At 37.7% G+C, this 72,089-nt stretch overlaps 1 protein-coding gene across 1 annotated transcript; it reads right to left on the bottom strand.

Annotated features, from left to right (window-relative positions):
- Window positions 1-37,180: 37,180 nt before the first annotated feature.
- On the bottom strand, window positions 37,181-37,772 carry LOC136391417 (partner and localizer of BRCA2-like). Its single transcript, XM_066363090.1, is given in 3 exon segments — window positions 37,181-37,359; window positions 37,362-37,661; window positions 37,664-37,772. Coding segments are annotated over 3 exon segments (588 nt in total).
- Between the last annotated feature and the right edge of the window lie 34,317 nt (window positions 37,773-72,089).

Raw genomic sequence — 72,089 nt, forward strand, 5'->3', positions numbered from 1 at the left:
CTTTTATCCATTTTGAGTTTATTTTTGTGAATGGTGTAAGTTGGTGGTCTAGTTTTATTTTTTTGCAGGTAGCTGTCCAATTTTCCCAACACCATTTGTTGAAGAGGCTGTCTTTACTCCATTGTATGCTCTTATCTCCTTTGTCAAATATCAGTTTTCCATAAAGGTGTGGGTTTATTTCTGGGTTCTCTGTTCTGTTCCATTGATTTATATGCCTGTTCTTATGCCAGTACCAGGCTGTTTTGAGTACAATGACCTTGTAGTATAACTTGATATCAGGAAGTGTGATACCTCCCACTTTATTCTTCTTTTTTAAGATTGCTGAGGCTCTTCGTGTTCTCTTTTAGTTCCATATAAATTTTTGGAATATGTGGTCTATATCTTTGAAGTATGTCATTGGTATTTTAATTGGTATTGCATTGAATTTATAAATTGCTTTGGGTAATATAGACATTTTAATGATGTTTATTCTTCCTAACCATGAGCACGGTATATACTTCCACTTGTTTGTATCTTCCTTGATTTCTTTAGTCAATGTTTTATTATTTTCTGAGTACAAGTATTTAATCTCCCTGGTTAAATTTATTTCTAGGTACTTTATTTTTTTGGTTGCAATGGTGAAGGAGATTGCTTCCTTAATTTCTCTTCCTGACAGTTCATTGTTAGTGTATAAAAATGCCTCTGATTTCTGAGTATTAATTTTATATCCTGCCACCTTGCTGAATTCACTTATCAGGTCGAGTAGTTTTTTGACTGAGACTTTAGGGTTTTCTATATACAATATCATATCATCTGCAAATAATGATTGTTTTACTTCTTTTCCATTTTGAATGTCTTTTATTTCTTTTTCTTGTCTGATTGCTATAGCTATTTATTTTTTAATAACATGCTATTTAACCTCCAAGTGCTTGAATGTTTTTCAGTTTTTCTATTGTAGTTGATTGTAGTCTCATGCCATTTTGGTCAGAGAAGATGCTTGTTATGATTTCAATATTCTAAAATGTATTGAATCTTGTTTTCTGTCCTAACATGTGATGTATCCTAGAAAATGTACTATGAGCACTTAAAATAATGTATATTCTGCTGCTTTGGGGTGAAATGTTCTGAAGATATTAATTAAATCCAGTTGATCTAGTGTGTCATTTAAGGCCACTGTTTCTTTGTTAATTTTCTGTCTTTAGGATCTATCCATTGATGTTAATAGGGTATTAAAATCCCCTACTATTGTATTGCTGTTGGTCTCACAAATTATGTCCATCATATTCTGCCTTACATATTTAGGTGCTCCTCTATTGGTTGCCTAAATATTTACAGTGGTTATATGTTCTTGTTGGATTGTTCCCTTTATCATTCTGTAGTAACCTTCTTTGTTACTTACTATAGCTTTTGTTTTAAAGGCTATTTTGTCAGAGGTAAGTATTGCTACCCCAGTTTTTTGTTATCATTTCCATTTCCATGAAATTATTTTTCCATCCCTTCACTTTCAGTCTATGTGTCTCATTTGTTTGATGGGGGTCCCTTGAAATATACTAGTCTTGTTTTGTTTTTCATGCAGCTACCCTATGTCTTTTTTTTTTTATTTTTTTTTATTTTTATTTTTTCTGAAGCTGGAAACGGGGAGAGACAGTCAGACAGACTCCCACATGCGCCCGACCGGGATCCACCCGGCACGCCCACTATGGGGCGACGCTCTGCCCACCAGGGGGCGATGCTCTGCCCATCCTGGGCGTCGCCATATTGCGACCGGAGCCACTCTAGCGCCTGAGGAAGAGGCCACAGAGCCATCCCCAGCGCCCGGGCCATCTTTGCTCCAATGGAGCCTTGGCTGCGGGAGGGGAAGAGAGAGACAGAGAGGAAAGCGTGGCGGAGGGGTGGAGAAGCAAATGGGCGCTTCTCCTGTGTGCCCTGGCCGGGAATCGAACCCGGGTCCTCCGCACGCTAGGCCGACGCTCTACCACTGAGCCAACCGGCCAGGGCTACCCTATGTCTTTTGATTAAAGCATTTAGCTATTTTACATTTAAGATTAGTATGATATGTAGTTATTTATTGACATTTATTCTTTAAGCCTGCAGTTTTCCTTCTCTTGGTTTTTTTTTTTCCCTCTCTACTTTTCTTATATCAGGACCTTTAAAATTTCTTACTGTACTGGTTTGGTGGTAACTCTTTGCTGCATCCCCCCCCCCCATTTTTAGTCTCTTTATTCTTCAATTTTAATTGATAGCTTTTCTGGATAGAGTAGTCTTGATTGTAGGTTCTTGTTTTGCATCACTTTGAATATTTCTTGCCTATTTATTCTGGCCTGAAGTGTTTCTGTTGAAAAATCAGATATCAGCCTTATGGCTACTCCTTTGTAGGTATTAAATTTTTTCTCTTGAAGCTTTTAGTATTTTTGCTTTGTCTCTTAACTTTGGCATTTTATTTATGATGTTCTTGGTGTAGACTAGCTTGGTTAATCTTTAATGGGTCTCACTGTGTTTTTTGAATTTGTGTGACTTTTTTCTTTATCAATTTAGGGAAGTTTTCAGCTATGACTTTTTAAAACAAGTTCTTTATCCTTTGTTCATTCTCTTCTTTTTCAGGATCCCCTAAGATGTTGCCTTTATTTCTCTTCATGTTGTTGTAGACATCTCTTAGAGTTTCTTCAGTCTTTCTGAGCCTCTTTTCTTTTTGCTGCTCTGCTTCTGAGCTTATGTCTATGTTGTCCTGTAAATCGCTGATTTGATCCTCTGTTTTATCTAGCCTGCTGTTGATTCCATCTAGTGCAGTCTTCATTTCAGATATTGTATTTGCCATTTCTGACTGGCTCTTTATATGGTTTCAATGCCCTATTTAATGTTTACTAAGTTCTCACTCTGATTATCCATTCTTAATCTAAGATCTTTAAGCATCCTAATAACCATTATTTTATACTATGCATTTGGTAGTTTGGGTACTTCTATTTCATTTTTTTTTTTTCTGGGCATATCCTTTGTTGATTTATTTGGGTCATATATTTTGGTCCGCCCATTTTGTCTATATTAGGTAGCTCTGCTCTGACTCTCAAATTTGTTGTGGCATCTTCTATGAGGAAGATGGTCTCAGTGGTAGTAACCTCCAGGCCACCTGAGCTCCTTAATCTAAGAATGCTTCTTGAGGGTTATATTTACTCTCCTGTTGTATGTGAGTCTTGAATATTGATGGTCCTTTTGTGAGTGTCATTATCCTTTCAGTCTGATTGGTTTTAAGGGTTAACCTTGATCATGTGTATTAGATGTTGTTCAATGACTGTCCTATAGGGTGTGGTTATTTTTAGAAGGGTCTGGTGTCTGCTGGAATCCTCCTTTTGGTGTGCTGCTTTTGTGGCTAGCTTAATCTAGTGTTGGTTCAGTCAATGACCCACTACTGGTTGTGTTGGTTCTGAGTCCTCTTGGGTGGGTTTTGGGTATGGGTTGATATTAGATGTTTTTGTGACCCTCCGTGGGCTACCTGTCAGGATCTACTGATCTGTTCTCTGTTTGTGTCTGCATTTTATGTGCTTGGATATGTATGGGAGGGAACAATGTGTGTATAAGGCTTAGCTTCTTTCTGTTTAGAACTGACAGCACCTTTAAAAACAGATCCAAGTTCCTTGAGATTTGCTGCCACTTTTCTGCTTCTTTACCTCTTCTAGCAGTTGCATGGTCTCCCCACAAATTCATCTGTAGAAAGACTATAGTGTGGGTTCAGACTGGCCTCACCCTATTAACCCCCTCACAGGTTGCCAGGTTTGTGGTTTAGGGCAGCAGAGGTTAGGATGATAATGTTAATGGGACCCTCTACTTTGGGGTTCTCTTGGTTAGGAACTCAGGATAGGGAAAGTGTCCTGTAATCCAGAGCCTTATCCCTCAGCCAATAATGGTTATTCCAATTCCATTTCTCCCCAGTAGGGTGGCAGCAGGTTCAGATTGAGTGGGGCCAAAAGTCCCCTCTGTTTAAATTCTTTCAGCTGGGAAGCCCCTGGTCTCAGAGAGAAAGACTGAGAGATTCTTCTACTAGGCTGATTGTGCCTGCCAGAAGGTGTCTAAGCCCCTCAACCAGTCCAAACAATACGTTCCAAGGAATTCACACTTTGATTTTCTATTCTCTAAGGCTATTTTACTTCTGTGGAACTTAGTCAATTGGGGCATGATATCCAGGACTTGGGCCAGCTAGCTGTGAAACTCTACTTCGTCCAGTGCATATGAGCTGCTGTGCATGTGTTGACCACAGATAGTAGAATTCATCTCAGCTGAGTTTTGTACTTGATGCATTCTCCCTTTGGATATGCTGCTAGTAAGGGTAATTGGGTTCTGCTCTGTTATTCTTTGCAGCTAGTCACTGGTTCTGTTTGCTAGTCCTCTTAGGAATGATCGTGGCACAGACTAGTGTAAGAAACTGCCTGTTACTGGTCCTTAGCAACCTTTTTGGAACTATAAGCAAACCAGAATTTGTAGCTGCCTTTGATGAACTCAGGTGCACATGGAAAGATCAAGTTGCACACCTAGAATGTTTCTTACCAGCCTCAGGCCTGGAGGCAAGTCAGCAAAAGGCTCAAGATTCCCTGAGAGCTCCTGCTGCCTCTCTGCTGGCTGCTTGTTTGGCTTGGGCACTGAAAAGAAACCTCTGGTAGAGTCTAGAGCCTGCAGCAATTTAGAAATTAGGAAAGTTGGTGGGTATGGCTTCCACCCCATGGCCCCAGGTGTCAGCCTGTCCTGAATTTTTTCATTGACCTTAGTAGAGTGTGGCCACTAGAAATCCAGTGTATGTGGCTTTTAACCTCAGAGATTTGGTCTGCCCCACAGTTTGCACATTTTCTATTGAATTTCTCATGAAGCAGAAGCACAAGTCATATTCTCAGGAGAGTGTAGTGAAAAGCCCTTGCCTCAATGCCAGAAAACTAAGGCACTGTCATGCCTCCTGCTTCCTGGCCAAGGCTGCTCACTTCTGAGCAGGGCCCAATCTGTGTAGGGTGGGACAAGAGAAGTTCCTGACCGTGGCGCAGTTGATTTTTCCCAGGCTGATGACACTTGGAGGAGGCTGCTTTACCCAAGAAGGATAGTGACTGCAGTATTGGAGAATGACTGAGCACAGGGATTCTGGTGGCTGTCCCCAATAGCATCTCTCCCAAGGCCACGAGTTTCACATTCTCCTCATGTGACCTAGTCCTCTCATTTCTCCTTCCGCTGGAGCCTAAGTTAAGTGCCTATGAATGAGACTTTTTTTTGTGTGTTGGCCCTTTAAGAGTGTGCCTGTGGCCTGACCAGGCGGTGGCACAGTGGACAGAGTGGTGGATTGCAATGTGGAGAACACAGGATCGAGACCATGAGATTGCCAGCTTAAGCACGGGCTCAACTGGTTTGAGCAAGGCTCACCAGCTTGAGCCCAAGGTTACTGGCTCGAGCAAGGGGTCACTCGGTCTGCTGTAGCCCCCTGGTCAAGGCACATATGAGAAATCAATCAATGAACAACTAAGGAACCACAACAAAGAACTGATGCTTCTCATCTTCCTCCCTTCCTGTCTGTCTGCCTCTATCTGTCCCTCTCTCTGACTCTTATCTGTCTCTGCTACAAAAAGAAAAATAAAAAAGAGTGTGCCTGTGTCTCTGAGATCTCCTGTTTCTCTCTTATAGACAGAAACCTTGCCTCTTTCACCTCAAATGCTCTAGGCACCTCTTCTAGGCTCTGGGTCTCTAGGCTGGGATTCCCAGCCTGAGGCTTAGGACCTACACCTCTCAGGGAAAACCTCCCACAGTGAGAGTCCCTCCAGATCTTTAGCTGCTGTGCTCTTGGGAGTGAGGGCAACCCTTTGTACTTTTCTACTCTTCCTACCAATTTCAATGTGGCTTCTGTGACTCCTTGGTTATGAACTCCTCTGCATTTAGTCCTAAGTTGGTTTTTCAGGATCATTGTTCTTAAATTTAGTTATAAGTCTAATTTGGTGTTCAGAGACGGCAGTTGGAAGTTCACCTACTTCATTACTCTCTTGGAATCCTCTACACATCCATTAATTAACTAACTAACTAACTAACTAACTAGCTAACTAACTACCTTATTTATTTACTTATTTATTTATTCTGTTAAGTGAGAGGAGGGGAGGTAGAAAGAAAGACTCTCCCCTGCACCACAACTGGGATCCACCTGTCAACCCCTGTCATAGGCTGATGCTCAAATCAACAGAGCTATCCTTAGCTCCTGAGTCTGACACTCAGACCAGTTGTGCCTTCCTCAGTGCCCAGGGTCAATGCTCAGACCAACTGAGCTATCTTCAGCACTTGGGAACAACACTTGAACCAATCGAGCCACTAGTTGTGAAAGGGGAAGAAAGAGAGAAGGGGAAAAGGAGGGGGTGAGAAGCAGATGGTTGATTTTCATGTGTGTCCTTACTGGGGATTGAATCCTGAACTTTCAGATGCTGGGCCAATGCTCTATCCACTAGGCAATCTGGCCAGGGACCCTACACATTCATAATTTAAATCATGCCCTCAAAATTATCATTTTACAATATCAGCTCCATGTAATATCTCCATATTTTCAGTGCCAGAACCCTCAGTATGTATTAACTCACTCTATTCATTCTATCATTCTATCTTTAGATATCTATAACTGTTCTGCTTTGAGTGAAATCTGTTTCTTTTAATTAATCCTTAACCATAACTTATAAATTTTGATATAACTAATCCATGGAATTTTGTGGTTGAAAAGAACACAAAATGATATATTATTTTCTTCTGCTACAGTACCTAAAAGAAGAAATGTTCTCCTAAACATAGATGGCATAGTTTAATTGTGCCATTGGCTTGAAAAAGGAATTGATTTTGATTATCTACCTCCATATTCACTAGGTTAAGACTCTTATCTTTGGCAAACATTCACTCATTTGCTTGTTTAATATTAAGGAACAAATAAAATCCTTTGTAACCTGAGCATCACTTTTGTACTTAACTCCTTCTAGCAGGTTCTATGGTTGTCCACTCGGTTCAGAGATAGGTGTTCTGTTTGGGCACAATGGAGGCATTCCCATGGCACAGTAGGTGATTGATAATGCACATGGGAAATTATTTTCAGACCAAAAATATATATATAAATCCATCAATCACATGGTCTTGGTGGGTACTTTTGAAATTCTATCAAGCACTTGTTTAAATGCTTGGCTCTAACAGTCCAAAGCTGAGAACAATTTTTGCAAAAAGATCTTACAAATATGCTCTTTCTATCTGCTATAATGGAACACTGGGATGACCTTTCATTGTAGAAGGAGTACTGGTTAAGTGAAGTCAACATTTTTAAAAGGAAGGACAGCAACTGTACTACCTTATTATTTAAAGAAAAGGTAGATTTTTTTCATTTTACCCAATCTCTTTAAATGCAAATCCTCACCCTCTCAAACAAATGGAGTGGCATGCAAAATTGTAGCCCTGTCTGAGCTTCCACTCTCTGATGTTTATTCCTGCTGCCTCCTGTCATAAATTCTGACAAACTTTTTTCCAGTTACTCTCACCCTTTCTGTTTTATTTTGAATATATATTGAATATATATTGAATTGATTTTGGCCTCCTTATTCATCTCCTGTCCTCTTGGACAAATTTTTGCTTAAGCTCTCTTTCTGTAAATATTTGACCTCTGGCTCTTTGGATTAGAATCACCACTTATAAAGTACATGCTCATTCATTGCCCTTGCCAGGAAGAAAAATTTGACAGATAGCACCTCAATCTTTTATAGAATGCTATCACTACTAGTTTGGAAATTCTTTAGTTTTTACCAAATACTTTCTTAAAAGGAGTGATAAGTAGGAGTAAGTAGGTTATTATTTACTACTACTGTTATTTACTACACTACTACATATGCATTGCTTTCACTTTTCTTATAGGAGACCATTCAATGTTTATATACTTGGACTAGTTATCTTAACCTCTTATAGAGCTATCTTGAAGAAGTTATGCTTAAAAATTATGACCTTTGTTGTGATTGAGGGCCACTACAAGAAACAATCTATTTTGGACTTGTGTTGTAAAAATAATATTGATGATGTGTCCATTATACCATATATTGTCTTATATATAAAGCTTCAAACATATATCTTTTAGAATTTAACAAAATAAAATGTTATCTCCATGAATGTTTTTCCTATTTATAATGAGAAATTCACATTTACAATCATGTAACTCATTACATTCTCATTTATTTTGCTTTGGTTGCCAGGAAACTCAGGGAAAAATGTAATGGTTAGATAAAGCATTTGATATTCTAGTTAGTACAAATATATTTCCCCTTAATTTTAGTTTTCTATTTATATTCATTAAGTTGTTTTTATGTACATATGTCTTTCTAAGCCAATAAAAACAAATACATTTTTGAAAGAGTCAAGATATTATATATATTTGTAGATCTAACATCTTCCTTGAACAACCCTCTTTCTTGCTTGGCAAGGATGTGTTAAGTCTTTAGGGACCTACCATTAGAATTTCTATAGCAGGGGTCGGGAAACTTTTTGGCTGAGAGAGCATGAACGCCACATATTTTAAACTGTAATTCTGTGAGAACCATACAACGACCTGTGTATGTTATGCATTATCCGATAAAAATTTGGTGTTGTCCTGGAGGACAGCTGTGATTGGCTCCCGCCACCCGCAACCATGAATATGAGCGGTAGAAAATAAATGGCTTGTAATACATGAGAATGTTTTATATTTTTAATGTTATTATTATTATTTATTTATTTATTTTTTGTATTTTTCTGAAGCTGGAAATGGGGAGAGACAGTCAGACAGACTCCCGCATGCGCCCGACCAGGATCCACCCGGCACACCCACCATGGGGCGACGCTCTGCCCACCAGGGGGCGATGCTCTGCCCCTCCGGGGCATCGTTCTGCCGCGACCAGAGCCACTCTAGCACCTGGGGCAGAGGCCAAGGAGCCATCCCCAGCGCCCGGGCCATCTTTGCTCCAATGGAGCCTTGGCTGCGGGAGGGGAAGAGAGAGACAGAGAGGAAAGAGGGGGGGGTGGAGAAGCAAATGGGCACCTCTCCTATGTGCCCTGGCCGGGAATCGAACCCGAGTCCCCTGCACGCCAGGCCAACGCTCTACCGCTGAGCCAACCGGCCAGGGCCTATTATTTTTTTATTAAAGATTTGTCTGTGAGCCAGATGCAGCCATCAAAAGAGCCACATCTGGCTCGCGAGCCATAGGTTCCCGATCCCTGTTCTAGAGTATTCTTGAGGGATCCTAGAATACCAGTCCCATTCTGAATCCTTTGATAGGTAAGTGCATATGACATGCCACTAGATATGCTATAAGTCACTCCCAGACTACACCAAATCCAAAACAGCTCCCTTTCTCATTGTTCCATATTGTTGAGGAAATAGTAGTGGGACTTGAAGGGCTAGCAGAGGTAGCCTATTAGAGGCTAGCAGAGATACACATTAGGTGACAGAGAAGGCCTCAAGGAGAGAATTCCAATCAACCTGGGATCCAAAATATGGATAAGTTTGAGTAAACTAGCACCTCCTCCCCATTTTGGCAAAGCCCTGATTTGTAATGCTTTCTAGTTTCCATGGTTAAATACTTCTGCTTGGCCAATTTAATACTACAAATGATTTAACAACAGGCTTGGAAAATTCCTAAATATTTAAAAATTGGCTATCATGAGTCTGTTTGAGCTAAGTCTTGCAAACCACTGAATGAAAGCTTTAGAGCTTGTGATATTACAGGCAGGAGTACAGATTTGAAGTTTCACTTAAGGATAGGAAACAATCCTGATTGGATACATCAGAAGTTTCTTTCTGAGAGAAGATGATGACAACAGGTAAGAGATAAGTTGTGGCAGAATTTGAAGCATTTGCTCTGCTGTTGCTCTTTAGTCTGTGGGGAGCTCTTGAATATTTTTCAGTAGAGAAATGACAGGATAAAATTAACATTTTAGGAGGCTTGATCTGTTATTAGTTAGATGCTGTCCAATTTTAAAGGAGTAGAAAAAAACAAAAATAATAGGAGCTTTTTGAAATAGTGTGGGTATGAAGTGATAAAGAACTAAATTTGGGGAAGAAGTGTCTAGTGTGGGAAAGGAAGGATGAAAGATGGGAGGACCATGGAGACATTGTATTTCTGCTTCACATGGCACCAGCAGGGATATTTTGAAAACCTGGACTGTAATCAATTTAACGTTCATTTAATTCCTTTGTTTTGGGTTTGATAATGGCTATTATGGCCCCTTAACTGGGGTTGTGGTGAAAACACCTCTACATAACTTCTCCATGTGTGTTTGGCTTCATTATAGCATAATGCCTGGGTATCAAAGGCAAGCTCCCCAAGAGATAGCCAGACAAAAGCCACATCGATTTTCATAATCTACCCTAGAAAATTGGCTACATTCTAGTGTTTGAATCAGTGACAAAAGTTCAGTCACTTTCAAGATGATAGGCAATAAGACTCCACCTCTTGATGGGGGAATAGCAAGGTCTGAAAGACCATGTGGGAGTGGCACACACAGTTTCTCAATAAGTGATGGCTTTTCTTATATTTTTTCTTCAAAATTTTCTAACTCAATTTTTTGTTTTCTTTTTTCTTATTTATTGAGACATAATTGATGTACAATGTATTAGTTTCAGTTGTACAACATACTGATTGTATATTTTTATCTACTTTAAAATGATCACCACAGTAAGTCCAGTTAACATCTGTTACCATACAGTTAGAAGAATTTTTTTCCTTGTGATGATAACTTTTAAGATCTCCTTTACAGCTTTCAAATATGCAATACAGTGTTATTAAATATAGTTATCATGCTGCACATTGTATTCCATGACTTATTTATTTTATAACTGGAAGTTTGTACTCTCTTTATCCTTTTATTCTTATTATATGGGTTTAAATGTCTTCAAGTAAACCAGTTTTCTCTGAAACATGATGAATATTTTCAGGAAATATCTGATGTGTGTTTAAATAATCACCAGGAAATAGTCATTATGTAGCTCTTATTAAGTGAATGGTATGATTACATGTGGTACTATTGTACCAGACTAAGGAAAATGCCATTGTCCAACAAGGGGGGATAAGACCATACCCACAAACCTGACCAGGCCATGGTGCAGTGGATAGAGCATCTGACTAGGATGTAAATGACCCAGGTTCAAATCCTTAAAGTCTCTAGCTTGAGTATGGGCTCACCCAGCTTTAACACGGACTCACCAGCTTGAGTGCGGAGTCGCTGGCTTGAGTGTGAGATCATAGACATGACTCCATGATCACTGACTTGAGCCCAAAGGTCACTGGCCAGAAGCCCAAGGTCACTGGCTTGAGCAAGAGGTCACTTGCTCTACTGTAGCCCCTCAGTCAAGGAACATATGAGAAAGCAATCAATGAACAACTAAGAAGTCACAGCTAAAGAGCTGCAACAAACAATTGATGCTTCTCACCTCTCTCCCTTCATGCCTGTATGTCCCTATCTGTCCCTCTCTCTGTCTCTCTTGCTAAAAAAAGAAAAATAAAAAACGATCATACCCACAAGATAAGCTTGTGTTTAAGTTAATTAACTTGGGAAAAGTAACATCGCAATGAATTGCAAGCGGTAATTGAAAACTTATCTTGTACTAAATGCAATAAATAATTTTATACATTATCTTTCTTAATACTTATAAATTAAACTTAGTGGTAAATATTATTAGCTCTATTTACAAAATATAAAACTGAGGTTCAGGGAAGTGAGATAATTTGAATGGAATCACACTGATAAGTAATGAAATCTGAATTCAATACCAGGCTTTTATTCTTAAATATTATATTCTACCTCCTCTCCATAAAATAGGGAGAAATTGGAATGGAAATAGAGTAATTTAACTGCAAAAAAATGTGTCTAAGAGTGAGCTTGTTGATGTTGCATGTGAAATGATAGACTGTGGAGATGACTGGGATCCAGGAAACGGTGGAGTTTGACAAGTGTCCTGCAAACTTTGCAGTCTTTGAATAAAAACATAGTTCTCAAGTTATAATATAGAATGAGGTAGACCAGAGAACCTTGAAACATGATTATAGAGGAGTATCACCATCTTCACACATTTGCACCAACAATATTAGCTGTTAAAAATCTGTTCAATTATCTGTTTTCCCCACTAGGTTCTGAGCTCTTGACAAAGTGCATACAGTGCGTAGTAGACAGTTAATATATGTCTATAAAAACTAAATAGAAAGGAATTGTACTTTATTCTTCTCTGACTCTATGCTTATTTCCATACTGTTTTCCTTTGTAAAGTTTATTCAAAGTTTCAGTGTGTTTTAAATGAAACCAAAGTATGGTAGCTCTCTCTTTTATCATGCTTAGTCCAGTGCATAAAAGTGGGAGTAGCACATTTTTGAATCTTCATTTCATGGTTGTAATGATTATGGTGGGATAATCCTAACAAGAAGACGAATCACAGGAGAATGGAGGCAATAAATCTGATGGTCCCTAGAATGAGTCATAATCTTTGTCCAAAATACTGAATAGGTATCCTTCTGCAATAAGAATTTGGAAAGAGGAGTTCAGTCATTCATCTTGATAGTTAGAAAACAGTTCAAAACTTCATGACTCTATGTTCTTTAAAGTAATAAATTTATTGTTTAATTGTGACTCTTTATCTGCTCTTCCATTTTGTCATCTATGTAATTAACACCTCTGTTGATGGTTGAAGTTAAACATAGACCGAAAAAACTCAGGTAGAACAAGGATGTCCTCTAATTTTTCTGGAGATTAGTTTCTCCTTCTCAAATTTATAAAAGTAATCATTTTCTTGACTTAATTTTTCCTCCCAACCTCTTTCCTTAGGTACCATTAGAGATGAAAATTAGGATATAAATGAAAAAATATACACTCTAATTTATCACTTTTGACAGAGGAGCTCTTTCCCCCAGGCCGCTTCTGAGTCCCTTTGTTCCTAGGGCACAGCACGTGAGGGCGCCTGTTTCCCAGGTGGTGGCAGCTTCCAGGAGAAGGATTGTATTCAGGGAAATATTTGAGATTAAAGCTCTTCAGAACAGAACCATCACATATAATTAAGATATTAGTCAAACTAATTCACTACCTGGTTTTTAAATGTTAAATCCTGATATTTCAATGTTGGATTTAATATCTCATGCTTTTTATAGACTCATGATATAAATCTCCCAAACAAAGATATCACTTAAAGATGGTACTTTCCTTTGGGAAAACACAGGAGTTGGCATTTAATGAATATGTACAAGTTTAGTGCTTGATAGACTATGTGTTTGTGCTATTCTTTAATCTTCACAAATGTTTGATGTAGTTATTATTATGTAATTATTATTATGTTTTGTAGAAGAGGATGCTGAGGCTGAGATGGAATCAGTGTCCTTGCCAGGGACATGTAAACATAAATAGAAGAGTCACAAATGAAGTGCAGGTCATTCCAAACCAATGCTTCTCAAACCTTTTCTTCCTTCTAAAAAAAATACAAAACCCAAGATAGCCAATGCCCATATGCCTACTTCTTTTTCTGTACTTATGAAATGCTCTTTAATTCCACCCGTCTAGAAGATTGTTCTTCCTACCCTCCCTTCTTTTTTTCTTAACTATATGTAAATAAATAGCTTTTTAATTATTAAAAGGATATTTTACCCATATTTTATTAAATCTATGATATCATTGTTTGAAAGACACATATGTGATATCTAATCCCTTTTGTATACAGCTTAACAAAACATGGTACAGCTTCATCTACTTCTGGTATTTCCTCTTTTAAAGTTCTATAAAACACATGATTATTGTGTAGTAGGAGAATATGGGGCTGTAGTTATTCCTGATATGATGAATATTTGCTCTATTCTGTATATCTTTGAAGATATAGAGACTTTTGCTTCAATGTCAAATCACAGTGTAATCCTATAGAAGACTTTTAAATGGCAATTTAACTCAGCACTTGTACCAATCAAATTATTCAAATCTCAATGGAAATGTGCCTATGTGAATATCTATAATCAAAACAGTGACAACCACATCAAAACTCATCACCTGGCCAGTAATAACTGCAACATGCCACTGAATCTAAGACTCATCCCGATTTTAGAAATTTACAAATATGAAAAACTGTACTTTTTTTTAAGCCTTCTTTTTATTTTTAGATTTTATTTATTCATTTTTAGAGAGAGAGGATAGGGGGAAGGGGAAGGGTTGAGAAGCAGCTGGTCACTTCTCCTGTGTGTCCTGACTGGGAGTCAAACCCAGAACATCGATACGCTGGGCCAGTTCTCTACCACTGAGCCAACTGACCAGGGCCTCAAAAAACTGTACTTCTTAGAATTAGTGAAATAAAGAAATATTGATTATCCTCTGGATAGCGTCTGTTTTCTGCTTCTCAGATACTGACTAGGCTCTTCTATTCTTGAGACATCCTCTCCCCTTACAGCTCAGCCTGCAGAGAAATACTGCTGCGCCCTGTGTCTGCTCAAGTGTGCTCCTTCCTCCACTACAAGCTGCATTTTAGCATTTCCCCAAGGCCTGTTATAAATGTTAAAAAAACTCAATTTTTATTTTCTCCTTCAGGAGAGAAAACCTAACTCTATTTCCAGCTTTCGGCAGCATATGTTCCCCATTTCCATTGTACGTGGTGATATGTAGCCCTTTGCCAATAGATGTAGTGAGCAAAATGGGATTTAATTCACATCAGTAGATTTAACTCAGAACTAAACTTTTTAAAGATTTCCATTATTTGTACATATAAATTATTTTCCTTCATTAAACATATTTTTGGAAACATTTTCTCATGTAATTTTTTTTTCTTTTTTCTTTTTTCCTTTCTTTTGTATCTTTCTGAAGCTGGAGACAGCCAGACAGACTCCCGCATGCGCCCGACTGGGATCCACCCGGCACGCCCACCAGGGGCAACGCTCTGCCCACCAGGGGGCGATGCTCTACCCCTCTAGTGCCTGGGGCAGAGGCCAAGGAGCCATCCCCAGCGTCCGGGCCATCCTTGCTCCAATGGAGCCCTGGCTGCGGGAGGGGAAGAGAGAGACAGAGAGGAAGGAGGGGAGGGGTGGAGAAGCAAATGGGCGCTTCTCCTATGTGCCCTGGCCGGGAATCGAACCTGGGTCCCCTGCACGCCAGGACGATGCTCTACCGCTGAGGCACCTGGCCAGGGCCTTCTCATGTAATTAATAAACATTTTTTAGTAGCTGATTTTTGACTTTTATTACACATTTATTTTTTTCTTTGCTTCCATTCTTTATATTTTCAATTGCTTGAAATATAATCATATCTACTTACTGTATCAACCTAAACAACATATAGTCAAAAGTGAAATTAATAGTGTCTTCCTTTTTCTTTCTGATCTCATTTTCTAATGTAAACACTGTAAATTACTATTTCCTTTGTTATAGATAAACATATACACATTTTAAATATATATTATATATAATTATCCACATATATATGATAAAAAAACATGGGGGACTAACAAAGTTCTGTTATTCTTGCAAAATAGTATGCGGTTGACTATTCCTAAGTTAATGCTTAATGATATATATTATTTATATATTGTTCTTATAGTAGCTGTTTATTGTTTTATAGTAATAATATAGAATGATTTAGATACAACCCTTTTTCTGTATATGGACATTCTAGTTGTTTCCAGAGATTTTTATTATAAACCTTTTATTTATTTATTTTTTATTTATTTATTTTTTAATTTATTCATTTTAGAGAGGAGAGGGAGAGACAGAGAGAGAGAGAGAGAGAGAGAGAGAGAGAGAGAGAGAGAGAGGAGAGACAGAGAGAGAGAAGGGGGGAGGAGCTGGAAGCATCAACTCCCATATGTGCCTTGACCAGGCAAGCCCAGGGTTTCGAACTGGCAACCTCAGCATTTCCAGGTTGACGCTTTATCCACTGCGCCACCACAGGTCAGGCCTATAAACCTTTTAGATATATTTTTTGGGTAAGACTGAGAATATTAGATTTTGCTGATATTTCTTTCTTTATTTATTTATTTTTGCCCTATTGGTTAGACTCTCAGAAATGAAAATATTCAGTCAAGAAGTATATATTAAAAAAATTAATAGTACTAATTTAAGTTCCAAAGTATTATAAAAATGTATAATCGCACCAATAATAAACAAGAGTGTCAGTGTATCTTTTGATTTTTATTAACATTGAATATTATCAAACTTTTACATTGTCATAAGTAGCCAAAAAAATGGTATCTTGTTTTAATTTGCATTTCCCTGTTTACTACTGAGCTGATATATTTTTACTGTTGTTGTTTTCATCATTTGTGTTTTCTCTTGTGATTTGTCTACTTCTATTTTTAACACTTTATAATTTTTATTTTATTTTATTTTTTATTTTTTTCATTTTTTCAAAAGCTGGAAACGAGGAGGCAGTCAGACAGACTCCCGCATGCGCCCGACCGGGATCCACCCAGCATGCCCACCAGGGGGCGATGCTCTGCCCCTCAAGGGCATCATTCTGTTGCATCCAGAGCCATCCTAGTGCCTGAGGCAGAGGCCACAGAGCCATCCTCAGCGCCGGGGCCATCTTTACTCCGATGGAGCCTCGGCTGCGGGAGGGGAAGAGAGAGACAGAGAGGAAGGAGAGGGGGAGGGGTGGAGAAGCAGATGGGCGCTTCTCCTGTGTGCCCTGGCTGGGAATCGAACCTGGGACTCCTGCACACCAGGCCGACGCTCTACCACTGAGCCAACTGGCCAGGGCCTATTTTTGACACTTTATAATTGAATTTAGTGGAGTGACATTAATTAATAAAATAATATGGGCTTTAGGTGTACAATTCTGTAATAAATCATTTGTTTATCGTATTGTGTATTCACCACCCAAAGTTAAGTCTCTTTCTATCACCATTTATCCCCCCTTACCCTCTTCTATTCCCCCCCCTTTCCTTCTGGTAATCACCATACTATTGTCCATGTCTGAGATTTCTTCTTATATTTTCTCTTTTCTTTTTCCTTTGCTTAATTTAAACTGTCTTTTTGTTGTTGTTGTTTGTTTTTGAGAGAGAGAAGGAGAGAGACAGGCAAGGACATACAGACAGGAAGGGAGAGAGATGAGAAGTATCAATTCATAGTTGCGGCACTTGAATTGTTCATTGATTGCTTTCTCATACTACCTTGACTGGGGGGCTTCAGCTGAGCCAATGATCCCTTGCTCAAGCCAGCAGCCTTGGGCTTCAAGCCAGTGACCTTGGACTTCAAGCCAGCTACTTTGGGGTCATATCTGTGATCCCATGCTCAAGCTGGCACTCCCACCCCCAAGCTGGTAAGCCCACACTCAAGCTGGATGAACCTACTATCAAGCTGGCAACCTTGGGGTTTAAAACCTGGGTCCTCAACATCCCAGGCCAACACTCTATTCACTGCACCACCGCCTGCTCAGGTGACTTTTTTGTATTGACTTGAGAGAACTCTTTATATGTTTAATATTAATAAACACAGTGCTTACTATTTAAATTGACTTTGATTTTAAGTACTTTGTAAGTATTAATACATTGAACAATCTTATAAGGTAAGCATGATTTTATAGTTGAGGGATCTGAGGCAGAGAAAGGTTAAATAATATGTCTCAAGGTCACACAACCAGTAAGTGGCAGAACTAGCATTCAAAGAAGGCCACTGCTGTAGACAAGTCATGTTCTAACCCCTGTACCATGAGCTACTCAGCAGGAAGAGGATTTCAGTGTGTGCTGAGCGCAGAGAAATATTACTGCTGTGTCCATAGTAGTTTGCGAAAGGGGTTTTTCAGAGAATGTTGGAAGACAAATATTTGTGTCTAATGTCTGATAAGAATGATATTTCTCTTTAAGAAAAAATAAAAACCATACCATTTCAAAGCAAATACTTGATGATGTATTTTGTTGAAGGTGAACTGGGGATACTGAGAAAGCTGATGAGGCAGAAACTGAACAATGAAAACAAAGGAGCAGAGGGAAAATTTTTTACTCACATGAGGCATTGAATTCTTTAATGAAGTGAGATTAAAAACTAATATAAGAACTACTTTGTTATTTGTAGTTTAAGTAAATATATGTAGTTTTTATTACATTAGCTACTCTTAATTAATCCCTTTGTGATCTGTATAAAGTTCTCAATTAAAGAAGACCAATTCCCCCCCTCCCAAGATTGTTACAGGATAGATAGATTTATAACTGTTATGATACTTGTTTTTATAAATGCAAGTGTGCCAGAATCATAACAGGTTTTAAATTTATCCATTGAGTTTTATTTTTAGAGCAGCCCTCATCTTGCCTGATTGCAATGCTAAAAATCTTAATAAATTCAAGATAAATCCAGGTGATTCATTTTAAAAGTCATTTAATTTAGGATTTTTCTCTCTTTTTCTTTTCTATTCCCAAATATTGTTCAAAGTTCTAGGGACTTTGGAGAATAGCAGTTGAAAAGTAGTTCTGGTTCAGGGTTATTTTTTTTCTAAGTGGGTATTGATAAGACATTGTAATTCTTTCTAACCATTGGACATGGCTAAAGTTCCGCATGGCCAAATATTTTGGGACATTTCTGTTGAATTGTGTGTTTCAAAAAGATATGTTAAAGTTTTAACCTCCAGTATCTTAGAAGGTAACTATTTAGAAATAGGATCATTGCAGATATAATTAGCTAAGATGAGGTCACACTGAAGTAGAATGGAGCCTTAACCTAATATGACTGGTATTTTCTTATATGTAGACAATGTAAAGATAGGAAAGGAGAAAGCCATGTGCCAGTGGAGGCAAAGATAGAAGTTATGTAGCTATAAGCCAAGGAATGCCAAAGATTACTGATGACAATGGAAGCTGAAAGAAAGGCATAGGACATACTCTCCCCTGGAGTTTATGAGAGAGGATAACCCTGTGACATCTTGGTTTTAGACTTCTAGCTTCCAGAACCTTGGAAGAATACATTTCTATTGTTTTAAGCTATTAGGGTTGTTAATATAGCACCCTAATTCATGCTACTTCTGTAGTATCTTCCTAGCCTACTAGTTCATTTGCATTCAGAACTATATCTACTCTACTGTGGCTCACCTGGGAAAATGTTTGGTTGCTTCCAGTGTCCAGTGAATCTTCCTATCTTCCAGAGCACCTCATGTGCCTTCTCCACACTGCTTCAGGATCAGAGTGTCATGGACAATTCCTATGATGCTTGCCAACTTCTAGAGCAACCAGATGAGAAACTAGGCTTAAATACTCCTATTCTTGGATCCCAAAACCTTTCTGAGGGTCTCATAATTCTCTTATGCCTTGGAGCGCACCTTGGGTTCAGGATATAAAGCAGAATCTCCTGCATAAATCCTACTACAGTATGTCTTCATATTGCTCTTTTTTCTAAGACTCCCTCATCTTTACTTATACTTCTTACCCAAATGTCATTTCCCTACCATCTCAAAATCTGGGCATTTTTTGTGAGATTTTTATCTAATCTGGGTAAACAGAAAAAAATTGCCTCTAAGAACTGGGTCTATAGTATTCATCCATGAATTTCCTATCTGACATTTGAAGGTATAAAAATCTAGAATTAGCCATCTTTTTTCTCTGTTCTTTTATGTTCCTTTATGACATTCCTTGTTTGGAGAGTGGGGACTTCAGTCTTGTGGTTGATTAGGAGAGAATCACCACTAAAGGGAAAGTGAAGGCAGATAAGACCTGAAACTGTAAAACTCTTAGAAGAAAATGAGAAATGTTTATTGACATTGATTTCTTGACATTGACACCAAAAACACAGGTAAAAATCAAAACCAAACCAAAAATAAACAAGTATCAATACAGCAAACTAAAAAATAAATGTCTGCACAACAAAGGAAACAACATAGTAAAGAGACAACCTACGGAATGGGAAAAATGTTTGCAAAAAAGCATATATTAGATAAAAGGCTAATATAAAAAATATATGATTGAAATAAACATTCCTCCAAAATTTACATGGAACCACAAAAGATTCAGAATAGCAGCAGTGACCACGAGAAAGAAAAACAAAGTTGGAGGAATCACACTACCTGATATCTAACTATACTACAAGGCCATAGTAATCAAAACAGCATGGTATTGGCATAAAGCAGACATAAAGATCAATGAAACAGAACAGAGAGCCCAGAAATAAATCCATGCTTTTATGGTCAGTTAATATTTGACAAAAGAGTCAAGAACATACAATGGGGTAAGGATAGTCTATTCAAGAAACAGTATTGGGAAAATTGGAGACACTTGCAATAAAGTGATACCAAACCACCTTCTAAAACCATACACAAGAATAAATTCAAAATGGATTAGATGCTTAAATGTTAGACCCAAAACCATAAAAATCCTAAAAGAAAATATAGGCAGTAAAATCTTAGACATGTCTCATTGCAACACTTTTTTTCTAAATATCACCTCCTACAAGGAAAGAAAACAAAATAAACAAAGAAAACTCATCAAACTAAAAAGTTTTTGCACAGCAAAGGAAACAATCAACAAAATGAAGAGACAACCCACTGAGTGGGAGAATATATAATATTTGTTGATAATCTGATAAGGGATTAATATCTAAAATTTATAAGGATCTTATAAAACTCAATGCCAAAAAAGCCCCCCAAAATTCAATTAAGAAATGGGCAAAGATCTGAACAGATACTTCTTAAAAGAGGATATAGAGATGGCCAATAGACACAAGAAAAGATGCTCAATGTCACTCATTATCAAAGAAATGCAAATTAAAACCACATTAAGATATCATCTCACACCTATCAGAATGGCTGTCGTCAATACATCAACAAATAACAAGTATTGGCAATGATGTGGAGAAAATAAAGCCCTTTTGCACTGTTGGTGGGAATATAGATTAGTGCAGTCATTGTGGAAAGCATTATTGAGTTACTTAAAAAAATTAAAAATGAAACTGCTTATAACCCAGCAATCTCACTTCTGGGAATATATTCAAAGAAACTAGAAACACAAATTCAAAGAATATATGCATCCCTATGTTCAGTACAGCACTGTATACCATATCCAAGATGTAGATGCAGCCCAAGTGCCCCTTGGTAGATGAGTAGATTAAAAAGCTGTGGTACATATACATAATGGAATACTACTCAGCCATGAAAAAGGAGGAAATCTTACCTTTTATGACACTATGGATGATACCAGAGATTATTATGCTAAGTGAAATCAGTCAGAGAAAAATAAGTACCATATGATTTCACTTATAGGTAGAGTCTAATAAAATTAAATAACCATCAAAATAGAAAAAGTCATAGAAATGGAGAACAGGCTGACAGCTGTCAGAGGGGATGGGTGTTGGGGGACAGGGTGAAAAAAGTGAAGGAATTAAGCAAAGAAAGAATTCTTATGGACATAAACAACAGTGTGGGAATTGCAGGAGGGGAAGAGGGTGCGGGGGTGGAGGAGGATAGAGGGGAATAATAGATGGTGATGGTGCCAGACTTGACCTGAGGTGGTGAACACACATTGCAATATACAGTTGATATACTGTGAAATTGTGCACCTGAAATTTAATGATTTTATTAACCAATGTCACCCTAATAAATTCAATAAAAATGTATAAATTATCAATAGGTATATGAAAATCCTCAATGTCACTCATTATTAGGAAAGTGTAAATAAAAACAAAAATGAGATATCACCTCATATCTGTCAAGATAATTATTGAAAAACCAGAAGACAAGTGCTGATGAGCATGTTAGTGGGAATGTAAATTGGTGCAACCACTTGAAAAACTGTATAGAGCTTTCTCAAAAAATTAAAAATGGAACTGCCATGTTACCCAGCAATGACACTTCCGGGAATTTATCCGAAAGAACTCAAATCACGGTCTCAAAGAGGTATTCACATTTCCATGATCATTGCAGCACTAGCTGTTCACAATAGCTAACATGTACCAAGAAATATCTGGCAGATGAATGGATAAAAGAAATGTGCTATGTATACACCATGGAATATTATTTAGCCTTAAAAAAGGAGGATATTCTGTAATATGTGAAACATAGATAAACTTTGAAGACAATGCTAAGCAAAATAAGACATCACAGAAAGACATATACTTATGATTTCACTTATATGAAGTATTTTAAATAGTAAAATTCATAGAATCAAATAATGGAGTGTTATTCACCAACAGCTGGGAGATGGGGGAAGTGAGATGTTACTAATCAACATATATAAAGTTCCAGTGAAGCAAGATGACTAAGCTCTAGGGATCTGCTGTACAACACTGTACCTATAAGGAACAATAATGTATAGTACACTTAAAATTTTTGTTAACAGTGTCAATCCCATGTGAAGAGTTTTTACCATAATAAAATAAGAAAAAAGAGTGCAAGAAAAAAATCTTGTCTATTACTACTTCACAATATAGTTCTGATTCAAACAGCTAAGGTAGATTCACAACTCTTAGCTCAGAATGGATGCAGACAGCCAAACTGCCTCCCTTATAGAATGCTACCTTTTAAGGATTATACCTACCCCTTAGGGCCATCTATAATGAGGTTAAGAGGTGGGGGTAGAAGGCAAACACTGTGACTAATCTCTAATGTTTCAATATCAGTTTGCACACATTTATAACTAGAATGTAAATTAACTTCAAAATTTGACACGATCTTCGAATATTAAGACACAAAGATCAAAATATAGCTAAATGTAATAGAACAACTAAATGAGGGTTTTAGTTCACATTTTATCTAAAAAGAGGAGGAAAAAGGATGAGTGAAGGAAAGTATTCTAGGAAGATAGAACAGAATGTTAAAATTTGAGGTGGCAAGAAAATGTATGGCAAATTGGTGGACATGAAAGCCGGTGGGACAGAAGCCGGGGAAGCTGGTGGTCATACGAGGTGGGAGGAGGGAGAGAGATAACCAGGTGTCAGATCATGGAGAGCCTTTAGCAATGTTAAGAAGTTTCCCAGAGGAAAAGATTGAGAAAAAGAAGTATAGGGATCCAGAAGTTTATCTGTAAAGGGCAGAGAGCACTAGGGAAAAAACCGGAATATGACCATTCTGTTACTCATTTTGCTTTTAAACACGGGAGGAATTTGAGCAAGTCTAAATGCTAAGGAGCAGAGGGGTAAAAGGGGAAGGGTCAAGATTTGAGAGAATAATATTAGGGAACTGAATTCTAGTTTTCTTGATTTACTAGAAACTGAAGTCAGTTTAGCTGCACAGAACAGTTTGGTTACCTTAAGCTATTACTTTTTAAATCTTTTTAGTTTTTGAAAAGAATTTACATTGAGTCAAAAGAAGTCAAATATATTAAAATACATAAATATGTAATTCCTTCTTGGTTTTTTGAAGTGTTCAATTAAGAGTAATTTAATTTAAAATTAATTCAAAAGAAGCAAAAATGTTTAAATTAAGAGGAAATATTTTGAAAGTATATTGTCTTATGAAGGTAAACACTACATTTAAAATATGCATCTTTGCACTTCACATATTTATTTAACCTATTCAAAATGTAAATGCTTTAACAAATGTTGCAAATGTAGAGAAATAAACTGACTTTACCTCAAAGAGTAAAGAACTGAAAAATGGTAACAAGAGACCAATTGTATTTAAGATGTCTGATATTGCTTCGTGTCTGTATTAATAATAAATTATTCTTGTGCACTATTTCTCCTCATGGAAAACCCTGCTGTCCTTATTCATACACAAATAAAGCTGAAGGGGGATCTGATGCCTTTGTGCCTCCCAGAAGCTTTTTCTGGAACTGATTTGATGAGAAAATTTATACTTTCTAACTACCCTTTTATATAGATATGCTCTTCACTATTTTTACCCCTGGAGTCCTGGATATTTTGGTGGTTTTGATAGAGTAGATCAGACACACATGTTTGCTCCAGAGTGTTTAATCATACATTATTGATTCCATCTTTTGAAGGTAAAAATGCTTTCAGAAGAAACTTGGAAAACAAGTCTAAATCGATTGAATTTAAAGACCAACAAAAGTCCCTAGCTATGGTTTCCATAGCAACAATTTAAATATTGAATATTTCTTTGCACATAACAGGAAATTAATGGCTTTACTGATTTAATAAAAAAATTTTGGAACCTACTATGTGCTAGATAGCCAAGCAGCAAAAAGAATTGGTCTAAGCAACATCTTGTTCCCAGTTCTTCCTCTCTCAACTGTTGCCACCAGAGAATTCACAGTCTACTCAGGGTCCCAGGCAACTATATATGTAGTATCTTTTAAGAATAATGTGATATGTGCCCTAATGAAGGTGGGTGAAATATAGTTTGAAGTCACAGAAAGAAGAAATTAATTTGTCTGTTGGGAATGAATGCAGAGAAGAGGGATTTTATCACCTGGTAAAACAGCAGAAAAAAGCCTTCGGAGTTTTATTTTTCAGAATGAGAATGGTTTATAAGATAGGTAGAGGACTTGGCAAGGCGGGAGGAAGGAAGTATGTCCTCTTCAGAGGAAATGACATGTGTAAGGGTGAGGAGCTGTGTTAGACATTGTGGTTTTGGAGTGCACCTTGTGGTTTTTGCACTATTAAGACAGAAGCACAGGATGTGTTGAGAGAGTGGCAAGTTATGCTGAAAGGGTTGGTAGAAATGGGCAAACATTTTTGTGATGTCAGAAGGCATTTGAACTTTACACTGTAGTTGATGGGGAAGGTTGCATGACCAATGATTTCTGTCAAACAAATATTTACATCAGGAAAATTGCAACAAGGGAAAATAAGACTTCTATGATAAAAGGTGATCATTGTTTCTGCCTTCAAAAAAAGTGATCATCAAATAAGGCATTGCAGATGACTATTTCTTGTATGTAAGGGTCAGGGAGCTGCCCTCTTGTAACTTATTGTGATACTTCATAGTTTTTAGCACCAGGGCATAATTGTACATGATAAATCTCACAGTTTGTGATTAAATTTTATCCCTCTTGTTGTGTCCTCTTGGAGATGAAAATCTTCTTTTAACAGCTTTTAATTCACTTGAAGGCAATTTTAAAGTTATGTCTTGGACTTTCTACTTTAGGCTACACAACCCTATCTCATTTACTTTCCTTCCATGACTTCTATATTATAACACTTTAAGCCATTTTAGTTGCTGTTTTTCTGGGTCTTTTCCAGTTTCTTGACATCTTCCTTTTTTTTTTTTTTTTTTTTGGTAAAATAAAAAGGTAGAATAATTTTTAAAAGGATTCTCAATGACATTGTATAAAGGATTGTTTTCAGCCATTATGCTATACTGCTATTAGGGTATGTTTAGTATTATGTTTGGATTTTTAAAAGGCAGCTCTTCATTGGTGGAAGGTACACTTTTTTGTTTTGATCATCCTTTTCCTTTTTCTATTCATGTGCTTAAAAATATTTTTAAAGCAGTCCTGTCCTTTCTAGTAGTTGATGTATAATTTCTATAGTAGTCTTTAAACTCCATTCTTTTATTCTTTAGCTTTAGTGAAGTATAATTGACAGATAAAATGATGATTAAGTATATAGCCTGATTATTTGATATATGTATACATTATAAAATAATCTCCCTTTATGTTGTTTAAACTTCATTCTTATCTCAATCAACAAAGTGTAGTGGAAAGAAGATTGGTTTGGAAGATCTGAGTTCAAATCATGTCTCTATAAGATGTTTTGGGGCTCTGACCAGTTGGCTTAGTGGTAGCATATTAGCCCGGCATGTGGAAGTCCTTGGTTCCATTCTTGGTCATGGCACAGAAAAAGTGAACATCTGCTTCTCCACACCTCCCCCCCATCTCTCTCTCTTTCTCAGTCTTCCCTTCCTGCAGCCATGGCTCGAATGGTTCAAGCAAAGTTGGCCCTGGGTGCTGAGGATGGCTCCATGGTGGAAGTTTCAGGTGCTAAAATAGCTCAGTTGCTGAGCAACAGAGTGGCCCAGTAGGGCAGAACATTTTCTGGTAGGGTGGATACAGTTTGGGTACAAGTGAGAGTCTGTCTCTGCCTCCCCATCTCTCTCTTAAAAAATGTGTTGGAAAAAAGCAAGGCAAAGTTGTTCAGAATAATCTTGGAACATTCTAAAAAGTATCTTAACTGGTAAACTTGGACTCCATTACACATTACAGTGTATGCTGTTTTTACTTGCAGCTTTCTAACCGGTGAAATTAAACAACGATATCTAGCCAATACAATTGTTCAGAAATGAGACTATTAAAAATAAAGTTTATAGCATGTAACCTGATACATAGTAAACACTTCAGTTAAATAGGATCGTTCATCTACTTCTTCCCTTTTTAAAAACTATTAATGCTCTCCTGCAGGATTTTGTATGTTTAAATTATCTAAATATCTGAGATAAAAACATATTCACCTAAAAAACATGCTTGTGAAGTTAATCCTTATAGCTGCCAACAGGAAGTTTAATGAACATCCTTGCTATATTCACAATTTAAATCATTACTGACCAGGCAGTGGCACAGTGGATGAAGTGTTGAACTGGGATGCAGAGAATCCAAGTTCAAAACCCTGAGGTTGCTGGCTTGAGCATAGGCTCATCTGGTTTGAGCACAGCTCATCAGCTTGAACCCAAGATCGCTGGCTTGTGCAAGGGGTCTCTCGGTCTGCTGTAGCCCCCAGTCAAGGCACATATGAGAAAGTAATCAATGAATAGCTAAGGTGCTGCAAGGAAGAGTCGATGCTTCTCATCTCTCTCCCTTTCTGTCTGTCTGTCACGTTCTCTGTCACACACACACACACACACACACTCACTCACACACACACAGACATTGAATAGTACAGACTTGCATGTACAATGGTTTGACTTTTCCTTTAGTTTCATATACAATCAATAATAATGACACCATATTCCAGGGGTCGAAAACATATGGCTTGCAAGCCAGATGTGGCTGTTTTGATGGTTGCATCTGGTTCGCAGACAGATCTTTAATAAAAAAAAAATAACATTAAAAATATAAAACATTCTCATGTATTACATTACATAGGAAATCCACTCATTTCCTACCGCTCATGATCATGGTTGCAGGTGGCTGTAGCCAATCACAGCTGTCTTCCTGGACAATACCAAATTTTTTTTGGAATAATGTGTAACGTACACGGGTCATTTTATGGCTCTCACGGAATTACATTTTCAAATATGCAGCATTCATGGCTCTCTCAGCCAAAAAGTTTCCCAACCCCTTGCCATATTCAGTCAAGCTTTCAGTTTTCAGGTTGAAGCCCATTAAAATGGGATTTCACCATGTACATTCTAAGAAACGCTATTGTTGGTAGTTGATGGATATTATGGATAGGGGAGAAGTGTTGTGGTCAAATAATGGGAAATGCTGTAATAACAAAGTCAAAGAGGTTTCTACCTTACAGGATTTTCCAGAGCTTTTAGCACACTCATCTATGCTGTGAATCTGAAGGTACTCGTTCTTTTTCCATAGAGCTCCTCAAGAACTCAGAGAAAACATTTGGAAAATACCAAGTTATTGATAGTTAAATTTGCCATGTTTTCCAATGCTGACAGAATGTTCATTCAACCAATGTGTATTTGGCCCACATCATTTATTGATTAAGTTCTTTATGTCTAAGTAGCACTTCAAACCAGATTATATAACATACAATTAGTTTAATATTTGGAGAGTTACTGAAGTAAGTGTAAAAAAATATAAATATATTATCAAATATATATTAAATTCTGTAAATATTTCTCTAATTCTTGTTTGGTGGTAAGCATTCAGTATTCTAGTTGTGTCTCCAAACATTTTTGTTTGTGGCCTCAGTTCTTCACACATCAAATATGCTTATTTATTTATAAATTATATGCATTTATTAATGGGTTAATACATTATATATTATAAATCATGCATAGAATTTTAATGTCTTAAAGGATTAGATGAAAAAGAAATAGAAGTAGAAATTCTAATATTTTCTTCCTGGTCTTCTGTGTGTCACCTTGCCAGCCTCTAGGCTGCATGTCCCTCTCAGTTTGTTTGTTTGCTTTTGTGCTCCTTTCTTCAGAGATCACTGTTCTGCTGGGAAAGGAGCAAAGAAGAAAGCACATCTAATCATGCTTTAGACTTGGAAGAAGTATTCTCTTTTTATCCATTACATTTGTCATGATTTATTAACGAGTTAATTTAGCTTTGACATTATTGTAAGTGGTTAAGGAAAAAGAATAAAAAAACAAATCTTGTCAAAAATAAGCTTACTCTGGTTGAAGGGAATACACAATAACAGAGCAATGTTAAATTTTGAAGGTAGACTTTTTGGTTCAATTATGTTAAGGTTATCAAATGCTTATAGAACATCTATCATGTGCTAAGTGCATTGGAATAAGCCATGGCCCTCTCACTTCAGAAGCTTTATGCACCAAGAAATATCTTTTTTGTGTGTGTGTATGTATTTTTCCGAAGTTAGATGTGGGGAAGCAGTCACACAGACTCTCGCATGCGCGGGACCAGGATCCACCCGGCATGCCCACCAAGGGGCGGTGCTCTTCCTATCTGTTGCGGCCAGAGCCATTCTAGTTCCTGAGACAGAGGCCATGGAGCCATTCTCAGCCCTCGGGTCAACTTTGCTCAATGGAGCCTTGGCTGTGGGAGGGAAGAGAGAGATAGAGCGGAAGGAGAGGGGGAAGGATGGAGAAGCAGATGGGAGATTCTCCTGTGTGCCCTGACTGGGAATTAAACCCGAGACTTCCATGTGCTGGGCCAATGCTCTACCGCTGAGCCAACTGACCAGGGCCAAGAGATGCCCATTTTAATAGTGTTTTCAGGATAAAAGCAAAGGTTACCCTGGAAAATCACTCCTTAATATTATGCATATTAAATTTTGAGTAGGACCTCTTTTTATCAGACTAGGAGGGATCCTAGAACTCATGTTGTTTATGACTTCTTTTTTCCTGACTTTATTTTTATATTTCAATTACAGCTGACATTTAATATTATTTCATAGTAGTTTTGTGTACAGTATAGTTGTTAGACATTTATGTAATTTACAAAGTTATCCCCCCAAAAAGTCTAGGACCCATCTGGAACCATACACATGATTCTTACTTGAGGCTTGTTCTCATGAATTCTAGTTGTTTCTGGGTCCTTCTTTCTTCTTTACCCCTATTTTTGTGTGCAAGACTTCTATCATCTTCTAAGTTGCTGTTGCTAGTGATTGCCATGCTATTTCTCCTTATCACTGTTCTTTGGTTTCAGTGGATTAGTCATTCAAACTTGTATCCTTGTCAACTTCTGCCAAATTGTTCACTCACCAGTTGTTTTCCACTTTATCCTTTGTGATGATTATTCCAAGATATTATTTAGATATATTTTATTTCACCAAAACTCAAAATTCTAGCAAATGCTCACTTATATTTCAATTTCACACGGTCTTTATTAGAATTACTTAAATATATGTAAATTTAGAAGTTTTCAAAATGTATTTGATATCTTTGTTTTATCTTGTGCTCATATTTAGAATTATACACCTGAAACCTGTATAATTTGTTAATCAGTGTCACCCCAATAAAAAGGAAAAAAAATAGTTTTGCTATTGAGGGATGGATGTAGAAGGATGCTATTGTAGAAGGATTTCTCAGGTTTCTAGTTTTATTTTTCTGACACATTTACTTCAAATAGAGTTTTAATTGTATTGGCCCTAAGTGAATGTAAACCAAGTTAGTATTGAACCAGCAGATGGAAAAATCCTTATCATTGAACAACTTGAATTCTTTTTTACCCCTTTTGTTATCTAGTATCTGTGCTCATATTTGAAACTCTATCCATTCAGGAAAAAGTTGTTTTCTGTATCCAATTATCACAAACTTTCTCTGAAGACTGGTGCTTATCTTTTCAGAAAAGAAGAAAAAGATAAAATGCTACAAATAAAAATGGAATCCTGAGCTAATATTTGACAGTCACATAAAGGCTTAAGAAAAAGCAAATACAAAGGAAGTCTAAGGAGATGCCATTCTTAATTTATTTTTATAATCTAATTCTGCATAGCTTGTAAAGGTTAATCTAAGTCCAGCATAACAAAACCCGTCCACTGTTTACGTGCTATAGACACTGCCGTTATTATTCTAAACATAGCAAAGTGAACATAATCCTTGTTCACAAATGATGGCTATTTTTTTCCAAATGTAACAGATGTGATTTTTTTCATTCAACCCTCAGAAGGTGTCTGTAGTGGTAAAATGCTTCTAAGAAAACATCTAGAAGAGAATTTGTAAGCTTCACTTTGAAAATAAGGACATAATACATTAACCTCCAGTTATTCAGTTAACCTTGTGGTTCAGCTCTTTCTGGATGACCAGCAACATTTTCATCACCTTCTTGGTGAAAGATGAAAGCTCAAGGAACTCACATAGTTTAGGTATAACTTTAAATATAGCCTGAGGAAATATCTATATAACATTCAGAACTTTAGCTGCTTAGAGTCAAGCACTATATATCTGGTAGCAATGGCTTTTAGATTTTTCTAGTGTTTTTTTTCAGTAGATTTAAAACAGTTTATCTCTATTCTTTCATGAGCTTTTCTTTTATAAACAAAGCATAAATAATTAATATAATAGTTTTATTGTACTTTACAGAAAATCCTTGGCCTAAGTCTAGATCATTTAGTGTATAGAATACTTACTGTCACTTTTCAGATTGGTTTACCTTTGGGTAGACTTTGAAGACTATTTCTTTTCCACCTGTGGTTGTGTTCTCCATTTGGATACTGACTAGCAATGCCTCAGTTGGTATGGCTACATGAGTCAATTCTAGAAGTTTAGTTTGTATGGAAAGCTAAAACAATCCTTCAAATTATTATTTGGATATAGGAATAAATTTTTGCTGATCAGTCTCTGATTGACAAGTTAAGAAGATAACAAATAACACTAAAAGTGACTTTCTTTGTATAGTCTTGGGTCTTTATCTTCTGCTTAATCTAATTCTGGTTTACTTGACTTTAAGACAGGCACTTTTTTTTAAGTGAGAGGAGGGGAGATAGTGAGGCTGACTCCTGCATGCACCCCAACCAGGATTCATCTGGCAACCCATCTTGGGCTGCTGCTCTAGTAATGAGCTATATGTAGTGCCTGAGGCTGATTCACTCCAATGGAGCTATCCTCAGTGTCAGTGGCCAGGATAGAACCAATGGAACCACTGGCTGCAAGAGGGGAAGAAAGAGAGGAGGGGGAGAGAGAGAGAGGGAGAAACAAATGATCTCTCCTCCTATGTGTCCTGACCAGAAATTGAACCCAACACGTATGTATACGTCTTGAACCCAAGCATACATGGGCTGATGCTCTATCCACTGAAGCACTGACCAGGGCTGCAGACACTTTCCTAATTGTCTTTCAGGTGTTGAAAAGCTTTTGGGTTCAGAGATGTACTCAATCATGTAGCGGGCAGAGGGTTGAGATGACTAGTGGCAGCTACAGAGGAGACTTTACAGGGAACCTGGGCTTCATTCTTTCAGAAAGCTGCAGTCTCCACACAGTGGCTCTGATTATGGTGAGTCTGAAAACTTGTTCTCAGAAATGATATCCAGTGCTCATTACTTTTGTGTCCTGTCATGCCGGTTATCTTAATCATCTCTAAGTTTCTTTGCTCAGTGGGGCCAACAAAGTTTTCTTTGCTCATTTCTGTCTTTCAGAGCCTTTGCTTACTTAGTTCCTCCCACTGTGTGGATTCTTCCTCCTTAATAAGGATTTTCAACTTCTACCTCACTGGGTTCCAACTCTCACCATGTGTTGCATTCACACAGAGTGTGTAGTTGGATCAGCCTGTCACTGTGCAGGAGACAGTGCCTCCATTGCTCGGCTCCTCAGGCTAGGCCCACCTCACAGGCCATTGACCTTCATGCTTTTGAGCCAAATACTCACCTGACATTAGAACAACAACAAAAACCAGAACAGTACCAAGAACATTCTTTGCTTGTCACTTGACTTGGTATCAGGAACTCAGATTATTACTTGGTTCAGCTCTGGAAGGCAGGTGTGAATCTTATCCATGTTCTATAGATGGGAACAAACCCTCAGAGAAGTTCAGTACCAACAGAGCTCAGTACTAAGTCAGCGCTGATTAACTTCAAAACCCGTTCCTTTAACAACTAGACCATAGCAAAAGCCAGGCCACAGGCTTATGTTATTCAAAAGCCCAGAAAACTTTGCAAATGAGTGCCCTCAAAAGTGGCTTATAGGGAGGGTAGACACCTGTGACTTTTCAGGGAGTGGCACCTTCACCAACAGTTGTCTCCCAGTTTACATAATTTCTTAGCAGTGCAATGGAGACTGGCATAGCTAACCTATCAAACACAATTTCTTGGAGGATTAAATATGTGCAGCAAAACTCTATACTTCATACTTCAAAGCAGATGTGTAATGACAGAGATAGTACTGGGCATGGAATCATAGGACTTGGTGCTCTTTCCTTAGTCCTGAAACTTACTGACCTTTACATTTTGGGCAAATCAATCTCTTACTTTATTCATCTTTAAAACTGGTTAATCTATATTTTAAAAGAACAATTGCACAGATTTAATTTTTTAAAATACTAGATTATTTTGATAAATGCTTAGTATTTGATAAGAATTGAGTATATTAATAGCTTGTTCTTATTTTTCCAAAGAAAGACAGCATCTGACCACCTAAAAAGGAAACAGAGAAAACTTTTTTTTTCCTTTATTTTTCTGAAGTGAGAAGTAGGGAGGCAGAGAGACAGATTCCCGTGTGGGCCCAACTGGGATCCACCTGAAAAGCCCACTAGGGGGCGATGCTCTTCTCCTCTGGGGCATTGCTCCATTGTAACTGGAGCCATTCTATTTCCTGAGGCGGAGGCCATGAAGTCATCCTCAGTGCCCAGGCCAGCTTTGCTCCAATGGAGCCTTGGCTGCAGGAGGGGAAGAGAGAAACAAAGAGAAAGGAGAGGGAGAAGGGCAGAGAACCATATGCGTGCCTCTCCTGTGTGTCCTGGCCGGCAATCAAACACCGAACTTCCACACGCCAGGCCAGTGCTCTATCACTGAGCCAAATGACCAGGGCTGAGAAAACCTTTTAATTGAAGTGTAAAACACACAAAAAAGTGCATAAATAATGTGTTTAGTTGAATTAATACTTTCAAAATAAACTCACTTGTGAAGCCACCTCCCTACTCGAGAAGTAGGACACTGCTAGCACCCTAGTAGCCCCACCCATGCCCCCTCACGGTCATGAAACTCTCCACCCCCCCCCAGAAGTAACTACTGTTGTGATTTCTGTCACCTCAGATTGGGTTTGCTTGCTTTTGTTTTTCTTTAGCTTTGTGTAAATGAAATTATATATAATGTATTCCTTTGTGCTTGGCTTCTTTTGCTAAATTATATTTGCAAGATTCATTGTCGTAATTCTATGTGGGTGTAGTTCATTTTTCAGGCGGTAGTGTGTTTCATTATGTGAATGTACCATTTTATTTATTTTATAGTTGATGGGCATTTGGCTTGTTTCTACTTTTCAGCAATTACAAATACCATTGCTATACATGTTCTCGCATATGTCTTTTGATTTATATGTGAATTACTGAGTCACTAGATATGATATATTTAACCTGTATGGAAATGCCAAGCAGTAGCCAAAATGTTTTTCCATTTCTGCTAGTAATGTTTGACTGCTTGTTGCACCTAGGCCTAGCCAACCTTAGTGTTTTCAATAGTTTGAATTGTGGTGAAATCCTTGACTACTAATATGGGTGAGCCCTTTTCCTGTGTTTCTGGGTCATTTCATATCATTTTAAAAATTAATAAACATTTATTGTAGAAAAATTTTAAATATAAATAAAAATTACAAAAAAAATAACCTGAAGTGTCACCTGGTATGTGGCATCATACTTAATGAAAATGTAATATTTTAATTTTTCAATAAATATAGCATGAGCATTTTTGTCCTGCATGAAATATTCTTTTAAAACATGATTTTAATGAATATGTAATGTGTCATATACAATAAACTACTTTTCATTAATTTTCATGTAGATTACCTCATTTTTTTTACCACTAAATAATATTATAAATATTTTAATGACTATCTTTGAAAATGTTGCTGATTATATTCTTTGGCCTTATTCTGGGTTACAGCATTTATTTTTTAAAGGCATACATATTTTTAAAAGGCTCTAGACAGACATTTCTTTTTTTTTTTTTTCTTTTTTTTTTTTAATTATAATTTTATTTTTTTAATGGGCGACATCAATAAATCAGGTTACATATATTCAAGGATCAACAAGTCCAGGTTATCTTGTCTTTCAATTATGTTGCATACCCATCACCCAAAGTCAGATTGTCCTCTGTCACCTTCTATCTAGTTTTCTTTGTGCCCCTCCCCCTCCCCCTTTCCCTCTCCCTTTCCCCCCTCCCCCCGTAACCACCACACTCTTATCAATGTCTCTTAGTTTCACTTTTATGTCCCACCTACGTATGGAATAATGCAGTTCCTGGTTTTTTCTGATTTACTTATTTCACTTTGTATAATGTTATCAAGATCCCACCATTTTGCTGTAAATGATCCGATGTCATCATTTCTTATGGCTGAGTAGTATTCCATAGTGTATATGTGCCACATCTTCTTTATCCAGTCGTCTATTGATGGGCTTTTTGGTTGTTTCCATGTCCTGGCCACTGTGAACAATGCTGCAATGAACATGGGGCTGCATGTGTCTTTACGTATCAATGTTTCTGAGTTTTTGGGGTATATACCCAGTAGAGGGATTGCTGGGTCATAAGGTAGTTCTATTTGCAGTTTTTTGAGGAACCACCATACTTTCTTCCATAATGGTTGTACTACTTTACATTCCCACCAACAGTGTATGAGGGTTCCTTTTTCTCCACAGCCTCTCCAACATTTGCTATTACCTGTCTTGCTAATAATAGCTAATCTAACAGGTGTGAGGTGGTATCTCATTGCAGTTTTGATTTGCATTTCTCTAATAACTAAAGAAGATGAACATCTTTTCATATATCTGTTGGCCATTTGTACTTCCTCCTGGGAGAAGTGTCTGTTCATGTCCTCTTCCCATTTTTTATTGGATTGTTTGTTTGTTTGTTGTTGAGTTTTATGAGTTCTTTGTATATTTTGGATATTAGGCCCTTATCTGAGCTGCTGTTTGAAAATATCATTTCCCATTTAGTTGGCTTTCTGTTTATTTTGTTATCAGTTTCTCTTGCTGAGCAAAAACTTCTTAGTCTGATATAGTCCCATTCATTAATTTTTGCCTTCACTTCTCTTGCCATTGGAGTCAAATTCATAAAATGCTCTTTAAAACCCAGGTCCATGAGTTTAGTACCTATGTCTTCTTCTATGTACTTTATTGTTTCAGGTCTTATGTTTAGACCTTTGATCCATTTTGAGTTAATTTTAGTACAGGGGGACAAACTGTAGTCCAGTTTCATTCTTTTGCATGTGGCTTTCCAGTTTTCCCAGCACCATTTATTGAAGAGTCTTTCTTTTCTCCATTGTATGTTCTTGGCCCCTTTATCAAAAATTATTTGACTATATATATGTGGTTTTATTTCTGGACTTTCTATTCTGTTCCATTGGTCTGAGTTAGACAGACATTCCTGATGAATTCCTGGAAAGCCTATTAACTTTTTTAAACAAAATATTATAATTTATTGTTTTAATATGGTTGCAGTCAATATAACACCCTTAATACCTTGCAATGTGCCCCCTATTTCACCTCTTTTGCCCTTCCTTCCCCGACCTCCTCCTCCTCTTTCTCTCTGGGACATACTGCCTTGCTATTTTATCTGTTTTATGTATATGTAATTTGGCTAATCCCTCACCTTCCTTGATTCCATCCCCTATTTCTCTTCCCTCTAACAACTGTGCTTCTGATCCTTGTGGCCCTGCCTATGTTTCTGTTTTGTTCCTCAGCCCATTGTGTTCATTAGATTGCATGTATAAGTGAGATCATTCGATATTTGTCTTTCTCTTCTTGGCTTATTTCACTTAGCACAATAATTTCCAGGTCTATTCATGCTGTCAAGAAAGGTAAGATTTCCTTCTTTTTCACAACCATGTAATATTCTATTGTGTATATGTAGCATAGCTTTTTTTTTTAAAACTGTATCAAAATATTTTATTTATTTATTTTGAAGAGTATGTTTATCAAAGCTGGGCAGGGAAACAAGAAGCAGTGACAGGAAAAAGCGGAGGCAGGACTACTCTGGCTAACTGAAAAGCCAAGGCCTGGGAGACAGGTTCAGGGAGTGAGCACAGGACGAGCTGCTGTTGCCCACAGCTCCCTTGGCTGCAAATCTCATGGGGCCCCCGAGAACTTAGGGAGAAAGAAAGGTGGAAGAAATGTGTGGCTGTGCTCAGGGGAGAGAGAATGTGCAAAAAAACAAAACAAACAAAAAACCAAAAAAATAACTTATTAACATCTGAAGCTTTACGTACACTTTTCAAAGCAAATGGGCAAATGAGTCCTTTCCCCCAAAGAATAAATGAGCATTAAGACCAGGACATAAAAGTGAGACTAAGAGACATTGATAAGAGTGTGGTGGTTATGGGGGGAGGGGGGGAAAGGGAGTGGGAAATGGGGAGGGGGAGGGGCACAAAGAAAACTAGATAGAAGATGACAGAGGACAATCTGACTGTGGGTGATGGGTATGCAACATAATTGAAAGACAAGATAACCTGGACTTGTTATCTTTGAATATATGTATCCTGATTTATTGATGTCACCCCATTAAAAAAATAAAATTATTAAAAAAAAAAAAAAAAAAAGGCCCTGGTCGGTTGGCTCAGCGGTAGAGCGTCGGCCTAGCGTGCGGAGGACCTGGGTTCGATTCCCGGCCAGGGCACACAGGAGAAGCGCCCATTTGCTTCTCCACCCCTCCGCCGTGCTTTCCTCTCTGTCTCTCTCTTCCCCTCCCGCAGCCAAGGCTCCATTGGAGCAAAGATGCCCCGGGCGCTGGGGATGGCTCTGTGGCCTCTGCCTCAGGTGCTAGAGTGGCTCTGGTCGCAACATGGCGACGCCCAGGATGGGCAGAGCATCGCCCCCTGGTGGGCAGAGCGTCCGCCCCTCGTGGGCGTGCCGGGTGGATCCCGGTCGGGCGCATGCGGGAGTCTGTCTGACTGTCTCTCCCTGTTTCCAGCTTCAGAAAAATGAAAGAAAAAAAAAAAAAAAAGACCAGCAGAGCCACCGCCATCAGAATAAAACGTCTGTCAGAAAGAATACAAGTAATTACTTTGAATATCATTCAAACACTTTCCTTGTAGTTACAATTTAAAGTCCTAGGTGGCTCAAGATATCCAGCACAGTTTTCCCCTTACCTTAACTGATTAAATATACAAATATGTTTCCATCTTTTTGTCCAGCCAGCAGATGAGAATCTGTCCCTGACCATTTAACAAAAGACCGGTGCTGGTCAGAGACGGGCGGGAGGACCGCAGTGCGGTGACCAAGGAGTAAGTCCCACACGGCAGTTGTCCCAGACGACAGCCCTGCTGCTCAAAGTGACCCTTCACGTCACCTTCCAGGAGCCTGGCAGCCTGCCCCTGAGGAAGGCAGTAGAGCGTCACGCCCATGCTCAGGGCGGTCGTCGGGTTGATCACGATGAGCTGGAACACGGGGCTTCCCGACAGCTCCCACTCTTTGGCGCAGGGATGACTCAGGACAACAAAAAGGAGCCCCATTTCGGAGTAAGCTCTGTGACAGACGGTCGCTTGGTAGGAGTCCCCAATGTGCATCTTTTTCAGGAGCTGACCAGTTTTTAAATTCCAGATGACAATGTTGTTTGTTATCGTGGTACCAGCAGAGCTTCCTGCATCCCTTGAACCTCAGCAAAAGTTAGTACCGTCTCTTCAGGGGGCATCAGAAACTGTTTTTCTTTGCTTCTGTGTAGCATAGCTTTTTTAATCCACATTTTCACCATCAGTAATTTGGGCTGTTTCCAGATCTTGGTTTTTGTAAACAATGCTGCAATAAACACGGGGGTATATATCTTCTTTTGAATTAGTGTTTTGGGATTCTTAGGATATATTCCTAGAAGTGGGACAGCTGGGTCATAATGCAGTTCCATTTTTAATTTTTTGAGGAAATGCCATACTGTTTTCCAGACTGGCTGCACAAGTTTGCATTTCCACCAGCAGTGCAGGAGGGTTTCCTTTTCTCCACACCCTTCCCACCACTTGCTATTTGTTGATTTGTTTATGAGAGCCATTCTGACAGGTGTGAGGTGGTTATCTCATTGTGGTTTTAAATTTCATTGCTCTGATGATTACTGACATTGAACATTTTTTCATATGCCTATTGACCATTTGTATGTCCTCTTTGAAAGTCTTTTCCCATTTTAAAATTGGATTGTTTACCTTCCTAATGTTGAGTTTTAGAAGTTCTACATAAATTTTGGTTATTAACCCCTTATCAGATCTATCAGCAAATATATTCTCCTATTGAGTGGGTTGTCATTTTATTCTGTTAATGCTGTCTTTTGCTGTGCAAAAGCTTTTTAGTTATATAGCCCCATTTGTTTATTTTGTCCTTTATTTCACTTGGCCATGGAGATATACAGGCAAAAATATTGCTATGAGGAATATTGGAGAGTTTACTGCTTGTTTTCTTCCAATATTTTTATAGTTTCATGACTTACATTTAAGTTTTTATCCATTTTGTGTTTCTTTTTGTGAATGGTTTAAGTTGGAAGTCTAGTTTTATTTTTTTTGCATGTACCTGTCCAGTTATTCCAACAACATTTATTAGAGACTGTCTTTACTCCACTGTATACATTTGCCTCCTTTATCAAATATCAATTGACCTTAAAGGCATGTGTTTATTTCTGGGTTTTATGTTCGGTTCCATTTGTCTGTATGCCTGCTTTTATGCCAGGACCAGGCTAGCATTGTTTTCATTATGATGGCCTTGAAGTATAGTTTGATATCAGGAGGTTTGATGTCTTCCACTTTGTTCTTTATTTGTGTGTGTGACAGAGATAGAGATAGAGATAGAGAGAGGGACAGATAAGGACAGACAGAAAGGGAAAATGATGAAAAGCATTAGTTCTTCATTGCAGCACCTTAGTTATTCATTGATTGCTTCCTCATATGTGCCTTGACTAGGGGGCTCCAGCAGAAAGAGTGACCCCTTACTTAAGCCAGCAGCCTTGGGCTCAAACCAGCAATCTTGGGCTTCAAGCCAGTGACATTTGGGCTCAAGCCAGTGACCCTGTGCTCAAGCTGGTGAGCCCGCACTCAAGCCAGAGACCTTGGGGTTTTGAACCTGGGTCCTCTGTGTCCCAGTTCAATGTTCTATCCACTGAACCATCACCTGGTCATGCTGTTTTTCATTTTCAAGATTTGTAAGACTATTCGTGTTCTTTTTTGGTTCTATATATTTTTTGGAGTATTTGTTCTACATCTGTGAAGTATGCCATTGGTATTTTAAATGAAATTGCATTGAATCTACAGATTACTTTGAGTATTATGGACATTTTAATGATGTTAATTTGTCCTATCCCATGAATATGGTATATGCTTCCACTTGTTTATATCTTCCTCAGTTTTTTTATTTTTATTTTCAATGTCCTATTATTTTCCAGGTAAAAGTTTTTACCTCCTTGGTTAAACTTATTTATAGGTACTTTATTTTTATTTTTTTGTTGCAATAGTGAAGGGGATTATTTCCTTAATTTCTTTTTCTGACAGTTTATTTTTGGTGTTTAAAAATGCTGCTGATTTCTAAATATTAATTTTATATCTTCCCACCTTGCCAAATTTATTTATCAGGTCTATGAGTTTTTGGCTGAGACTTAGAGTTTTCTATTTACAGTATCTTGTCATCAGCAAATAATGCCAGTTTTACTTCTTTTCCATTTTGGATGTCTTTTATTTATTCTTTTTGTCTGATTGCAGTGGCTAAGACTTCAAGAACTATGTTGAATAAGAGTGGTGAAAGAGGGCACCTCTGCATTGTTCCTGATCTTAAGGGGATTGCTTTTAATTATTTCCCATTGAGTGTGATGTTGGTTGTTGTTTTGTCATATATGGCCTTTATTATGTTGAGGTATGTTTTCTGTATTACCACTTTGCTCAGAGTTTTGAACATATATGAGTCTTGGATTTTATCAAATGCTTTTTCTACATCTGTTGATATGATCATGTGATTTTAAGCCTTTATGTTGTTTATTTAATGAATCATGTTTACTGATCTGTGAATACTGTACCAGGCTTACCTCCATGGGATAAATCCCACTTGATGATGATGTATAATCTTTTTAATGTATTGGTAGATCTGGTTTGCTAATATCTTGTTGATAATTTTAGCATCTATGTTCATCAGGAATATTGGTGTATAGTTTTCTTTCTTTGTAGTGTCTTTACCTGGTTGTGGAATTAAGATAATGCTTATTTTGTAAAGTGAGCTTAGAAGTCTTCTCTCTTGGTTCTTCCTTGAATGTTTGGTAAAATTTGCTTGTGAAATCATCCAGTCCAGGACTATTGTTTGCTAGGAGTTTTTGATGTGTTTTAACTTCATTTGTTGTAATCAGTCTACTTGGGTTTTCTGATTCTTCCAGATTCAATCCTAGAAGAATGTATGTTTGTAGGAATTTATCCATTTCTCCTGGGTTGTACAATTTTGTTGCATATGAATCTTCATAGTATTTTCTCACACTCCTTTGTATTCCTGTGATGTCTGTTGTTAATGCTCCTCTTTCATTTCCAAATTTATTCATTTGTGTCCTCTTTCTTTTTTTCTTGATGAGTCTGTTTAAAAGTTATTCAAGCTTGTTTACCTTTTCATCAAAACAGCTCTTGGTTTTATTGATTTGTATAGTTTTTTAGCCTCTATGTCATTTATTTCTGCTCTGATCTTTCTTATTTCCTTCTGTCTACTTCCTCTGGGCTTTATTATTGTTCTTTTTCCAGTTCTTTTAGGTGCAGAGTTAGACTGTTTATTTGAGCTTTTTCTTGCTTCTTAAGGTATGCCTGTAATGCTATGAACTTCCTTTTCAGGACTGTTTTGTGTGTGTGTGTGTGTGTGTGTGTGTGTGTGTGTGTGTGTGTTCTATAGATTTTGGAATGTTGTATGTTCATTTTAATTTGTTTCAAGAAAAATTTTTAATTTCTTCATGGATATCATTGTTAACTCATTTGTGATTTAATAACATACTATTTAGCCTCCAAGTATTTGAATGGTTTTAGTTTTTCTATTGTAGTTGATTTCTAGTTTCATGCCAATGTCATTAGAGAAGATACTTGTTATGAATTAATTTTCTTAAATGTATTGAGATTTGGTTTGTGTTGTAACATGTGGTCTATCCTAGAAATATAGAATGAACACTTGAAAAGCATATTCTGCTGCTTTGGGGTGAAATATTCTGAAGATATCAGTTAAATCCAGTTGATCAAGTATGTTATTTAAGGCTACTGCCTCCTAGTTAATTTTCTGTCTGGAGGATCTATCCATTGGTATAAGTGGGGTGTTAAAATCCTTTGCTATTATTGTATTGCTGTTGGTTTCACCCTTTATGTTCATCAAAATCTGCTTTATATATTTAGATGCTATTATATTGGGTGCAAAAATATAATGCTTATGTTCTATTTTTTGGATTGCTCCCTTTATCCTTATGTGGTGACCTTTGTTGCCCCTTACTCTAGCTTTTTAAAAATTTTATTATTTATTTGTTTGTTTGTTTGTTTATTTATTTTTATTTCACAAGGACAGAAAGAGAATCAGATAGAGGGATATATAGGGACAGACAGACAGGAACAGAGAGAGATGAGAAGCATCAATCATCAGTTTTTTGTTGTGACACCTTAGTTGTTCATTGATTGCTTTCTTATATGTGTCTTGACCGTGGGCCTGTAGACTGAGTAACCCCTTGCTTGAACCAGAGACCTTGGGTCCAAGCTGGTGAGCTTTTTGCTCATGCCAGATGAGCCTGTGCTCAAGCTGGTGACCTCGGGGTCTCAAACCTAGGTCCTCTGCATCTCAGTCTGACGCTCTATCCACTGTGCCACCACCTGGTCAGGCTAGCTTTGTTTTTTAAGGCTATTTTTTTTTCTTCTTTTTTTTGGTGGGATTTTTTTTAAAGGCTCTTTTGTTAGATATAAGTATTGCTATGCCAGCTTTTTTTTTTCATTTTTATTTTCATGAAATATTTTTTCTATCCCTTCATTTTTAGTCTATGTGTGTCTTTCATTCTGAGGTGAGTCTCTTGTAGACAGCATATATATGGGTCTTTGTTTTGTTGTCCATATAGCTACCCTATGTCTTTTGATTGGAGCACTTAGTCCATTTACAGTTAAGGTTATTGATATGTACTTATTTATTGCCATTTTATTTTTTAAACTACAATCATCTTTCTCTCGATTTCTTTTTTCCTGTTCTTTTTCTTTCTTTCTTTTTTTTTTTTATAGCAGGTACTGTATCATTTCTTGCAATACTGGTTTGGTTGTAATGAATTCCTTGGGCTTTTTTTTTTTTTGTCTGTGAAACTCTTTATTTCTCCTTCAATTTTGAATGATAGATTTGCTAGATAGAGTACATTTGGTTGGGAGTTCTTGTTTTGCATCACTGAATATTTCTTGCCATTCCTTTCTGGCCTGAAGAGTTTCTGTTTAGAAGTCTGATATCATCCTTATGGGGGATTCTCTGTAGGTAATTAACTGCTTTTATTTTGCAGCTTTTTAGTATTCTTGCTTTGTCTCCTAACTTTGGTATTTTAATTATGATGTGTCATGGTGTGATCCTCTTTGGATTCATCTATAATGGGACTCTCTGTGCTTCTTGAAATGTATGACTTTTTTCTTCAATAGTTTAGAAAAACTTTTGGCTATGATTTCTTCAAACAAGGTCTCTATCCCTGTTCTTTCTCTTCTGCTTCAGGAACCCCTATAATGCTGACATTTCTTTTCATGTTGTCACAGAGGTCTCAGAGTTTCTTCCGTCTTTTCATGTCTCTTCTTTTTTTTGTGACAGAAACAGAGAGAGACAGAGAAAGGGAAAGACAGGAAGAGAGAGAGAGATGAAAAGCATCAAATCTTCATTGTAGCACCTTAGTTGTTTATTTATTGTTTTCTCATATGTGTCTTGGGTTCTATAGCAGACGGAGTGACCCATTGCTCAGGCCTGTAACCTTGGGCTGAGGCTGTTGAGCCTTGCTCAAACCAGATGAGCCCACGTTCAAGCTGGCAACCTCAGGGTTTCAAACCTGGGTCCTCCATGTCCCAGTTCAATGCTCTATCCACTGCACTGCCACCTGGTCAGGCTTTTTTGTGCCTCTTTTCTTTTTCCTGCTCTGCTCTTGTGTTTACATTTATCTTATGCTCTAAATTGATAATTCAATTCTCCACTTCATGCAGCTTGCTGTTGATTTCTTCTAGTGCAGTCTTCATTTTAGATATTATATTTGTTATTTCTCACTGGTTCTTTTTTACAATTTCCATGTCCTTTTTAATAGTTACTGTCTCTTTTTTCAAGAGTTAACTGTGACCATCTTTAGTTCTTCTAAGGTCCTTGAGCATTCTAGTTACCATTATTTTCAACTCTGCATCAGGGTTGTTTGGTTACTTGCATTTCATTTAGTTCTTTTTCTGGTGTTTTCTCTTGTTAATTTTTATGTTTTATATTTGTTTGTCTGCCCATTTTGTCTGTGTATTAAGTAGCTCTGCTCTGACTTTCAAATTTGTTGTGGTGTCTTTATGAGGAAGATAGCCTCATGGTACTGACCTTTGGGCCACCGAGTTCCTTGTTCTAAGAATGCTTCTTGAGTTATATTTACCTACCTGTTGTATGTGAGTCATGAAGGTAGTTGTTCTTTTCATGGGTGGAACTTTCACTTCAGGCTTGCTGGCTCTATGAGTCAACCTTTATCACATGTATTAGATGCTGTGCAATGTCTGTCTTGTTGGGTATATTTGTTCTCTGCAGTATCTGGTGCCTGCTGGACTCCTCCTTTGAGCATGCTGCTTGTGTAGCTAGATGGGTTTAGCATTGGTGCAGACTGCTATCCACTACTAGTTGTGTTGGTTCTGGGTTCTCTTGGGCAGGTTTCAGGTATGGGTCAGCATTATCAGTTGTTTGTAACCTGCCATGGGCTACCTATCTGGTGCTATGGCTCTGTTTTCTGTTTGTGTCTACTTTTTCTGTACTTGGGTAGTGTGGGAGGGTCCAACCTGTGTATAAGGATCAGCTTCCTTCTGCTTAAAGCTAAAAGTAGCTTAAAGCTCCATAAAGGAATCCAAGCTGTGTAAAATTTGCCTCCACTTTTCAGTTGCTCTACCTTATCTTGCAGCTGCCTGGTCTTCCCATAGGGTCTTCTGAAGAAAGACTTTAAAGTGGGTTCAGACTGGCTTCACCCCAACAACCTCTCTGCAGGTTGCAAGCTTGGTAGTTTAGGGTAGCTTAGGTTAGAGATACAACATTAGTGGGACCACCCTACTTCAGGGATCTCTTGGTCAGGAGCTCAGTCATGGAAAGTGACCCCTACTCCAGAGCTTAATTCCTCAGAAACTGCCGGGTACTCCATTATATCTTTCCCCAGTGAGGTAAGCAGCAGGTTTAGATGGGATGGAGCCCACAGTCCCCTCTGCAGAAATTCTTCTATTTGGGAAGCACCTGGTCTCACAGAAGAAGATCAAGAGAGAGTTCGTTCTGAGACTGACTGTGTTTCCAGAAAGTGGCTAAGCCCCTTGACCAGGCCCAGCAATAAACTCCAGGGAACCCACACCTTCAATGACTATGCCTCAAGCCTTTCTCCTTTCCCTCCATGAAACCTAGCCCTGTGGGGCAGGATATCTGGAACTCAGGCTGGCGAACTTTGAAGCTTCACCCTCTCCAATGTGTGTGCAAGACTCTCTCTGTACAAGTGCTCACCACAGATAGCTGAACTCACTTTAGCTGGGCCCAGTGTCCAATGAGCATTCCTATAGGACTTGCCACCAACAAGGGTTGTTGATTCCAGAACCAATAATCTGTGTAGTTAGTCACTGGATGCACTGGCCCTTGGCTTCCCTGGAGGGAGCCTGGTGCAGACCAGTGCAGGACACTGCTTGTGATTGGCCTTCTGCAATATTCTTGGAATGACAAACAAACCAGAGTTTGTGTCTGCTTCTGCTGGGACCAGGTGCACATGCAAATACCAAGCCAGAAGCCTTGGCTGGCTTTTACCTATAGAGGGCCTGGGAGCAAGTCAGCAAAAAGCTCAGGGTTCCCTGAAAATAGCCTTCACTGTCTCTGTCTCCTGGCTCTTTGTGGGGCTTGGCCACTGAAAAAGAGACTTTTAGTAAAATCCAGAACCTGGGCCATGCAGGGTTTAGAAAAGGTGGTGGGTGTTGCCCTGACTCCTCAGATGCATTTGCTTGACCTGACTTTTTTCACAGACCTCAGTAAGGTGTGGCCTCTAAGATCCAGAGATGTGGTTTTCCCACAGTCCAGACAGTTTCTACTGAGTCTCCCATGAGGCAGAAGCACTAGTCATAGGCACGGGAGCATGCAGGTGAAAATTCTGGCCTCAGCACCAGAAATCTGAGTCACAGGTGCACCCCTTGCTTTCTGGTTTACTTCTCAGCAAGGCCCAGTCTCCATAGGGTGAAGCAGAAGAGATTCCTGAGGATGGAGCCACTGCTTTCCCACAGGATGTCATATGGAGGGAACTGCTCCACCCAAGACAGATGGAGACTGCAGTATTAGAGAATAACTCAGCACAGGGGTTCTGGTAGCTCTCCCTCACAGTGTCTCTCCCTGGGCCACCAATTTTTTTTGTGTGGAACCTTTAAGATAGAACCTGTGTTTCTGAGAACTCCCATCTCTTTTTTTGCCGACAGAAACCTCAGCTCTTTTCACCACCAAATGCTGTGTGGGTGCCTCTTCTAGACTCTGGGGCTCTAAGATGTGTATGGCCTGGGGCTTAGGACCTTCCTCTCTTAGGGCAAACCTCCCCACAGTGAGAGTCCCTCTAGACCCTCCTCCTTGCCACTCCTAGGTGTGGGGGAAGCCCTTTTTATGTCTCCACCTTTCCTACCAGTCTCAATGTGGCTTCTGTGATCTTTGATTATGGACTCCTCTTCATTTAGTACAAAATTGGTTTTTACAAAATGGTTGTTCTTAAATTTAGTTATAATTCAATTTGGCACTGGGAGGTGGCAGTTGGACGACCTGCTTATTCCATCACCATCTTGAAATTCCCTGATATCTTCTTTCATAAAATTCTTGTCTATAGCTTCTTGTTCATCTTTTTGATTGAGTTCTGGCCTTTTCTTATTTTGGATTTCTTTATTTGTTCTCTATAATAGGCTTTTGTTGATTATATGTGCTGCAAATATTATCTCCCAGTCTTTGGCTTGATTTTTCACTCTATGAATTTATTTTTATTGATAGGTACATACTTATTAAAATGTAAATTTTCATAACTATGTTCCTCTTTTATCCTTTCCTTTTTTTAAAGAAGCTTCTTTAACATTTCTTGTAAAATTGGCTCACTTTTTAAATAATATTTTTTAATGAAAAGAAATCCTTAATTCTTTTTAAGAAACTATTTTTAAAAATTTATTTATGTCAACACTTTATTTACTATGCTGCCACAGGTCAGGCAAAAAGTCCTTAATTTTAATGTAGTACAATTTATTAATTTTTTTGTTTGGTTAGTACCTTTTGCTCTTTGTTTAGGAAATATTTCCTAACCCCCAAATCATCTAGCAGATATTCACTTGCATTATTTTCTAGAAGATTTATTGTTTTTATTTTTTACCACTACTTCCCTCCTGGGATGGATATGGCATGAGCTAAGAGTATAATACATTTTTTAATGTTTTTTTTTTTATTCTATGTTCTCTTTTCTTACTGGAAAACAAATGAGACTATGGCCTGAGACAGATATGACTTGTTATGCGTACATTTGTGTCCTCAATAACTGTCCTTCCACATGTACCACATTTTCACCAATTTATACTTTTTAAAGTTTATTTGAGACACAGGATATGTTTTTTAAATAACATTTTTGTACTCTTGCTTTTTAAGGAGATTAGGACAAAAACATTCTACCATACTCTTGAAGAGGATAGAGAAGTTACAAAAGACATATACAGTGATTTCTTCACAGAGATGCTGGATATATTTTTTTTTCAAAGTTCTTCTTACTATTCTCTGACCTTCACTCTTGAACCCAGTATCACTCTCAGTACCTGAACTTAATAAGTAGTGTTATTTCTCTTGTGTGATGATGACAATATAAAAGAAGAAAAAAGATTCCCTCATATTTTATAACATAACTTGATAGGCATTATGAAAACAACAATGCTTCTTGATTATGTAGAAAAGCATGTCTACTCAGTGCCTATTGCATTTTCTCTTCAACTAAGAGCTTTTCCATGGCTAGTTAAAAACATAATTACAACAGAGGCTATATTTCTGGGAGATGTTCCATCATGAAATAGGCATCCTTTAGATTTTTTTCTCTTCCCTCCTTCCCTCCCTCCCTCCCTCCCTCCCTCCCTCTCTCTCTCCCTTCCTTCCTTCCCTCCTTCTTTCTTTCTTTCTTTCTTTCTTTCTTTCTTTCTTTCTTTCTTTCTTTCTTTCTTTCTTTCTTTCTTTCTTTCTTTTCTTTCTTTCTTTTCCTTCCTTCCTTCCTTCCTTCCCTCCTTCCTTCCTTCCTTCCTTCCTTCCTTCCTTCCTTCCTTCCTTCCTTCCTTCCTTCCTTCCTTCCTTCCTTCCTTCCTTCCTTCCTTTCTTTCTTTCTTTCTCTCTCTTTTTTCATTCCTCTTTCTTTCTTTCTTTCTTTCTTTCTTTCTTTCTTTCTTTCTTTCTTTCTTTCTTTCTTTCTTTCTTTCTTTCTTTCTTTCTTTCTTTCTTTCTTTCCTTCTTCTTTCCTGATACTTTACTTTCCAAACCAATTATTGTTCTAAACAGACACCTTTGGTTCATCAGAAAAATGTACTATAGAATGCACAAATGGTAACTTGCACTGATACCTTGCACACATTTCTCACAAGCCATATCATCATTTCTTCCATCTTCTGGGCCCCTGCTTCAGTAATTTTTTTTTTTTTTTTACTTTTGTTTCTTTTTTTTTTTTAATTTTTTTAAATTTTATTTATTCATTTTAGAAAGGAGAGAGAGAGGGAGAGAGAGAGAGAGAGAGAGAGAGAGAGAGAGAGAGAGACAGGGGGGAGGAGCTGGAAGCATCAACTCCCATATGTGCCTTGACCAGGCAAGCCCAGGGTTTCGAACCAGCGACCTCAGCATTTCCAGGTCGACGCTTTATCCACTGCGCCACCACAGGTCAGGCTCAGTAATTTTAATGTTAACATTTTTGTGTTTCCTTGAACAGTGGCATTTTTTAAAATAGCAAGATAAAAATACAAATATCTATCTATCATCTATCTATCTATTATCTATCATCTATCTATCTATTACTTTGCTTTCTAGAGTTGCCAAAAAAGAAGACTTATCCAAAGAACAATCTATGGGCAAGTCTGCCAAAGGCCAGATATATCTGTGATTTACATCCCTTTAGGAGAGCCCTGTTTCCATGTCTCTGTGCAGTTTGCAGTTTTTGAAGGGCATGCTAATAAAGGTGCTCTCTAAGGAAGACAGAGAAAGGTCAACTAGTGCTCCCTAACTAGTTTTAAAAAACTTCTGACTTCTAGAGTTGTATGGGTATTATGTTCACAGACATAATTGTTAAAAGCTCACTCTGCAAGTTAATAAAAAATGTGCTTTTTCTGTAGCACTGGCCTTTTAAAATGTCACTAACTTTGTTAATTTCAAACCAATTATTTTCACACATTTTGAAGAATAAACTCACATTGGTCATATGTGTCTTTATATTGGGATATAATAAAAACATATATATATGTATATACACTAACACATACTCATGCATATATTTATTTATTACTTTCATTTCTAGGAACAATATTATTGTTCTCATTACTTCAGTGTATTCAAGATTGTTAATGTTAAATGCTGGTGGTACAAAGGTAAGTAAGAGAAAGATCTTGATTTTAAAGACATTGTTATCTGATAAAAAATACGTATATTAATCAAAAGGTGAGCTTTGGCCTATAGTATTTTCACTTTGAATATTCCAAACCAATATTTAGGATCTAAAAGTTATGATGATGATGTTTTGTAGCACTCTGTCCCTCCACCTTCCAAGTTTTTCTGGCCTTGTTCTGGATGTAAGTTTGTAATGGAATAAAGAGAAGGTCTCTACTCTCAAGATACTCTCAGTCAATATGCTACACTTTCTTGCTTTATAGAAATTCAAATCATGAGGCTACAAAGGCAGAACAGGCAATTTTTGATCTTATCTGCCTGTGCTTAATCTCACTAGATTGATTTATTTTCCTTTAAAATTTTTCAAAGTTAAAACACTATTGTATCCATTACTTTAATATTTTCTATTCTGGTATTAAGAAAATAGATCACCTTTATTAGGACTGGAAATAAAGTGCTCATAGAAAATCTCTCACTATCTTTTTAAAGAATGTCAGGCAAAAAGTTCTTGTTTTCATTGAATTATATGTAAATTTGGCTTCTTCCAGTCAGTGAATGTATTTAGATTTTTGATACCATTGCTTATCTGAAACGACTCTTGATGTAGTGATATAAAATTAAATGTGTCATATTTTGATACGGTGAGATTTTTTTTTTTTTTTTTGGCTAAACAATGATCAAATGGATTGACTGTTCATGCTAATATTTTGTAGGATATAAAGATTTAAATACACTAGGCACAGACAACGGCAGGATGTCTCTGATCATTGTTATTAAGGATCTCATGGATTACTATGTAAGGTCAATGATTTGCAAATTAATTAAAGGGTTTGATGTAATTTTCTTTAAAAAATCTTAATGTTTTCTAGAACTTGATGAAATCATATTAAAATTCACCTAGAAAAGGGAAAAAGTAAGAAGAGCAAAGAAAATATTAACAAGATGGCAGCAGAGTATGTGAATGTTATATTCACCTCCTCCTAGGACCAAACTGGAGTTACAACTGAAATATAGAACAATCAGCCTGAATAACCAATTTCAGACTGGATGACTAAAGTTTTGTAACCAAGGATTCATAGAAGGAGCCATATTGAGACTGGTAGGAAGGGTGTAGATGCAAGAAGGGCTGGCTGTCCTGCCAGCCCCTGAGTGGCTAAAATTCTAGAGGGATATCTCTGCTGCATAGGTTCCCCCTAAGGGGCATGTGATCTCAACCTCACACTGCATTCCCCTGTACAGACCACCAAAACTCCAGAGGTAGAAAGAGGGGCTCACATAACATTTGGCTGTAAAATTCTGCATGAATTCTGTCTGCCAGGGCAAGACATGAATCTTTTAGATACACATGTGCCTTCTTAAAGGAGAAATGCACAAAATATCATGTGTAGCCTCTTACTCTGAGCTCCAGTAGAGTGAGGCTGAAGCAGTGTCATGGGAAGAAAGACTTGGTTTTGTGGCTTTGGGGAGAGAGCTGAGAGGACTCAGCCTTTGCTGAATCACTACAGCACAGACACCATCTTTCTTTGGAGAGAGCATTGCCTCATTATAACAGCCTGGGGGAATGCAATAGCCCCATTCTGTGGACTTCCTCTCACCCTACTCTGTAGAATTTGTGCCCTGCTGAGGTGTCAACTGCCTGTGCTGGGATATGGAGGTCTGGGCAGACTCAGGAGGAGTCAGTAACTCAGTTGCATAGCTTTAAATTGGGAGCCATCCCCCTACTTTCCTGTAAATCTAGATGTTGCCTCACCTCACAGGAGATCTGCTAGCCACATTCTCTGGGCTCCCAGAAGTCCTACCCTCCTTACTCCTTGTGGCTCTGCCCTGCTAAGGACTGGGCAGAATCCACGACTAACTGCACTGTGTTGCTCTGATGCTGGGACCACTCTCCCCATCTTTTCCCAAGCCAGATTGGTACCTCTGTCTCTCTCTACTCTCAATGGCTCCACCCTGCTGAGAATTGGCTAATGGAAGAATCTGGGAATGACTGAGTTGTGCTACTCTAAGAAAAAGAAAGCACAGAGTCTTCTTTTCATAGAGCCAAATCTTGGTCAGTTTGAGCCTGACTTCAGTTGGCCTCACCTTGATGACTCCCTGAGAACCTAGCCCACAACAAAGGTGCAGTAGCACTCAGAGTGTGGCAGCTAGATGTGGTGTACCCTAAGATATTTGTTTAGTAGCCTCAGACTCAGCACAGGCATGTAAGTTTGAATCTGAATAGATTTGGTGAATTCTAGTCACCCTTACCTGGTAAACACACTAAGAACATACCTCATGTAACTTGAGTATTGCCAGAGGCTCTTTTGGTGATAGCCTGACAGAAAGCTGGCAGATATAGGCAGGCAGAAGTGGATTTCAAGGTGTCTTGGGACTTTTGTTGACTTCCTTCTGGGGTTCAGTAGGAGCCATACTTGGTGCTCAGCTTAGTCCTTCCCATATATACCCACGCCCAGCAGAGGTTGCCACAAACTGAATTGTTCTGTATCTCCAAACAGGTTAACTGAGGCCAGTCACAGGCAGGGTGCTTCAGACTCCCTCCCAATAGGCCCCAGAACCAATACAACCAGTGGCCATCTTTACACATTATTAGAACAAGAACCAATTAGTTTTACAAGTGGCATGTTCAAAAGGACATTTCAGCAGGCTTAAATATAAATAAAATGGAAATAATGTAAATTATTTATTCTTTGTCTGCGGACTAATACCAAATGGCCCACGAACTGGTACCAGTACGCGGCCCTGGGGTTGGGGACCACTGCCTTAGAGGAAAAGCTGTCAACTTTAGTATGATGTGGTTTGTCTTATATGGCCTTTATTATATTGAGGTACTTTAGTTCTTTGCCCATTTTATTGAGTGCTTTAAACATAAGTGAATATTGTATCTTATGGAATGCCGTTTCTGCCTTGATGGTATCATATGATTTTGTCTTTTGTTTTGTTGATGTGGTGTATTGCATTGATTGATTTGCATATTTTGAACCATAGTTGTGCTCTGGAATGAATCCCACTTGGTTGTTATGTATTTTTTTTTTTATGTATTGTTGTATTTAATTTGCTAGTGCTTTGTTTAGGATTTTTGCATCTGTACTTATCAGAGGTATTGGTTTGTATTTTTTTTTTGTGTGTTTTTTTGTTTTGTTTTGTTTTGTATTGTCCTTGCCAGATTTTGATATCAGGGTTATTTTTTCCTCATAAACCATGTTAGGGAGTATTGCCTCTTCTGTTTTTTTTTGGAAGACTTTGAGAGGGAGAGGTATCAAATCTTCTTTTTTTTTTTTAGTGAGAGGATGAGAAACAGAGACAGAGTCCTGCATGTGCCCCTATAGGGATTTACCCAGCAAGTGCACTAGGGGGCAATGCTCTGCCCATTGAGACCACTTTTTAGTGCCTGAAGTGGAGTCCATGGAACCATCCTCAGAAACTGGGGCCAGCTCACTTTAATTGAGCCAGGGCTGCAAGAGAGGAGAAAAGAGAGAGAGAGAGAGAGAGGGAGAGAGAGAGAGAGAGAGAGAAAAGAAGAAGAAGAAAAAGAAGAAGAAGAAGAAGAAGAAGAAGAAGAAGAAGAAGAAGAAGAAGAAGAAGAAGAAGAGTGCAGAAGCAGATGGGAGGTTCTCCTGTGTATCTTTACCAGGAATCAAACCCAGGACATCCACATGCTGGCCCAACACTCTACCACTGAGCCAAGCAGCCAGGGCTGATAGGCACCGTATCTTCTTTGAATGTTTGGTAGAATTCACTAGTGTAGCCATCTGGTCCTGGACTTTTATTTTTGGGGAAGTTTTTAATTGTTGTTTCTATTTCTTCCCTCCTTTGAGTCTATTTAGGTTTTCCACTTCTTAGTGACTCAGGGTAGAAAGACTGTATAGTTCTAGGAACTTATCCATTTCTTCTAGATTATTGAATTTGGTGCATATAGACTTTCATGGCATTCTAGTATGATCCTTGTATATCTATGATGTCTGTGATCATTTTTCCTCATTCATTTTGGATTTTGTTGATATGAGTCATTTCTCTTTTGTCCTTAATGAGTATGGTCAGGAGTTTGTCAATTTTATTGAAAAGAACCAACTCTTCATTGTATTAATTTTTTTCTACAGTTTTTATGTTCTCTATTCATTTAGTTCTGCTCTAATTTTTATTATTTTCTTTCTTCTGATGATTTTGGGTTGCCTTTGTTTTTCTTTTTCTAGTTCTTTAAGATGTGATTTTAGCTTGTTTACTTGGGAGCTCTCTTGTTTCTGGATATAGTCCTGTAATGATATAAACTTCTCTCTTATTACTGCTTTTGCTGCATCCCAGAAGTTTTGATATGACATATTGTCATTGTTGTTTCTCTGTATATATCTTTTGGTCTCTGCTTTTATTTCTTCTTGACCCAGTCATTTTTTAGAAGTATGTTGTTCAATTTCCACATTATTGTGGGTTTCTTTACTTCCGTTTTGCAGTTGAATTCTAATTTCAGAGCATTATGGTCAGAGAATATGCTTGGTATAATTCTAATCTTCATGAATTTGTTGAGGCTAGTTTTGTAGTTCCAACTTATGGTCTATCCTTGAGTATGTTTCTTGTACATTGGAAAAGATTATATAATTTAATATTCTATGATGAAAAGTTCCATAAATGTCTATTATGCTCATTTGGTTTAGTGTGTCATTTATGGCTGATATGTCTTTATTATTTTGTTTGGATGATCGAGCTAAAGCTGTCAGTGATGTGTTAAGATATTCAAATATGATTATCTTTTGTATCTTTATTTTTTTTGTTCTGTTAGCAGATGTCATATATTTTGATGTGTATATATTAAGAAGTATGATGTCTTTTTTATATAATGTTCCCTTTACCATTATAAAATGTCCATCTTTGTGTCTTGTTACCTTAGTTGTTTTGAAGTCAGTATTGTCAGATATAAGCATGACTACACCTGCTTTTCTTTGGGTAGTATTTGCTTAGAGAATCATTTTTTAAACTTCCACTTTTAGTCTACTTTTGTTTCTGTAGCATAGATATGTCTCTTCAAAGCACCATATGTTTGGGTCTTTTTTTATTCATTTTTATTAGAGAGAGAGGTGAGAAAGAGAGAACAGGGAGGAGGAAGACAAAGCATCAACTCCCATATGTGCCTTGACCAGGCAAGCCCAGGGTTTTGAACCAGTGACCTCAGCATTCCAGGTCAATTCTTTATTCACTGTGCCACCACAGGTCAGGCATCATATTATTGTGTTTTAATACTTAATTTAATCTGCTACTCTGTGCTTCTTTAGTTTGTAAGTCCAGACCATTTACATTTAGGATAATTATTGACACATGAGGACTTCCTATAGCCATTTTATATTGTGTTTTCTGGTAGTTCTGTGTTTCCTTTGGTTCTTTTCCTTTGTGTTTTTGTCAGTTGGTTTTATTCTATGGCATTTCATGCTTCTTTACTCTATTTCTTCTTTTTTTTGAAGCTATATATTTCAGTTTTCATTTTTTCACTAGTGGTTACTGTTAGTTTCCTGAGAAAAATGTTTAATATACATAAGAATCTTTTCTCTTATGAATGTTTCTGCACTCTATCCTCCTCTGCTACTTCAGAACTTTATCCTCTCTGCTTTTGTGTTTTTGTTGTTATAGATTATCCTTGTTTATATTGTAACCTTGTAGGAGTTTTACTTTTAGTTTTATGTTGTTTTGTTCTTTGTATATGGTAAAATAACCTTCTTGAGTATTTCTTGAAGTAGGGGTTTTCTGGTGATAAATTTTCTCAGCTTTTGTACATCTGGTAATGTTTTTCATTCCTCCTTCATAGTCAGAGGATAACTTTGATGGTTATAGTCTTTCTGGTTGGTAATTCTCTTTCAGTACTTTAAATGTTTGAGTCCACTCTCTTCTGGCTTGTAGAGTTTCTGCTAAGAAGTCTGAAGATAACCTGATGGGTCTTTTTTTTTTTTTTAATGTTATGTTCTTTTTTTCTTAGCTACCTTGAAGATTTTAAATTTGACATTGATTTTTGACAGTTTTGCTACAAGATGCTTTGGAGAATGCTTGTTTGGGTTGAGGTAACTATGCATTCTGTTTGCTTCTTGAATTTGAGGATCTAACTCTTTTCAGAGGCTTGGTAAGTTCACATCGGTTATTTGAATAGGCTCTCCATTCTTCTTTTTTGAAATACCCATTATTCTTATATTGCTCTTTCTGGTAGTGTCAAACAATTGTTGTAGAATTATTTCATTTTTAAAAAATTCTTGAGTTTCTCCCTTCCCTCTGTATCATCTTTAGTTTCCTGTCTTCACTGTCACTGATTCTTTTATCAGGCTTGTTTTATTAGCTAAACTTGCTAGATCATTTTTTAATTTCTGTACTGAGTTCTTCCTCTGTGTTTTTAAAGTTTTAATATCCTTGATGAGGTACTTGTTTTATTTTCTAAGCTCAGGAAGTTGCCTATCACCTGATATGTTTTCTCATATCTCATTGCATATTTTCAGAACTTCAATTCTGAATTCTCTATCGTTTAACTCCAAGGTTTTCATGTGATTGAAATACTTTCTGAAGATTTTTTGTTTTCTTTCTGAACCATGTCTTTCTTTGGCAGCCATGGTATTCATATTTTTCTGCCATGAGGCCATTTGACAGTGGCATTGTTAAAAAATTAAGTAAAAAAACAAACAAAAACAACAAAAAATAAAATATAATTAAAAATAAAATAAAAAGAAAAAACAAAAAACACCAAAAAATCAATAACAAAAAAAAAAACAAGAACAACAATACAAATCTAAAGAAAATAATTTGAAGAAAAGAAAAATTTTCCTCAAACACTGAAGCAAAAAAACTTTCAAGAGGTTATTCTATTTGTTTCCAGGAGGTAGGTAGTGGTGGATTACAAATTTTAGCTCTGTGTACTGGTAATTCCCAGGCTGGCCTCTGCTGAGAAGCTGCTGTCCTGATGATGGAAGTGGGGCTGTAATTGTGATAATGGGTGGGACATGATGTGAAGCTTTTGCATTTTGCAATGGAATTTCCGGCCTTCAGTTGCTTCTCCCCATGTTTCTGCAGTTCAGGGGACAGAAACAGAGCACCTCTGTTTTCAAAGGAAATACACTGTTTACAAAAATTAGGGGATATTTCAAAATGAATATGAAGTTATGAAATATCCCCTAATTTTTGTGTGCAGTGTGGTAGCCCTGTAGAACTATCTGTGGGGTATGTCTCTGCCACTTTCTGTACCTGCAAGGAGAAGGAGGTGGGATCTGGGGGGGGCATGCTTTGTTTTTCTCTTTCTCTGTGTTGAGCACAGGCTGCTGGCAGACAATGGGAACAATGGCGGCGACCCCAGGCTTTGTCACTTTGGTTCAGTATTTCTTCAAATTACCCTCAATCACTTCGCTCCTCTCCATAGACGAAGATCCAGTTACTCCAGCTTTCTCACCTTACCAGAACCCTAGCAGACAAAAACTCAGACAGTCAACAGAGGTGGACTAAGGTTGGTTGAGGCCCCTGGAGCAGAAAAAAATATTGGGCCCCTTGTCTTTAGAAAAAAGTGTAAAGTTGGGGTTTTGCAGGGCCCTTCTTAAGTTGGGGCCCAGGGTGCACGCCCAGTGCATCCACCGTTTTATCTGCCTCTGACAGTCAGAGTTTCTCTCCTCCCAGAGCCAACCGCCAGTGCATCTTATCTTCTGCTTTTATTCTCAACCCTTCTCCCCTTTAGTCTATTCTGTGCATGGATACTTTAGACAAACCTGCAAACCCAGCTGTGGTTCCTTCACTGAGTTATATATCTGTTTAATTTGTTAAAATTTCAAGGGGAGAGACCAAGTGTATTTCTCATGTTGCCATTACTCTGACACCCCAAAATATTTAAAAAATAACTAATATCTATCATTCTCAAGCTATTCCAAAAAATTTGAGAAGAAGGAAGACTCCTAAATACATTTAAGAAAACCAGAATTATCGTAATTTCAAAACCAGAGAATGACACCATATGGAAAAAAATTATAGGCCAATATCCCTGATGATGACAGATGCTAAAATCTTCAAGAAAATATTAGTAAACCAGATCCAGTAATACATTAAAAAGATCATGCACCATGATCAAGTGGAATTTATTCTTGGGAAGCAGGTTGGTACAACATCCACAAATAAATAAATGTGATATATCAAATAAAAAAAGTGAAGAATAAAAACTACATGATCATATCAATAGATGCAGAAAAAGCACTTGATAAAACCTTTCTTTCCCTGATGGACTATGAGCTCTGATGAATTATGAACTTTTATAGACTACAAATAATGATAGACAATGAACTTGATGGACTGTGAGCTCTGATGGACTATGAGCTCTTATAGAATATGAACAAAAGGGCAAAGACTTTGTTTATCTTGTTCACTCTTATGTCTGTATGCCTTGAAAGTTAGCACATAGAAAACAATAAATATTGTAGAATAAATAAAATTACATTTAAGACAATGCAAAATAAAATAAAAACAGACTCATAGGTATAGAGAATAGACTGACAGCTGTCAGATGGGAGGGAGTAGAAGGGCTGGGTGAAAAATGTGAAGGCTTAAACCCCCCAAAACCCTCACAGACAACAATATGGTGATTACTGACAAAAAAGGGGTATGGGAGAGGTAGGAGGGAGTAAAGAAGGAATAAGTGGTGATGGAAAGAGATTTGGCTTTGGGTGGTGAACACACAATACAATGTACAGATGATATATTATAGAATTTTACCCTTGAAACCTATATAATTTTATTAACCAATCTCACACCCATAAATTCAATAAAGAGAAATAAAAAGAAAATACTGACAATAGAAATAATGGATGAAAGTCTTGCTTCATGAGCTATTCAAAACAAATTCATTAAATCATTATAAACCATCTTGTAAATCAATTTAATTTATGTATAAGCATGTGAGATTTTTAATAAATATGTATATAGATATATATTTGATTACCTATTTACCTACCTAAATCTAAGTTGAACATTCAAATCTATCTCTATCTATGCATCTATCTATAATCTGTGTTTTTGGAACATTTATCAAGAAAATATTCAGGAACCATATAAAAGTATCTACAGAATTTTATTGAATGATATAAAACATTATAAAATTATATCCCTACATGAGAAAAGACTTGTAGGAAAATGTAAATTTTTTTTGTACCTTATAGTACACTACCTAGCACATAAATTATTTAATGAATATTTTTTTATAAATAAATTTTTATTTTAATGGGGTGACATCAATAAATCAGGGTACATACATTCAAAGAAAACATTTCCAGGTTATCTTGTCATTTAGTTCTGTTGCATACCCATCACCCGAAGAGAGATCATCCTCCGCCACCCTCCATCCAGTTCTCTCTGTACCCCTCCCCCTCCCCCTCTCCCTCCTTCCCTCCCCCCACCCCCCATAGCCACCACACTCCTGTCCATGCCTCTTAGTCTCGCTTTTATGTCCCACCAATGTATGGAATCCTGCAGTTCCTTTTTTTTTATGATTCGCTTACTTCACCCCGCACAATGCTACCAAGACTCTACCATTCTGCTATAAGAGATCCGATGTCACCATTTCTCCTAGCTGAATAATATATCATGGTGTATATGTGCCCCATCTTCTTCATCCAGTCCTCTATTTTTTTTACAGTGATTAAAAGCCTTTAAGCAAAGTCTTGGCCAATACAGCAAGAATCCCTAAAAGAGTAGTGTCCTTAACATGTTCCCCAAGTCCAAGTTGGCCCCATCACCATGACAAATCCCTGAAAAGTGCAACTCAACCCCAGTTCAGTCTGTTAGGAACTGTCACAGGGAGCAGGAGTCCAGGAAAGTTCCCCACAGGAAAAGTCCGCATGGCACTGGAATTGTTGTCACCATTCTATACTTTGCAGCTCATGTCCAAGTCCCAATGACAGCTGCTTCTAGCTGGTAATGATTCAGGTAGACTGTAAAAAGCCATTTGCAGCATGCGTGGATATGGAGCTTCTGTTCTCCTCTGCCTGGAGAATTGAGACCAGGTTGTTTTTCCCTGGAGCTCTGTGACTGTGGCCTGGTAAAGAGAACCTTGGGATACACTAAGCTGGGTGGCAAAGGTAAATTCATAATACAAGTTGGCAAAAGGAGGAAAGAGAGCTCTAAATTAGGAGTAGGTCCCAGCCTGAAATATGAGTGGGGCATTGAGGTAGGAGGGATAAAGGAAACACTATATATTAAGCAAAGCAGCAGAAAATAGGACTATCAACACCCACAACAGAGATCTTTGAGGGAAGAATAAAAAACGTGACTATTCAGGCAAAACATAGTTAAGTGGCCCTTGTGCGAATGAGATCAGTTTACCTGCTTCTTGGAAGAAATACCCTAGGCTTGTCCACAGTGTCGTAGATGGGGCTCATGGCCCTGGGCACCTTCAGCCTTCAGTGGCAAACTCCAGCTTTCTGGGCAAGGTTAGGTCATAGGTGGCTGGAGCAGGGCTGGAAGAGACTGAACCCTCCCTTAGAGGAGCGAGGGGGAAGCCCACCTTCCAGTGTCCCTGTTTCCTCACAGCAGAGGTGTGTAAGCTTGGCAGGCTTTAGCTCAATGACCTTCCTTTCCACTATTGAAGCAGGACCCAGATGGCATCCTATGAGACCCCTTTGGGGCGTTGGAGTCTTTAAGGGTGTATCCTAAAAGCTGGTAGTTCCCCTGATCTCTATTGGGCTTTTTCTGCCTCTAGGTATCTTAAATCCATTCTCAGAAGATCTCGCTGAGGGGTTTGAGGATCCCCATCCGCCTATATAAATCTTTTCCATATATCTGGAGCTATTTGGAAAAAAGACAGAACAGTGTTATTAGCTAGATCTAATAAAGAAGGTAGTAGTTTGCAGGCGAAAAAGATTTGGTGTCTCCTGTTCATCAGCATTCAAAAGAAATGTAAATTTTTTTTTTTTAAGTAAAAAGCATGATATGGTAGACCCGTCGGAGTCATTGGCCTGGTGTGCAGGATTCCCGGGTTCGATTCCTGGCCAGAGCACACAGGAGAAACGCCCATCTACCTCTCCACTCCTCCCCCTCTCCTTCCTCTTCGTCTCTCTCCTTCCGCCCACAGCCAAGGCTCCACCAGAGCAAATCCACCCTGGGCACTAAGGATGGCCCCATGGCCTCTGCCCCAGTCACTAGAATGGCTCCGGTTGTAACAGAGCAACATCCCAGATGGGCAGAGCATTCCCCCCGGTAGGCATGCCAGGTGGATCCCAGTCAGGCGCATGCAGGAGTCTGTCTGACTGCCTCCCCATCCCCATCCTCAGAAATATACAAAAAATAAATAAATAAAAGAAAAAATACTAAAAAAAAAGGGGGGGGGGCATTTCCTTGTGCTAAAGCTCCAGGGAGCATGGAGTGAGCTTGAGTATGTCCTATGAAACATGGAGCTCTATGTTTACATATAAGTCTTTGAAGAAGGAGGAACTGCTGAAATAGTTTATCAGCATTTGTCCCTAAGACAGCAGTCTATATAGTGGGAACACCATACGTAAATATTTGCTGTCTGTCTATAGATTAAGGGGGGAATATGGCAAATGCTGAAAAGCCATGATCTTTGTGCCCCTCCCCTCCCCCAACCCCCTCCCTCTCCTCCCCCCACCCTGTAACCCCAACACTGTTGTTCATGTCTCTGAGTCTCATCTTTATGTCCCACCTATGTATGGAATCATATAGTTCTTAGTTTTTTCTGATTTACTTCTTTCACTCAGTATAATGTTATCAAGGCCCATCCATGTTGTTGTAAAAGATCCTATGTCATCATTTCTTATGGCTGAGTAGTATTCCATAGTATATATATACCAAAGCTTTTTAATCCACTTGTCCTCTGATGGACACTTGGGCTGTTTCCATATCTTTGCTATTGTGAACAATGCTGACATAAACATGGGGGTGCATTTCTTCTTTTCAAACAGTGCTATGGTGTTCTTGGGGTATATTCCTAACAGTGGGATAGCTGGGTCAAAAGGCAGTTCGATTTTTAATTTTTTGAGGAATCTCCATACCGTTTTCCACAGTGGCTGCACCAGTCTGCATTCCCACCAGCAGTGTAGGAGGGTTCCCTTTTCTCCACATCCTTGCCAGCACTTATTCTGTGTTGTTTTATTGATGAGCGCCATTCTGACTGGTGTGAGGTGATATCTCATTGTGGTTTTAATTTGCATTTCTCTAATCATTAGTGATGTTGAACATTTTTTCATATGCCTATTGGCTATCTGTGTGTCCTCTTTGGAGAAGTGTCTATTCATTTCTTTTTCCCATTTTTGGATTGGATTGTTTGTCTTCCTGGTATTAAGTTTTACAAGTTCTTTATAAATTTTGGTTATTAACCCCTTATCAGACGCTATGTCAAATATATTCTCCCATTGTGTAGTTTGTCTTTTTATTCTGTTCTTATTGTCTTTAGCTGTGCAGAAACTTTTTAGTTTGATATAGTCCCATTTGTTTATCCTGTCTTTTATTTCACTTGCCTGTGGAGACAAATCAGCAAATATATTGCTGCAAGAGATGTCAGAGAGCTTACTACCTATGTTTTCTTCTAAGATGCTTATGGTTTCACGGCTTACATTCAAGTCTTTTATCCATTTTGAGTTTATTTTTGTGAGTGGTATAAGTTGGTGGTCTAGTTTCATTTTTTTGCAGGTAGCTGTCCAGTTTTCCCAACACCATTAGTTGAAGAGGCTGTCTTTACTCCATTGTATTGTCTTACCTCCTTTGTCAAATATCAGTTGTCCATAGAGCTGTGGGTTTATTTCTGAGTTCTCTGTTCTGTTCCATTGATCTATGTGCCTGTTCTTATGCCAGTACCATGCTGTTTTGAGTACAATGGCCTTATAATATAACTTTATATCTGGAAGTGTGATACTTCCCGCTTTTTTCTTCCTTTTCAGGATTGCTGAGGCTATTCGTGTTCTTTTTTGGTTCCATATAAATTTTTGGAATATGTGTTCTATGTCTTTGAAGTAAGTCATTGGTATTTTCATTGGTATTGCATTGAATTTATAAATTGCTTTGGGTAATATAGACATTTCAATGATGTTTATTCTTCCTAACCATGAGCACGGTATATGCCTCCACTTATTCGTATCTTCCCTGATTTCTTTTATCAATGTTTTATAATTTTCCAAGTATGAGTCTTTAATCTCCTTGGTTAGATTTATTCCTAGGTACTTTATTTTTTTGGTTGCAATGGTAAAGGGGATTGATTCCCTGATTTCTCTTTCTGACAGTTCATTATTAGTGTATAAAAATGCCTCTGATTTCTGAGTATTGATTTTATATCCTGCCACCTTGCCAAATTCTTTTATCAGGTCTAGTAGTTTTTTGACTGAGACTTTAGGGTTTTCTGTATACAATATCATGTCATCTGCAAATAATTATAGTTTTACTTCTTCTTTTCCAATTTGGATGCCTTTTATTTCTTTTTCTTGTCTGATTGCTGTGGCGAGGACTTCCAGAACTATGTTGAATAAGAGTGGTGAAAGGGGGGCACCCCTGCCTAGTTCCTGATCTTAAGGGGATTGCTTTTAATTTTTGCCCATTGAGTATGATGTTGGCTGTGGGTTTGTCATAGATGGCCTTTATCATGTTGAGGTATGTTCCCTGTATTGCCACTTTGCTGAGAGTTTTGATCATGAATGGGTGCTGGACTTTATCAAATGGTTTTTCTGCATCTATTGAAATTATCATGTGGTTTTTCTCCTTTCTTTTGTTTACGTGATGAATCACATTGATTGATTTGCGAATATTGTACCAGCCTTGCCTCCCAAGAATAAATCCTACTTGATCATGGTGTATGATTTTTTCCATATATTGCTGGATCAGATTTGCTAATATTTTATTGAAGATTTTTGCATCTAAGTTCATCAGGGATATTGGCCTATAATTTTCTTTTTTTGTGTTGTCTTTGCCTGGTTTTGGAATCAGAATTATGCTCGCCTCATAAAAGGAGTTTGGAAGTCTTCCTTCCTCTTGAATTTTTTGAAATAGCTTGAGAAGGATAGGAGTTAGTTCTTCTTTGAATATTTGGTAGAATTCACTTGTGAAGCCATCAGGGCCAGGACTTTTCTTTTTTGGGAGTTTTTTGATAGCTGTTTCAATCTCATTTGTTGTAATTGGTCTGTTTAGGTTTTCTGATTCTTTCAAATTGATTTTTGGAAGATTATACGATTCAAGGAATTTGTCCATTTCATCTAGGTTGTCTAGTTTTTTGGCGTACAGTTCTTCATCGTATTTTCTTACCATATTTTGTATTTCTGTTGTGTCAGTTGTTATTTCTCCACTCTCATTTCTAATTTTATTTATTTGAGTCCTCTCTCTTTTTTTCTTGGTGAGTCTTGTTAAAGGTTCATCGATCTTGTTTACCTTTTCAAAGAACCAGCTCCTGGTTTCATTGATCCTCTGTATTGTTTCTTTAGCCTCTATGTTATTTATTTCTGCTCTGATCTTTATTATTTTGTTCCTTCTACTAGCTCTGGGCTTTACTTGCTGTTCTTTTTCTAGTTCTTTTAGATGCAGGGTTAAGTTGTTTATTTGAGCTTTTTCTAGCTTCTTCAGGTATGCCTGTAATGCTATTAACTTCCCTCTCAGGACTGCTTTTGCTGTGTCCCATAAATTTTGAGTTGATGTATGCTCATTATCGTTTGTTTCTAGGAATTTTTTAATTTCTTCTTTGATCTCAATGTTAACCCATTCATTGTTTAATAACGTGCTATTTAGTTTCCAAGTGTTTGAATGTTTTTCAATTTTTCTATTGTGGTTGATTTCTAGTTTAATGCCACTGTGATCAGAGAAAGTGCTCAATATGATTTCAATCTTCTTAAATTTGTTGAGCCTGCTTTTGTGCCCTAACATGTGGTCTATTCTAGAGAATGTACCATGAGCGCTTGAAAAGAATGTATATTCTGCTGTTTTAGGGTGAAAGGTTCTGAAGATATTTATTAAATCGAGTTGATCTAATATGTCCTTTAAGTCTGCTGTTTCTTTGTTAATTTTCTTTCTTGAGGATCTATCTAATGATGTTAATGGGGTATTGAAATCTCCTACTATTATAGTATTGCTGTTGATCTCACCCTTTAACTCTATCAAAGTCTGCTTTATATATTTAGGTGTTCCTATATTAGGTGTATAGATATTTATAATGGTTATATCTTCCTTTTGGATTGCTCCCTTTATCATTATTTAGTGACCTTCTTTATCTCTAACTATGGTCTTTGTTCTAAAGTCCATTTTGTCTGATATAAGTATTGCTACCCCAGCTTTTTTTTTCTTTTCCATTTGCGTGAAATATTTTTTTTCCATCCTTTTATCTTCAGTCTGTGTGCATGTTTTGATTTAAGGTGTGTCTCTTGTAGACAGCATATGTATGGGTCCTGTTTTCTTATCCACGCAGCTACCCTATGTCTCTTGATCGGATCATTTAATCCATTAACATTTAAGGTTATTACTGATATGTAATTGTTTATTGCCATTTTTTTTCTTTAAAACTGTTTTTCTCTTTTGCTATATTCTTTTTTTCCTTTGATCTGTTTACAACAGGTCCCTTAGCATTTCTTGCAGCCTTGGTTTCGTTGCAGTGAAATCCTTGAGGTTTTTTTTGTCTGTAAAGCTTTTTATTTCTCCTTCAATTTTAAATGATAGCCTTGCTGGATAAAGTAGTCTTGGTTGTAGGTTCTTGTTCTGCATTACTTTGAATATTTCTTGCCATTCCCTTCTGGCCTCAAGTGTTTCTGTTGAGAAGTCAGAAGTCATCCTTATGTTGGCTCCTTTGTAGGTGATAGTCTTTTTTTCTCTAGCAGCTTTTAATATTTTCTCTTTATCATTTAGCTTTGATAATTTAATTATGATGTGTCTTGGTGTTGGTTTCTTTGGGTTTCTCCTTAATGGAGTTCTCTGTGCTTCCTGAACACGTGAAATGTTTTCCTGCCTTAATTGGGGGAAGTTTTCCGCTATAATATGTTTGAACAAAGTCTCTATCCCTTGTTTTTTCTCTTCTTCTTCAGGAACCCCTATGATGCGGATGTTATTTCTCTTCATGTTGTCACAGAGCTCTCTTAGAGTTTCCTCAGACTTTTTGAGTCTCTTTTCTTTTTTCTGCTGTGCTTCTGTGCCTTTATTTATTGTGTCCTCTACCTCACTGATTTATTCTCTGCTTCATCCATCCTGCTTTTAATTCCTTCCATTGTATTCTTTATTTCAGATATTGTATTTGTCATTTCTGTCTGATTCTTTTTTATTATTTCAATGTTCTTTTTTATATTTGTTATCTCTTTATTTAGGTTTTCGTAATGGCCATCTATGGTGGTTCTAATATCTTTGAGCATCCTAACAATCGTTATTTTAAACTCTGCATCTGGTAATTTGGTTATATCTGATTCACTTAGGTCCTTTTCTGGGGATTTCTCTTGGTTTATTTGTATTGTATTTCTCTGCCTCCGCATTTTCTCTTCACGGTAGTGGCTGTGATCACGTGCTCGGGTGCACAAGGGTTGGTGGCCTTGGCCTTTGCCCCGACCCCGTGTGTGATGTTATGCTCGGTCCTGAGGGCACTTGCCAGCACCTTTGCTCAGCTGAGGGTCTCCGCCTGTTTCCCAGCTTTCGCCCTGCCTTTGCAGGATGATCCCACTCAAGGAACAGCTGCTAGCCTTGGCTCTACCGCCAGGCAGGGCTACGTGCCCAAGCTCAGCTCCGTAGCGGAACTCCGCCTCTTCTGGGCTTTTGGCTCCACCCCCGCGGGAGGAGCCGGCTACCAAGTCAGACCGCAAGCCTGGGTTGCATGGCGGGGCAGGGATGTGCTCCTCTGCCCTTGCTCCTGGGCTGGTTTCTACCCTTTCTGGGTTTCCCGCCCTTCTCCCAGAGGCTGGATTACAGGCTGCCGGTAGCTGAGCTTGGCCACTTTTGCACGCCCCCTTCTCCCTAGCCGGGCAAGATTGAGCTCACACCTGAGCCCACTGGTGGCCAGCCGGCTTCCGCCCCTACCAGCAGAACTGCGCTTTTGTCTCCCGCTGCCGCCCGCTCTCCGGTGCGCCCTCAGCCGCGTGGGTGGGGGCGTTGCAGCTCGGACCCTAAGACTCACTACTGTAGACCCAAAAGCTCCCTCCTTCTATGCGACTCTGTTCTGAATGCTGCTCTCCTGCTTCCCTTTGCTGGTATTGCTGTTTCCGGGGGAAATATTCACTTCAGCTTTGGGGAGTGACTCGTCCCAGGGGTTAGGGTGGCTATCTCCCAAAATGTTTCTCCCTATGCCTCCTAAATTGCACTCTCTTCCTGTTACTGTGGTTCTATCCCCTCTCCCTCTGTCCCCAGGAGCCCCGGGTGAGTGTTTGTGAGAGAGATGTTCTGCGTGGTCCCTTTAAGAAGGATCCTGGGTCTGAGAAATCAGACTCTCTCACAAAAAGTATCCTGACTTGTTTCCAGCTAAATACTATCCTTACGCTTCTTCTGGGCTCTGGGGCTGCAGGCTGGGGCTTTGTTCCTGGGGCTCAGGACCCTTTCCCCTCTGCTAAACTCACTTCCCGCCACGCGAGTCTCTCCCTGCTGCCATTAGCTCCGAGAAGCTGGGCAGCCCTCTCCGCGTTTCCACATTTCCGCTTTTCCTACCAGTCTCTGTGTGGCTTCTTCAGCGTTCCTTGGTTGAAGAGTCCTTTTAGTTTAGTCCAAAGTTGGTTTTTCCAGCTGATAGTTCATAAAATTAGTTTGTAATCCACTTTGGTTCTGGGAGGTAGATGCTGGTACGTCCACCTACTCCAGCGCCATCTTGTCTCTCCTCTAAGACCTCTGAATATTTCTTAAATGAATGAATATAAAAAAAAACCTTGTAGTGCTTTGTAATCATTTATTGAAAGGCTTATAGCAGCATGAGCTAGATTACAGCTCATCAATCTAAACAAATATTAATATATAGAAAGTTATTGTCAGGATAATTGAGGAAAAACATTTTATCTTAGTTACCTATTTATTTGGAAGAGGTATGGAAATATGGATGAGAAAAACTTTGAAGTTTTCCCAAACATTATATCTTGATGAATGCATAAAATTAAAAAAAAACACTATAAAAATAATAGTTTGGGGAAATGGAGAAAGTTATCTATAGTTAGGACCTGGATTAAACACTTTTTGTATATTCTTACTGTTTTGTAGGAAGGCAATATCAGTCAGGGAAAATCTAGCATATCAGATATTGCATTCAAAGCAGTATAAAATTGGGAAGAAATGCAGATTTCTAAGGGAGAGAGAAATATACAGTAGGATTTTATGACTGTTTTCCCTAATAGATGATTCATCAAAGTTCTTTTCAGTATAATTACTCACGAATATGGGAATTCAACTGCAGTTTATTTCCAGTAATCAATCCACCTTTTTCTTGTTAGATCCCCCTTTTTCTTGTTAGAAACAATCACTATGCCTGAAGTTGCACCAGTGATGCAGAGTGCATTTATTATTCATTTATATATTCCTTAGTGAATATTTATTTAATATTATGAAGGAACTACTAAGTGACCCAATAGTGCTAAGTGCTGCTGATTGAATAGGAAACACAACCTAGTTTTTGCTCTCTCAAGAAGAGAAGATAAGAAGTACTGGGGGACACATTTTGGTACATTCGGAGAACATGGTATAGGGGCTGTATCAAAGCTGGACAAGTGGAACTTAAGACTCACGAGTTATTTCCTAAATCCATCTCTAGATTCAGACAATTGATGTTAGTAGTCTGAGTTATGGTGTCGGCAGTGGAGGATGAAGAGGACTGAATGAGGAAATTTGAATGACTAGTAATTGAATATTTAAGATGAGAAGTGGTAACTATAGAAGATGTCGCTTAGATTTCTGGCTTGAGCAGCCAATTGGGTAGATAGAAAACAGAGCAGGAGGAACAGATTTTGGTGGCAACATGATCAATTTTTTACTAATGTCAGATTGAAGTGTTTGTGAAGCATTTGGGTACAAAGCTCAAGATATTGTAAATCCTGCTTCTGATGTGGCTCGATTAATTTTGGCATCTTGTGTGTTCAACACCTTGAGGATGAAAGAAATGCCCCATCAGCACTATTGTTTAGCTCTGAAAATCAAGGCTGAGTTTTGCAGGACTCTCACTGTTTTTCCTACTTTTAATATAGCGTCTTTCAGAATGATTTTTTTTTCCTGTTCCCTGGCACTGTAAAATTGAGACTTATGCAGGTTAGCTAGTGGGCTACATGGAAGGTTTTCAGTTCTCTGGGGACGATGAATTCATGGTTGTGTGTGTAGGGTTTCTCTTATGTAGTACAGTGTCAGCTTTCTTTGGTTGTTAATTCATAGTCTTGAATTTACTAACATAATGTTTGAAAGTTCAATGGTAAATTTTTTTCTCTATTTTTCTTTAATTTAAAAATGGCGGGACAAATTATTCTTATACTTTTTATGAAAATCAAGAAAAAAATAGCTTCCAATGAATATAAAAATTATCCCACTGGACCAGTTTTACACAGTTATCAAATAATGTAATATAAGATTTAATAATAGAGAATGCTTTGCTACCTAAAATACAGCATTTTCTACTATGGACACTGTAATTACTATTTATGGCTAGATCACAAGAAAATCTGTGGGTGTCATGGAATTCAGTATCAGAATTATGGAAACTCTGAATAATTAAAGGGCTTGTTAGTAAATTCCCTCCTATTTTTTAACCTATTTAAGCATATCATATTTATGCCAATATTTCATTGCTAACTATAGTGAAGGAGACAGCCAACTTTAAATCTATTGCTGAATAATACCCATAATAACTGTGTATAATATATGGCTTATAATTAGGGAATATGCCGAGGTTTTTCAAGAAGTGCATTAGATATGGCAAAGATGCAAGTTTCTGCTTCATTAAATGACTTTATAGACTATATTTTGCTGCTTTTGCACATGTGATTTTTTTTTCCTGTTTGATACCAGGATTACTTTACAGCTTTTTAATGAGAATACCCTCTTTTTTTTTTTTTTAGAACCTTCTCTGAAGTTTTATTGAAGCTCTCGGTGACCTATTTCTAATGATTTTAGAGCTCTAAAATTTTCTCTCCCTTATTTAAGTAGCTTTAACTTATGTTTGATTAGTGGTTTTGGAAGTAGATTCACAATCTAATTTTAGGAAGGAAATCTTTTCTTACAGGAGAAACAAATTCAAAAATAACCTTGTACATCACAGGATGCCTATGAATTATGGAAATGGTTCACATTCCTACACCACTTATTAGGTGAAAAGGGTGAAAGTCAGAGATGACTCACCTTAGTTGCATTTTGTTTTCAGTTGCATTTGTGCAAGAAAGCTTCTTATTAATATCCTCTTTAATAAACACTGAGCACTTAGATGAGTAAGTTTAGTGGTGGTCTGAGAAATGATTGTAATACAATGTAGAGTACTCTAATTTCGTAGTCCTGTAGAAGCACAGATCAGATGCTAATACTGGTTTTTTGTGGACTGGGGGAAGTTTGTAGGTATCAAAGCACCCTATACTCAAGGAAGGTTAGAATTCTTATTTGAAGTTTGGAGTAGCCATAAATTAAATGTCAAGAAATATTATAATGATTGATTGATCCCTGAAAAGTGTATAGATTTTACTTACCAGAAAGCTCTCCAACCAAAGTAAAGAGTCAGTCATTAATTCTTTTTTTAAATTTTATTTAGTTATTATTAATTTTAATTTATTGGATTAACATGGATTCAAGTTTCCCACTGAATATAACACCCTCACCCCTGCCCCCGTGTCTGTATTTACACTCTTTTTTCCCCCCTCCTCCTAACTCCCGCCCTCCTTCCCTCTGGGATTTGCTCTACTGTTATCTGTATCTCTGTGTTATGTATTTATAAATTCACTAATCCCTTCACCTTCTCTGATCCCATCCCCACCTCCCCCTTCCCTCTAATAGCTGTCCCTCTGGTTCCTATGACCCCATCTCTGCCTCTATTTTGTTCCCCAGTTTACTTTGTTCCTTGCATTCCTCATATAAGTGAGATCGTATGATATTTGTCTTTATTTAGCATAATAATCTCTAGGTCCATCCATGCCATCGCAAAAGGTAAGATTTTCTTTTTTCACAGCTGCATAATATTCCATTGTGTATATGTACCACAGCTTTTTAATCCACTCGTCCACTGACAGCAACTTGGGCTGTTTCCAGATCTTCGCTATTGTAAACAATGGTGCCATAAACATGGGGTGCATAGCTTCTTTTGAATCAGTGATTTTATATTTTTAGGATATATTCCTAATAGTGGCATAGCTGGGTTAAAAGGCAGCTTCATTTTTAAGTTTTGGAGGAAATTCCATACTGTTTTCCACATTGGCTTCACCAGTCTGCATTCCCACCAGGAGCGAAGGAGGGTTCCCTTTTCTCCACACCCTCGCCAGCACTACTGTGTGTTGATTTGTTAATGAGCACATTTTGACAGGTGTGAGGTGGTATCTCATTGTGGTTTTAATTTGCATTACTCTGATGATTAGTAATATTGAACATTTTTTCATATGGCTATTGGCCCTCTGTATGTTTTCTTTGGAGAAGTGTCTGTTTAGTTCTTTTGCCCATTTTTCATTGGATTGTTTACCTTCCTGGTGTTGTGTTTTAATAGTTTTTTTTTATAAATTTTGGTTATTAACCTCTTATCAGATATACTGGCAAATATATTCTCCTATTGTGTGGGCAGTCTTTTTAGTTTGTTAATGGTGTCTATTGCTGTACAACAACTTTTTAGTTTGATTTAGTCCCATTTGTTTATTTTGTCCTTTACTTTACTTGCCAATGGAGATGTACAGGCAAAAATATAGTCATTAATTCTTATTAGCAATTTTTTCCAGTCCAAATAAATTTTTATTTTAACTTCAAAGAAACACATACACTTGGATCTGACCTGTGGTGGCACAGTAGATAAAGCATTGACTTAAAATTCTGAGATCACTGGTTTGAAACCCTGGGCTTGTCCAGTCAAGGCACATGTGAGAAGCAACTACCTATGAATTTTGCTTCCTGCTTCTCCTCCCACTGCCTTTCTCTCTCTTTGTTCTCTCTAAAATCAATAAATGAAATCTTTAAAAGATATGTATACTTTAAGAAACTGACATAATTTAGAATATAAAAGTAAAAAAAAAAAATACTTTATGTTCTTTGTTTTTCTCCCTAATGCAAGCCCTTATTCATACCTCTCTCTGCATGTTTGAATGTTTGATGTTAATTCTCTAAGAGCTCTTCCTATGCATTTACATCTCTACCCATCCTACCCATTTACCCCCTCTCAAATTAGCTTCATTGATATACAACTTGCATCACTTACGGACACTTTCATATTAGTGCACTTCAATTTATTCTATTTATTTTAACAGCTACTATCATTCTAGTATGGATGTATCATAATTCATTTAACCATTACCATGCATAGGCTATTTATAATTTTTCTACATTACAAACAATACGGCAATGAACATCTATATCTAAGTCCCCTTATTTATTCCCCTATTGTTCTATCCTCTCCCTCACCTTTTCTCCCTGCCTTCCATCTATCTAGTTTATATCTTTGTTCACATGTATATTTCTGTAGGATAAATCCTAGAAATGAAATTGTTAGGTCAAATTAAATATTTCTACATAGTCCAGAATTTTCCTTCCCAAAACTGGACCAGTTTATACGTCTACCAAGAATTTAGCAATGTTCATTTAATCATTAACCATGGATATGTTTTAGTTTATTTAATTAAATAAAGTAGTAATTTTTCTTTATTTTATTCTTTTTTTTTTTTGCTTTTGTTGCTCTTAAAATGGTAAGTTTGAATACCTTTTAACATGTGTCTTGGTTCAGTGGATTTCTGCCATTTTTCCTGTTGATTTTTATAAGTTTATTTTTTTCTTAATGATTTTTACAGTCTTCTAATTCAGTTGTGGCATTGTATTTTAGTCTGTTATATATTTTGCAGATATTTCTTCTAAAGGCACCACTTATTTTTTAGATCTTTTGTGATAGAAAAAAATTTAATTTTGAGTTAGTCAAATCTGTGATTCTTTTTCTTTGTGGTTTTTGCATTAGTCTTTTGCCTAAAGCCCTTGCCAGATCAAGGTTATAAAAATATTCTTTGAAAATCTCTTTTGGTGCTTTTATAGTTATTTATATTAGATTTATAATACTTAAAATTTTAATTTTATAGATGATATGTTATGGCTGAGATTTCTGGGCAATTGGTACACCCATGTCACCTTTTCATTTACATCAGGGGTCCCCAAACTACAGCCCGCG

This window comes from Saccopteryx leptura, chromosome 2 (genome assembly GCF_036850995.1).
Source record: "Saccopteryx leptura isolate mSacLep1 chromosome 2, mSacLep1_pri_phased_curated, whole genome shotgun sequence".
Classification (NCBI taxonomy): Eukaryota; Metazoa; Chordata; class Mammalia; order Chiroptera; family Emballonuridae; genus Saccopteryx; species Saccopteryx leptura.